Source organism: Nematolebias whitei, chromosome 7, assembly GCF_014905685.2.
Source record: "Nematolebias whitei isolate Nwh7 chromosome 7, NemWhi1, whole genome shotgun sequence".
Classification (NCBI taxonomy): Eukaryota; Metazoa; Chordata; class Actinopteri; order Cyprinodontiformes; family Rivulidae; genus Nematolebias; species Nematolebias whitei.
Window position 1 is genome coordinate 9,152,470 of NC_056504.1, and position 70,496 is coordinate 9,222,965.

General features: G+C 40.2%; 2 protein-coding genes across 2 annotated transcripts; one reads left to right on the forward strand and one right to left on the reverse strand.

Annotated features, from left to right (window-relative positions):
- The first annotated feature begins 27,386 nt into the window (after positions 1-27,386).
- Positions 27,387-48,705, forward strand: LOC119412244 (histone deacetylase 7). The gene is made up of 24 exons (XM_037679228.1): positions 27,387-27,518; positions 28,726-28,813; positions 29,156-29,270; positions 29,516-29,595; positions 30,185-30,298; positions 30,476-30,568; positions 30,754-30,854; positions 31,254-31,407; positions 32,716-32,957; positions 33,175-33,420; positions 33,893-34,085; positions 34,198-34,331; positions 34,410-34,512; positions 34,609-34,649; positions 35,492-35,599; positions 35,810-35,865; positions 36,985-37,072; positions 37,632-37,751; positions 40,015-40,112; positions 43,407-43,525; positions 45,470-45,603; positions 45,676-45,760; positions 46,898-47,045; positions 48,109-48,705. Exons 1-24 carry the CDS (start codon positions 27,387-27,389, stop codon positions 48,149-48,151), a joined length of 2,835 nt encoding a protein of 944 aa, XP_037535156.1. The 3' UTR covers positions 48,152-48,705.
- Positions 48,706-51,039: 2,334 nt separating this feature from the next.
- LOC119412245 (twist-related protein 2) lies at positions 51,040-55,312 on the reverse strand. Its single transcript, XM_037679229.1, has 2 exons — positions 54,162-55,312; positions 51,040-51,118 (listed from the first exon to the last, which is right to left on the reverse strand). The coding sequence occupies exon 1, from the start codon at positions 55,103-55,105 to the stop codon at positions 54,548-54,550; it is 558 nt and encodes a 185-aa protein (XP_037535157.1). The 5' UTR covers positions 55,106-55,312; the 3' UTR covers positions 51,040-51,118; positions 54,162-54,547.
- Positions 55,313-70,496: the final 15,184 nt, after the last annotated feature.

Here is a 70,496-nt window from a genome sequence, read left to right on the forward strand (position 1 = left end):
AGTACTCCCACACACAAACACCCACACACACACACAACCCCAATAGTCGCACCTTCCTCTTTATGATGCACCAAATGTTCTCTATAGGTGAAAGATCTGGACTGCAGGCTGGCCATTTCAGTACCCAGATCCTTCTCCTACGTAGCCATGATGTTGTGATTGCTGCAGAATGTGGTCTGGCATTATCGTGTTGGAAAATGCAGGGTCTTCCCTGAAAGAGATGACGTCTAGATGGGAGCATATGTTGTTCTAGAACCTGAACATAGTTCTCTGCATTAATGGTGCCTTTCCAGACATGCAAGCTGCCCATGCCACAAGCGCTCATGCAACCCCATACCATCAGTGATGCAGGCTTCTGAACGGAGCGTTGATAACAACTTGGACTATCCTTGTCCTCTCTGGTCCGGATGACATGGCGTCCCAGTGTTCCATAAAGAACTTCAAATCGTGACTCATCTGAACACAGAACAGTCTTCCATTTTGCCACACTCCATTTTAAATGACCCCTGGCCCAGTGCAAACATCTGAGCTTGTGGAGCTTGCTTAGAAATGGCTTCCTCTTTGCACTGTAGAGTTTCAGCTGGCAACGGTGGATGGCACGGTAGAGTGTGTTCACTGACAATGCTTTCTGGAAGTATTCCTGAGCCCATTCTGTTATTTCCTTGACAGTGGCATTCCTGTTTGAGGTGCAGTGACGTTTAAGGGCCCGGAGATCATGAGCATCCAGTGGAGTTTTACGGCCTTGACCCTTACGCACAGCGATTGTTCCAGATTCTCTGAATCTTTTGATGATGTTATGCACGGTTGATGACGATAACTTAAAAGTCTTTGCTATTTTATGCTGGGTAACACCATTCTGGTATTGCTGCACTATCTTTCTGCGCAACAATGGTGGAATTGGTGATCCTCTTACCATCTTGGCTTCTGAGAGACACTGACACTCTGAGAAGCTCTTTTTATACCCAATCATGTTGTCTATTGACCTAATTAGTGTTAACTGGTCTTCCAGCTGTTCGTTATATGCTCAATTTCCTTTTTCCAGCCACTTATTGCTACTTGTCCCAACTTTTTGGGGATTTGTTGACACTGTGAAATTTTGAATCAACATATTTTTCCTTTAAAATGTTACATTTACTCAGATTAAACTTTTGATCTGTCATCTATGTTATATTACGAATAAAATATTGACATTTGCCATCTCCACATCATTGCATTCAGTTTTTATTCACAATTTGTTTAGTGTCCCAACTTTTTTGGAATCCGGTTTGTAAATGAGTTACCGAGGCTCATTGGGATTAACCTGTAAAGGTTGAATTAACGGATTCAAAAATTACAACTGTAAATCCAATAATAAAAAAGTAAAGAAAGAAGCGGGACGTTCTGTAACGTTCTGTGACGTTTGTTTTTCAAATATCATAAACTCGTTGTATTCACAGTGCTTAAACTAGAACATTTTAGCATTTTTGAAAAGCAAACTGTAATTTTTAATTTGATGGGAGCAACACATCTCAACAAAGGTGGGACAGGTTTAAAACTTTAAAACATCTTGTTTTCTTCTAACGGTCTGTAAAGACAGAGAAACTGAGGAGAAAAGAAACCATCCAGACGATCTGACTGAACTTTGTTGGATTTTTTTTACCTGGAGCATGAATTTTGATGTTGTGAACCACTTTGGTTATGGCTGCCTCAGAGGAGTTGACGGGGAGAGGGCGGGCCCCAGAAACCATCTTATCACCAGCAAACTGGTTGGTCCACTGTGCGGTTTTGCTGCTTGTGGGACTAAGTTTGTTGTGGCTCCGCGGACTGATGAAGTCCTTTGAATGAAAGACGAAACATCTCAACAAATAAAAGAAACCGTCCAGATGACCTGACTGAACTTTGATGGATTTTCATTTCACGACACACCAAATATTTTCAGCTGGTGGGAGAGACTGGACTGCCAGCAGGCCAGTTCAGCACCTGTTCTCTGTTCGTTTTTTAACATTGTCTTTCTGAAACAAGGCCTCCAATGAAAAAGACGATGTCTGGATGGAAGCATGTGTTGTTCAAAAACCTGTACAGACATTTCTGCGATGATGGTGCCTTTTCAGATGTGTAAGGTGTCCATGCCAGAGGCACTTATGCACCCAAATACCATCAGAGAGGCAGGTGTTTTAACTGTGTTCTCCTCTTTAGGACAGTCAAGTCGTTGCATATTGTGGTTTCCAAAAGGAATTAAAAAATTAGATTTTTTTCTGATCACAGAACAACAACAGACCATTTTAATTTGATCCAGAGGAGACTGCTGTGTTTCAGGAGGGTGTGAACATATTATTTATTTCTGCATGATGGAGCTTTAAGCACCATTTGTGTGTGATGCATTGAACAGTTTTTACAGACAGTGGTTTGTGTAAGTGTTCCTGAGTCCATACAGTAATGTCTATAACAGAATCAGACCTGTTTTTAATGCAGTGACCCCTGAGGGCCTGAAGATCATCGTTGACTTTCAGCCTTGTCCTTTGAGCTCAGAGATTTCTCCAGATTCTTAAAACCTTTTGAAGATATCATGAACTGTAGATGACAGTTTTCCACTGAAGAACATTATTCTGAAAGTGCCCTAGTATTTTTAGATGCAACTTTTTGCTGACCGGTGAACCTCTGCCCATCTTCTGATGAAGTCATCCTCTCTAAAATGCCTCTCTTTTTGTACCTTGTCCTCTCACTGACCTGTTGCCAATTAACCCAGTTCATTACAAAATGATCCTCCAGCTGTTTCTAGTTCAAACCACTTACTTTGCATCCTTTTAATGACCCTATCCCAACACCTTTGAGATGTGTTGCTCTCAAGCTCAATAAAAAAGTACTTTAAAAAAAAAACATCTGGCACATTTGCTAAGTTTTATTTTGAATAAAATTGGGTTTACAAGTTTTGCAAATCATTGCATTCTTTTCTTATTTACATTTTGCACAACATCCCAACTTTTTCATACTTAGAGTTGTACAATTTAACACAAAAATATTATATTTTCTGTGTATTTGCTTTATTTTTATGGCTACGATGTATAGAAGCCAACAAAGCTTTTTGTTGGGGTTTTTTTTTGGCTCGTTTTGATGTTTCACCTTTTATATGAATGAATGCAGTGCTCCTTAAAGAATCATGACAAATCTGACAAAACCACACGCCCTTACTCATATTTCTGCTCATATTTCCACGGAAACGTGCGACTGCCAAAGCAGCTGAACAAATGAATACACATCTCAATGTTTTAACGTCACCGTAAACTAGATTTAGGCTTCTCAATAAGATTAAAGTTTATTAGAAACAATATGTTAATTAGTAAATTGCTCATCTGATTTTATTTTAAATCACAAGTGCATAAAATTTCAGGTCTCTCTTGTAAATGAGTCCTCGAGGCTCAATGGGATTTACCTGTCTAAATAAAGGTTGAATGAAAAATAAAATAATGCAAGAGAAAGATAAAAATAGAATAAAGATATACAATAAAAAAAGCCCGTGACTGACGGTCTGCAAAATAAATATGTAAAACTGCAAAAAAAAAAGTATTTGCAATAGTTTTTATAGAGGACAATGATGTTTTTGCTCATATCTGGGTGCGTGTTGGTCTGTTTTATTGACAAAATATCTCATTAACCACTGAATAGATTGCAATAAAAATCTCATAATGTAATCATTTGATGCACATCTACAAATGGCTGTTAGTTGGAGGCAATTCCATTTACACAAACAGCTATAACTCAGCCGATTTTATAGATTTTGAGCTAAATTTCTGGTTTGGTAGTAAATGAGAGTTATCTCCCAACTGTGCAAAACGGTTTGATCAGACTGATAACTGTCATTTCTCATCGTAAGATGATATTTAAAACTCAGGCATGAGAGCGGCAGGCGATATGCATTCCTTAAATGATGATGATCACATGCAAAACACAGAAGCATTGAAACAAGTGTTTAGCACTTAATGAAGCGCTTCATGCTTGATGCAGCTTTGTGTACTTGGTTTATCCTGAAGCAACCCTTCCTTCTATTGTCTGTCAGACTCAAGTGACTGCACAATCTTGCTTTTTCTTCAACACAAACACACACTCAACCTCTGTCCCCTCCTCTCTCACCCTCCTCCCTCCATCGGAGCCTCCACTGCACAGCCAGAAAGTTTCATGAGAGGATGATAAGGCAGAGCAACTGTCTTCTCTGGAGGGGAAGAAGGCAAATTAGAGAGCTGCTATTAAATGTCAGAGAGAGAGAGAAAGCATGAGAGTTGAGCTCACATGAGAGAAAGTGCAACACACAGAAGAGTCGGCGAGAGCTTGCAGAGTCAGGCAGTGTGTGTGTGAGTCTTTGTCAGGACACAGTCGGACTGCAGCACCACTCCCCTGTCAGCAGAGCGATCCTCTCTCAGTGTTCGACCCGCTGCTGCTCACTGGACCTCTCCCTCAAGCCCTGCACAAAAATCTGGTAAGATCTGCATCTATCTCTTTCCATTGAAGCAATCAGCGGCTGTGTAAAATAAGACTTTTAGTGATTGTTTTCATTTTGTCAAAACAGAAAGCATGTTGATGTGTCATTTATGAAAAAGAGGATCCGAGTCTCTCAGAGGACTTTGCAGATGTGAATGCATGTAAAGATTCCTGAGGCTGCTGGTTCACCTTCCTCCTCCGTTGGGTTTATTCTGTTCAGAAACGCTTTGGATTATTCTGTATTCGGATTAATGCGCATGCTGTACAAATCACAACAAAACGGTGGGAACAAAAAAAGATTGTGGTGCGGTATATACACTAATATTTTTTTATTTTCTGTTTTCATTACTTTCATTGTGTAAGCTTCATTTCTGAGGATGATTAATGTGAATGGGGGAAGCAAGGAGACCCACCCGTCTTGGAGAGCAAGTCTGTCCATGAAAAGAGATTCAGGAAAGAGGAGACAAACATTTCTCCTCCTGTATATAACATGAGATGAAGGGCTGCCCTCTGAACTGAACTTTATAAACATTAGTTTAAGGCCTAACCTTCCTTCAAGGAATCTCCTGCTGTCTTTCATGCCAGAGTTTCAGACTATCATATCATGCCGAGACGTGACAAAATTGGAGATTTTTGTCCAAATAACTTCATGCATATTCTCATGCAATGTTGGAATGTGTTATGAATGACTCCACAACAAAGCTTGGTTCAAGGTTCAAGGTTCTTTACTGGCATTCGCGTCACATGTGGTACATGAGGTGGAACGAAATTGTGTACTCAAGGTCCCAGTTACACCCAACAATAGCAAACATATAAAGTATAAAAAAGAAACAGTATATAAAGATCTAAAATATACGCTAAACAATAATAATATAAAATAATACGGTATATTAAACAGCCGCCCGAACATGAGTCTGTAGTGAGTAGATAGCTATGAATGAATACAGCAACATGAGATCAGCAGCAGTATGAGATCAGCAGCAGCACAGATAAGTCACATATCACCAATTAAAGTGGCATCACAGTGATTTTTCTATTTTTGGCTTACCAGCAGTGAAATTGACTGAGTAATAAGCAATTTTGTGTTATTTAAGGTCAGTTGGCTGTGGCAGCCATCTTGAATTAGACTGACTTCAAAAGTTAATCAGCTGTAGATGTACATCTTATTATTACATTCTGACAGTTTCAATAAAATCTGTCCAGTTGTTCAGGGGATGTTTTTGCAACACACACACAGCTGGTGAGCGATAGTGAAGCACGGACACGTCAAGTCTTCTTACTGCAGATGTTTCGCTCACAGATGCAGCTTGTTAATAAAAAACTGAACTCATTTTGTGCATTACTTCGTGACTGTCACAGGCTCACGCTGGCTTTATTAGAAAGAAGGTAAACATTAGAGTCATAGTCAGCTTCCCTCCTCTTTCTTCTTCTTGTCCTCTACAGAAACTGTTTAAGTGGAAGTGCTCGCCTCAGCACGTTCTCTCGCACTAAACACCAAACTTTTGCTCTATTTTTATTCTCCCTCGCTGCTCCAGTTTTTGTCAACTTCGGTTGGGTTGTAAATCAGACTGTGTTGGGTCTAAAATTAATGGGCATTAATGACATTTAATGTCTAGTTTGTGTTTTAGAGCTTGAAAAAAAGCCTTTTATAGTAGCAGCGCGTCTGAATTGGTTGGATGAGCCAACGCTTTCAGAAACTTTTATAAAATAAAGATAAAGTAATGAAATTATCGGATGATCGCAGCTCTTTTAAGACCAACTCGAGCGTCTTACTGAGGAGAAAGAAGGCAGAAGCAGCAAAACTGTGGAAATATTGTGATAACCTTGAGGGTTTTCTGTTTCTGTCATTGATATAAATCATCAGACTTGAGGTTTGTTTGATTTGTGAGGCTCCAGGGGCAGCGGGTCGAGAGGCCGCAGTGATTTAAAAGTGGCCCTAGGGGACAAAAAAAAAAAAAACTCCCCATCTCAGTCTTTAACCACAAGTCTGTGTGGGCACGTCTACGCAGATAAAAGGCCTGCACGTTTGATTTCAAACTAAAACCCTTTTTCTCAAATAAACTGCTTTAACTCTAAAAATGTAATTGTTTCTGGAAGCCTGTCAGAAATGGGTTTCTGAAGTTTTATTTATTCATGCATTATAAATCCACTGCAACTTTATTGCCCACCACAGACAGATGTTTGGTGCGGTGGTAGCTGAGACTGATCCCCAACACATATTCTGAGAACACATAGATTTGGCAAGGTTTTTATTTTAAATGTCTCCGTTCATTACTTTTAACACAATCGTGTCTGCAAAAATTCTCATTCACCGCTGGACAGATATTAATGAAAATCCTCAAATGTATGTTTACCTTTAACTTTTAACGTCAGCCTAATTTAGTTGGGCCTTCACAGACAACTGCTTTCAAAAAACACAAAAAACAGCATTAACAATTGAAGCTTGTTTGCCTGTTAGCAAAATTAACCTCTCAGAACGTAACCATTGGCTGTGCATCTACAACTGATTAGTTTTTGGTGTCAGCCCCATCCAAGATGGCCGCCACAGCTACAGTTCTGAGCATGAAATTGCACTAAACACTAATAACAAGTTTTGACCATAACGGCTACAGCTTTATTATTTCTCACCATAAAAGGATCTTAGTGTAAAACTCAGGCATGAGGGCATTCCTTCAAGGAATGCTGGGTGTTGAATTATGTTTTAGTTTTGTTTTTCTTACTCAAATTAATTATTAGATTTGCGCTGGCTCTTACCTTTTTCCCCTTGTTAAAGTGGAGTAACTTGTCTCTGCAGCAGAGCAGGATCACCTGTCATTAAGTCTGCAATCATCTGAAAAAGACACCTAATGACAGGCGAGGGTGCAAGCGAAGCAAGAAGGAAGTCTTCAAGGAAAGGATGTTGGGTGAAACACTGACTAGCCTCTAATAAGCTTAGTTCCATGTTTAACCTTGAATTAGGATTATATTTGTGTTTAATCAAGAGTAAATATATGAATTTGATTTGACAAGTAGTCTGTTTTTGCTGACACGTTAAATTACAGCTGACTGTCACTGTCATGAAGCAGTTTAAGACTGAATGCCTTTGTTCGTAGGGAAACATGATAAATTTGAAGGATGTATCTCACTAGTATTACAGGAAGTAACACAGCCGGCAGCATGAACATATCTGCTATTTTCCCAACTACATTTGGCAAATGGACATTGAGACTGAGCTCTAATTTTACAGCTCCAGTGAGCTCTACACCCACACAGGTGCTGTGTTTTACACGTCCGACACAATAAACGCCACGACTTAAAACCATCCTTGGCGTTTGCACATCGCTCCGAATTCAGTGTTTTGTACTTTTCTTCCCCACACGTGCTTTTACTGGAGTGTGAAGGCGTCGTAAAGCAACACTTTCCAACATCGCAGTCGGTTTCCAGAGAAACGAGGCGAGCGCCGTCGTCCCCCTCTGTGGTTACACCCTGCTTTGCTGTTGGGAGCAGAGAGGCCGCTGCGCGAGGCCCCCCAGCACCTTTTCTGTTCAAAGCTACCATGCAGCTGCTACCTTGAGCTTGTTGGGGTAGGTTTTCTACCCTATGGCTCTGAAAACCACAGTTCTACACATAAAATGAAGCATTTTATTTCTTGTGTTTACTAAGAAGATTCATAGCTGTTAAAGTTTTGTGATTTTGGGTCATTTCTAGCATTTTAGCTTCTAGATTCTCTTGCTTGGGCTGATGTTGCTGCAGAGCCAAAAAATTAAAAAAGTGCAATGAGCTGATGGTTTCATTTGCTTCGTACTAGTATTATAATACAGGGCGTTTATTATTTTACATTCATCTGCAGTACATTTGTCAAAAGTTTCATTTTGTTCTTGGTCCAGCCTAAAAAAATAAATAAATAAAGCAACTTTAAACTGCCAACAGAAATGTTGACATACTCTTGTCAGTCTAATGTCAGGGTAACAAATTCAAAATTAAATCAGAGCTTCTTCCACCACATAAAGTAAAAGTTTCTTTATCAACCTGTCCTTTTGTGTTTTAGGGTTTTAGAGGCAAACATTAACAATTAAATGTCTACTATAATGCATAATACCCACCACCTTTCATTTTATTTTAAGATCATTTTATTTTGAAAAATGTCCATTACACCTGTTTTGATCAGGACCTGAAAATAAGTTGATGTACGATCGTATCTGGAGTGATCTTCTAGCGCTCAGAGATTGCGTTGGGGATGACTCTCAGCTACTGGTGTGACGCATTTTAGCTCAGTATTTATAAAACTGACTGAGTTATAGTTGTTATGACTGTCTGTTGGCTTTGGATGCCATCTTTAACCTGGTTGACTCCAAATGTTAACCAGTTGTAGACAAATCCATTGGTTCATGAGATATTTTGCTAACATGAGAAACAATCACACACACACACTCACGGGCAGTTACACTACTACCCACTTTTCACGAGGACTGACAATAGCTGTTAGGGTTATGAATACTGTTTTCCCCAAAAAAATAAAAATGAGAACTTTCATTCTCCAAAAGTCCACATCAAGTCTGACTTCCTAGATGGGATGTTGAACAATATTTTAAATAATATTATTTAAATTCATATTTCTTAGGTCTCTTTTACTGTTATTGTCAGTAATAGTTCAGTTTAATCAGGTGGATCTTAGTTTGATTGTTCGTTTTACTCCTGTTCTGCATGTTGGTGTAATGTTTGTCCTTGTTTTGATCCTTCTGGTCTTGTTTACTTCTTGTTTTATTTGTTAATTTTATCCCCACGCTCCGTACACCTGTGACCTGACCGTTGTAAAAAGATCTCCACTCACCTGTGCTTCATTTGTCTGCAGTTTCCACAGAACATGTTCTGCCTGCTTTCTTTTGCTTACTGCCAAATCACTTAGTGTTTCTTTTCTGGGCCTTCTTGTTCTTTTTGTAGCTTCAGATCACAGTCTGTTCCACTTTGTATTCAATGACTCCATGTTTCAACAGCCTAGTTTGGCATGCTGTCAAATCAGTCAATTTGCTGCCTCGTTGTCTTTATTTGCCGTTTGCCTCCACCATGTGTGGCAACGTCATGATTTGATGCAATATTCTACTGGGAAAATATGCATCACAGTGTTCAATGATCATTGATGATCGCCATCGTTCTGAACTTTTTTAAGGCCAGTCCCCACCAGGATCCAACAGCCCAAAAGACGAGGCCTTTAGCTAATGGATCTGTAGGAGAAAACATAATTTACAGGGACCCCGCACAATAACCTGCAGAGGTTCTGCTGCTGAAGTCCCCGATTAGACATTTCTGGACACCCCCTGATGTTCCTCATCCATCCCGATTGCTAAAATGTGATTCTGATGACAACAGGGGGACCAGTATCAGGCTAGTGATCGTAATATTGTGGCTATTGCGTGTTTATCCTTTCAACCTCAGAACAATTTTATTTTTTGTATGAAATCCCAGAAAGTGTCTCATGTCCACTTCATTGCTTTACAAGAATAACAGTTTATCGCTTCTAAATCCACATTTTTCCTCTTCCATTTGTTTACGTACAAATTTAAGCTGAAAGTAAAATAAGTCCTAAAAAACAGTGGCACAAAAAGCACAGTCAACATCGTCAGCAACATCAAAAACGAGAAAGGAAAACCTAGAACAGTAAATCTGCAGTTTTGAGTTGTTGTTAGCATCTAACATTTCTGTGTGCAGTGAGAAGTTACTGGACAGTAACAAAAGCAGATTCTTGTTTTTAAACCATCGGCTTCTACCCATTGCCAGGAAATCTGCGCGACTGATAAGTCCACATGTTCCACAGCAATGTGTGGTGTCATTTCTCACACTGACCCCTCCAAACTCCGAGCACACCGTCCACCTCCAACACTCAGTAACAGGGAGGGGGGTTACACGTGCACCTCATACTCCCACCAAATGTAAACCCAACTGCTGCTGCTTCACCTCTTTGTGTCGTTTCCATGAATACCTTTTCTTGCCACTATTCACTTTCTTCGTCATACTATCTTTTTCTCTTTTTTTTCTGGCGATCTGCCTTGCAACTGCTGCTCCCTCCATCTATTGCCTGACTGCATTCTTCTCATTCCTACTGACTTCCTGCAACTGGAAAAGCAGCGAGACCCACCGGCCACAAACCCTCCACCTTGGAGACCTACCCACATACGCAGGGATGATGTTCGTCTTCGCTGCTGAAGCTTTTTGTTTTTCTAATCCTGGTGGAGATTCAACAACAAACCAAGCTGTTATGAGTGTCTGATGACATCTAGTTTGTACTTCCATTGAATTTCAAGATGTTTTTACTGAAGTGTCTAATCTAGGATAGGGGTAAAATAAAAACAAGAAGATCTCTGCCGACATCTGATAATGAAGGATTGACAAAAACAAACACCCAAAAGAAATACTCTGATTTGGACATAATTAGGTCCTCTTACAGACCAGTGATGGTTTCTAAATGATTCATACAGCTGGAACCTCTGGAATGGACACCAGAGGGCACAAGGGATTGCAACACGTCAAACTGTGGTGTTATCAGGCAGTTGCTTGCTCATCCAAGCATCAGTTAAAGCCATAAGTGAAGGTTAACTGACACAGGGGATGTCATGTTAATAAATTATACAGCATTATCAGAACGTGACATGGTTTAGTTGGGGAAGCATTGTAGGTTAGCATGAGGTGGTCGTATCGTCCTGCTGGTCAGTGCGTGGGACGTATAGATGTCACGCTGGACCCATGTTGGAACTAATGAGTACATGAGGGCACTCACACCCAATGAGAAAGTTTTGGCCACCAAAGACAAGCCACACCAAGTGAGATGTTCATATTGGATTCTTGACAGAGTCCCATGTCTCCCACACTGTCTCGATGAATGGTATCAGTGGAACTATGGGTCTAGTGTCCCGTGTGAGCCGGCTGTGTTTGGAGTGGTGCTGTTCCCAGAATGGACTGAAGTCAAGTCACATCATGTCACATTCAGGATTGAATCTCAGCTCTTCATTACCCCAGATGACCATCGTGTGCACAAATGGCAGCGATGGGGATGCACCGCGTTGACTGAATTCCCTCTCGTGACCAGTGAGTCCCCCAGTCTGTCCTGAACAGGTCTAGGGTCAGCTCAGACATTAACTCCAACCCGGTACTGATCTGTTGGCTCTAAAGGGCCAGTTACAACCGCTGTGGATGAACTTGCTGCAGAAGAGGATACAACAATCAAAGACCTTATCTGACACTGGATCAGCAGTTCAGCCATACTGATAATTATTGTCTAATCAAGTACCAATCATCTAATATAGTACTGTCATCTTTCAACACCTGCAAGTTTGTTTCATTTCTACTGCTTCACCTGGATGGTAATATTTTTTTTTTGTTAGTGAATGTGTTGGTGCCCAAATTCACGAGTCCTCCAAATAGATTTCACCATGACAAACAGAATTTAGTTGCAAACGTTACACAGAGGAAAATCTAATTTTGACATGATCCATGTGAATATTAGCATGTTGAAAATGGCTCGTGAAGTTAAAATAAGTAAATAAATCAAATTTCCAGATGTACAGTATATAGTTTACAATAAACATGTCAAATAGGCTAATTTCAGGGAAATGCACTGTAATTTCAGAGGCAATCGTTTCCAGGCACTCTCTCTACATCTGCTAATGGGAGAAGCGCCGTCTCAAGAATGTGCTGTTCGAGATGGAATGTTATAAAATTCAATTTGCTCAAACGTATCTCAAATGATTCAGGCCGCAGTCAGCCCTGTGACTGTGCAATCGACTGCCAAGAGTGCAGGGGAAAGATACTCTGTTGTTGATGGCAGTTTTTCTTAGAATATAAAAAAAGAACGAAATCAGCCCACAATTTTCCCCTTAGGTAAACAATTTATCTTAACAGCAAGACGCCTGCTGACTCCCTCAGAGAGAGCCAGAACCAGTCACATGAAGAAAAATAATTAAATAGAAGCAAAAAGGTCCACTTAACTAGTTTCATTGGCGTAATTCAGCAAAACGGTCTTCTCTTTCTGAATCCAAAAATACAGATTTCATTTGGCACAGTTTAGCTTTAGCCACAAGCAGGAGGAAGACTGTGAGACCTATTGAATTTTCAATTTGGAGGAGGACATGTGAGAATGGAAAACTGTGTGTTAATAGTTTCTTGGATGTGTGTGTGCGCCTGAATTTAATGGGCATGTGATCTGCAACAGAACTTTTTTGTCCACTGGGTTCACATGATGGTCAGATCTCAAATAAATAACAAATTGAAGACTCAATATGTGAAGAACTGAGAAACAGCTGGAATCACGAGTATAAAAGTTGTTTGTACACAGACAGCTCAACAGAGGATCTGATGTGATAATAACTGGAGTTTGGGAATTATTTACAATTTAAAGCCTTCCTTCTGGCCTAACATAATTTCTCACAGGCGTCTGTGGTTTCCCAAATTTTCTTCAAGGACATATTTGCATTTTTGAACAGTAAGTTTCTATCTTCTCATCACTTCCATTAAAAATAGCAGAGCTCATCAAACCCATCAAACTCACAGACGACGCACTGCCTAAAGATAAAATTAGCTTTGAATCAAATCTGTAAACTCTTTTTTTTACATTTGCTCATAATTAATTACAATAAATAATTTATTTTCTTAAATTGTTCATCCTGCAGCAAATCAATTACACTCTTATTATAAATAAAATACACGATGGCAGATACATTTAGCAGTGTCGTACATGTGTGAGCTCATATTTACAGGTTTAACAATCACAGAAAATAAGATTATTTGTGATCATAAACTCACATTTCTGATCATTCATTTCTAAAAATGCACAAAATAAATAAAAACAGTTTATTACTTATTTATATCATGCAAAAGTTTTGACTCATTCTTCATTTTATATGTTGTTTCCTAGGAGCCAGACTTTCTTGTAATCTTTTACAGTCGTGATCTTCAAGCTTTCTAAAAGGTTTTTAAAAACTTGTTTTTGGACTTTGACTGCTTTTTCACTCTTTTTCAGTCCAGCAGACGTTGGAGGTTTCATTTTTTTAAGTTACTTAAGAATCATTCAAACAAAAAAAATTCTTAAACTCAAGGTAAGAACCAGAATTTAACAAACCAACTTTACATTTGATTTCCAGACACTTTATTAACAGCAGTGTCCACATTTCATGTGGGTTCACATTTCTTTAGTTGAATTTATTTTAAAAATATCAAAAGATAAAGAGCTATTAGCTGAAAACATGCAGTGGATCGGCTGAAGGGACCGGCTCCTGACAGATTTTTGAAGGATTTATTTCTTCTCCTTTCAGATGAGGTTCATAAAAACAAATATTTTAGGACTGACCATCTTTATTTTATCTTCCACTTGTCCACTTTCCCAATTTTTTAAGGGCAATCTAGACAACATGTAAGACTGGACAGAAAAAACAGCCAAAGTCCAGATAGAAAACTTTAAAAGACCTTCAAAAAAACTTTTGCTCAGCTTTTTTAAAAGCTTGGTCTGAAACTTTTGCACAGTACTGGATGTGATTTCATCCACCAGATATGGCATCAATCAAACGTGCAGGTTTTGTTTTGCGTTGCCATGGCGCCATTTCCTCAGCAAACCCAACGTTTGCTTGTCAGTAATGAGCGGAGTGTAAGGTAAGCGCACGCTGAGAGTTTATTTTAGGATTTGGTTGGTTGACTTCAGTCAATGCTCCGAGGGCTATTCCTGTCTTGATCTGTGGCGTTTCGTAAGTGACTCAGAGCTTATCTCTCACAGAACCTGTTTCTTAGCATTTTTTTTTTTGACAAAGTGTAACCGAGTCTGTGCATTTATTTTTGTTTTCCAGGCTATTTTTGTTTGATGACACTGGCAACGAGCAATTTCCATTCATCCCGTTTTGTCATAATAAGAAATAATGTTATGAATATTAAAATAACTGATTTATTTATCTGCATCGATGTCAGGTTCTTGGTGTTGATGATGTAGCTAACTTGGACACTTGCAGAAATTTAGACTATTTTAGAGCTTGTAGGGCTCTGAAAGAGTAATGACCACGTTTACTGCAAATAAACTGAACTTTGGATTAAATACGACACATATTAATATGTTTAGAGCTGAACCCAGGTCAGATTTCTTATTTATTTCTTATTTATTTTCGGTTAAATGAAGAGCATTATCTTGTTAGAGTGTAGTAAAATCCACTCGCTCAGTTAGCTTCTGGCTCATCTTGTCAACTGAGACGAGTTAAGTCCCATACATTTAAAAATCCAAAAGACTGAGAACAATGACAATTTGTTTTGAACAAAAACTTTTTGTATCTGCAATAGAATATTTTTTACAGTGCGGCACAGTCACAAAAATAATCGTCATGTTGGTCCCAAGTTGATTTGTTCTCTACATCACCATTTGTTTTTCTATATTAAAGCCTCTTAAGCAGCAAGCCCTCCTCCATGGTACTGTTTAAAAGAAACTTAAATAAAGAAACTTCTTTATTCCTCCTAAATTCCTAATTGATTTCATAGAATTTTGTCACATGTTCCAACTTTTCCCAACAGGTCTATTAAAGTATTAAATCTTTCTAATTCAAATTATGCTATTTTTAAAATAAGAGTTAAGAGATTTTATATGTTTTGTTTTGCTTTTAAAGAATATAAAACTTCATAGCACAACCAATATTACATTAAATCCATAGAACTTGCAGGATGAACTATGTATGAGGTATTAGAGCACTTATACCAAAAGCAGATCATTTTACACTAACTCATTTGACTAATTTTAATCTTATATGGTAGAGGTATGTCTTTTTCTCTGCTAGTTTATACGGTTTGTGTACTGTTATTACCTGATAAAAGGTACTGGCACGTTTTTTTAAAAATGACAGACTGTTAAAGTTTATTTATTTGAAAAAAATGTGCATGATGGTTGTTTTGCACATGTTAAAAGTCTACTTCTGAGATTCCAACAGGAGGTTGGCTTGAAACACAGCAGTGAAGGCCCTATGGGACAGATCTGGTTGGCAAGATGTAGACTGAGGAAGTCCTCTGGATGGGGGACGAAACTTTTCTCATTCGAAACTGGTCCAGATGACACGATTTAATCTCGTTTGTTTGTTTGTTTATTTGTTTTTCATTTTCAACTAGGGACTGATGGGCTTTATTGGATACAGTTTTATGAACACTAAACACACGCTTGTTATGTGGCAGGTCATTGTAGCATATAATTTTAGAAGTTTACAAGTTCATTCTTTAGGTCTTGATCAAAACTTGCGGATATGTTAAATAGAATTGTTACAAGGAGGGAATTTCATTTTAGATATCTACAGAATAGTAGTTATTGTTATAAAACTTGATCCAATTAAAATCTCATTTTTTGCAGGATTTTGTTACTAAATTTTCACTAATCCCCTTACATTTTATTCAGTTTTATTTTACTAGTCATAAAATGCATACTAATGGCATTTAAACTATTGCTAGACTTGTTAAAAAAATCACATTTTAGAAATAAATTGTTCATACTTTCACGACATCTTAGTACATTTTCAATTCAAAATATACATGAACATATAGACATTTATATAAATATATTTATATATATATATATATATAAATATATATATAAATATATATATATAATTTATATATATATATATACTTTTTTACCCACTGTGTTTTTCACTGTTATAGGACCTGTGGTTCTGTCAAGTCCCTGTAAATGCAGATAACGCACACCCAAGCTTCCATTGACACACTTTCCTTTTAGCTCAAAATAATCTCCTCAAAACTGAAAATAAAGGATGTTTTTAACATGATTTATCTGCAACATGAAACCACACTTTTCTGCTGCACGTTATTAAATAATTTTTAGGATTCGACCTACATTGTTGCACAGTAGCTGTTTGTTTGAGGCTTACTTTTCAGCTTGTTTCTTTCTGCCTCTCTTAAGTTTGTTGTCAGGGAGTGACAAACACTGGTGTGGTTACTATAGTGACCATGATGAAACACTGACAGCAGCTTTAACGTTTCTTGGCTGAGTGGTTAGAGCAGTCGTCCTTCAATAGGAGAGGTGGGGGTTCGATTCCACCAGCGGCCACATGTTGAAGTGTCCTTGGGCAAGACACTGACTTCATCATTGCCTCCGATGTGTGTCCCATCGGTGTATGAATGTGATCTAAAGCACTGATTAGTTCATTAAAAATGTTGTTTTACGATGAATTAAAGTAAAAGTGCTCACCGCAAGTTATGACATCAAACACAAACATTATTAATTTGAGCTGTAGAGTTTGACACCTAAATGAAATGAAGCACGACTGACCTATGACAGGCCTAGTCTGTTTAGGGAAACAAATATGGCCTATCGGTTAAGAGCAGAGTCTTAAAAAAAAGACACTTTGGTGCAAATATGAGAGCAACTCTGCTTCTAAACATAAAAAACCCCCGAAAAACAGCTGACCAAAATAAATATCAGGGATTAATCAGGGCGGTGGAGCTCCATAACGACAGTACTCTGCAATCAGACATTTTGCAAAACTTCTTCTATACCTGTAAATTTATTTTCAAACTTATAGGTTTTTATCTGCAGACTTTACCCAATAAATATAAGCATAACTCATTACCAATACATCGCCCATTATCATCATTATCCATAAATAATGGAAAAAAAGTACGGGTTTTGTTTATTGTTTGTTGGACTTGTGAGACATTGCACTGAGCTGAGTTGTACATGTTATATGACCAACGGACTTGCCATACAGCGTCCTCACCTGGCAGAGCTCAACGGCAGATGGAGCCCTCACACCAGCAGCGTTCACGGATGAAAGTGAGACTTCCAACTGGGTTTATTAGCAGTTTCACGGCCGTCAGACAGACTCAGTCGGTGAAGAGGAGGCAGAGAGCAGCTCCCTGGGTCGCGGTGGACGCTCATGGTTTTCTGTTTCACGAGTTTATTGCTGGAAGTCGTCGGGGTGCTGCGGTTAGCTAACAGCGGCGCGTGCCGACCGTTGGAGCGGCGCTTTGGGGCGCGACCCGCCTTCACAACGACCCGGTTATTAAAGAGAGGGGGTCAATAAGTGACACGGAGGATGGGAAGGAGAGACTACAGGACATTTCCAGCCGCCTCATCTTCAGCTGTCTGGTTTGCTCCAGCTTCCAGCCCCGTTGAAGTCGCGTGAACGCGTCGCTGGTTTGAGCTCACCTGCACGTGAAGGTAGGACGAAGTTTACACGCTCCGACACAACAACACAACTTTTCTGCCAAAACGTCTTCATGTTCTAAGGACTGCATTATCCTCCACAGTAAATCATAAATACAAGCAGTGTTTTCACCCACCCTTGGGAAAACAGTTCTGTTTATGTGGCTTCAGATTATTTGCAGCAGGTGCAGATGAATTGTTCAAACATAACTCAAGGCATGACCCACTTTGATCTACGCCGCACCCTACTTTGCAACTAAAGTAATTACTCTGACCTGCCAGAGATCATGGCTAATTATTGATGGCAATAAACTGCTCTATTGAGCAATTATGTTGAAGGAAGTGATTTTAGATCCATGTCTGTTGACTTGTTAAAGGATAAATGGTTTTTGATGGGATGGGTGGGATGCTTTGTGTGCCATTTACCTGTTTGAACTCACTAAGGTGCATTATAATTCCCTCATGTATCCAGGCTGGAAGCTCATGTCTTTACTCCTGCAGAGGTTTAGTATTAGTTTTACGAGAATGATGTCAAGACCACCTGCACATCTCTGCTCCTTCCTGTTGCCTCCTTTATGTCCCATTGTTGTTTTCATGTATTCTAGTGTCAACAAAGGTGTGTGACAGGAGTCTGTTCTTCTTGTCAGTGGTGCAAAGACAATTTGCAGCCAGCAAACATCCCAAGTTGCGTTTGTTTCTCTACCAGACACACCTCGACCTAACTAGTTGGAAGAAATGTGTGCTATTTTTATCATTCTTGCCATGAGGGTTGTTAGTTGTCAGACTGACACGTAAGGTTGGGTTTCAGTTTTAGTTTCTAACCATAGAGACTAAGTCTTTAGTGATGCGATTCAAAGGGATTATTTCTTTTAACTAATTTTCTTGATGTTTTGAAACAAGTGGCGTGACATTCCACTCTTTGTGCATTTATGTTTTTCAGTGTGTTTATAGTTTCCTAAAAACCACGTTCTTTTTTTTAAATCACAAACTAAGTTCAGACTGACATCCTGTAGGACTAAAAGATTTTTAAAAAATTCAGATGCAACTAAAATCAAATGAAACCAAACTTTTCACACTGTTTTATGTTTTTTTTTTTTTTTTTATTTAGTAGTAAATTAGGTATCACAAGAATTCTGGTGAGTCTTTGCTGTCGTGAATCATGTACTATCTCGGAAAATGTAAGCAATAGTTTGAGACAACAATCAGTCCTAGTTTATAGATCTACCAAATGTTGCTGCCAAAACGGTTCTGCACAGACGTATCTGGGGGTTTCCTTAACTGCCCAGTCCTGGGACACAAAATAAGGAACCTTTGGGTCTCGTGGGTTGGGTATGTGTGTGTGTTTCTGTGTGCAAAAATACTCAGGTATTCACAAGTGTCATGGTAATGTCTATGAATGCCAGGATGCAGATGTTTCCAGCAGTGCATTGTGTTTTCTTAACTGCAGTGTTTCTAATGTTACCTGTGAGTGGTCATATTATTATGGCTTATCAATGCATTTTAGACTTATTGAATTTAATTGAATTGAATTGAACGCATGTCCTGATGCATGCTCAATAATCCAGGTAGAAAAGTCTAACAATGTTGAGTCAGGTCCTCTGGATGGATTTTTCTTTGTTGAAACGTTTCATCTTTTATCCAAATGACTTCTTCAGTCGGCGCTGTTGCATGGTCTCATACTGAAGTAGTGTTTTGGATAAAGGATGAAACGTTTCAACAAAGAAGAAGTCATCCAAAGGAGCTGACTTAACTTTGTTTGATATTTTAGCCTTAGTTTAAGACAATAAAATTCTCAGCCTGTGAATAGATCATGGGCTATCTGTTACTGATATGTCACTTTTATCAGTATTAGTGGTTTAACTGTAGTCTGTTAAATGTTGTAGGATAATTAGATTTTTTTGTTTAATCATAGATAGTATATTTTATACGAAGTGAATGAGACAAAAACATTTTAGCAGTTTCACATTTTAGGTATATAGTTATGCTGCACAGTTGTGTGAAGTACCATCCACTGTTCCCCAGGACAGATAACCTTTAAAAGTCACCAGTGTTTTCCCCGTATGAGCCACAGCCACGCACTGACAATAGGAATAGTGTTCTGGACCAGCCAGAAGCTAAGATCACATTTCCTGTTCCTGATTTAAGATCATCTCAGCTGACTGCTGATAAAGTCTGGACCTCAGAAACACAGCGGCAGGACAATCACTTTGCAGTTTATTGGCCGATTGAGCTTTTCTGTGTTTGTATGAGAAAGAGCGAGACAGAGGGGGGGGGTGGGGCAAAAAGCAGAGAGTTACTGGGAAAATCAACAAACAGCAACTTTATCAAAACCAGCAGTAAAATCTGGACAGCGCCACAAGACGGTAACCTTATTCCTACTGACTTCAGGGTGAATTTGAAACAAAGAAACCCTTCTGCATGTACACAGTCTTCTTACCTCGTGTGCAATAACAGACTGAATGCTGCCAACACATGGCTGACCTATTGTAGGAAGTCCACATGAGAACCTGTTTCCTCAGTCAAATCATCTCTGTGGCAGGTGGGTTTTAAAAGTAAAAAATAAATACATGTGGCAATAGTTTGGTTTGAAGGCACTCCTTTAGATAACATCTCAGTGCAGAGAAGGATATTTATGATTAGAGATGAGGTGCACAGCCCACTGACCTTAACTGCTCCATGCACAGTCAGTCATTATTTCATTTAAAGTATGCAAATGAAGTCAACCAGTGTCTCTCCTCACGTCGAGTCCTGGCCCCAGACTTCATTTGCATAAATGAGGGCACCATTACTCTGATGCTGTTTGTAAGAGAGAATATAAAAGTTGACTCTGTCACAGGTTTAGATGCACTTTAATGTGGAACATGCATTTCTTACAGAAAAAGATGAACGTCTTGTTTTTGTGGGTTGAACTGGGTTACTATTTTTAAAATGAAGAACAATGCTAAATATGGCCTGTTGTCATAAGATTGGCATGAGTCCGAAACTTCATCTTGCATGAGGAAATGTGGACAAAATGTGTGAAACTGCTAAAAAAAAAAACACTGACACCCAACTGTTTTATGCTCTAGCAGATAATTATTACCCATAATGCAGAGTGGGAATAAAGATATTTTAGTTCTACACATCCACTGCCTTCATCTGTATATTTGACTAAAGCTTCGTTTATGCTTCTTTGTTAACTCCAACACAGAACCGATTTCTCAACTTTCACAATCATAATTATTCTGTGCTCTTATTTAACTGGTTTGTCTTAAAGGAGTGGCTTGGCACCTTCATTTTATTTGGATTAGGAGTTGGGTAATTATGTGACAGACAGAACGTGAGTTTATCAAACTAAATATGTGAGAGTTGACAACTGTGCGTGCACAGCAGGAAAGTCTTCAAGTCCAAATATTGTCAGCTGGGACACAGACTACTTTGGTCCTCTGAAACATACTTAGTCTCAGTGCAGAGATCTAAACTCCAAAATGTAAGTAAATAAAAATAAAAGGTTTACTGCTGATATTTAGGTCATGGGTTTAGTCATTTTGTCGTGCCTCACATAGTTGTGGCTTATCAAGAATACTTTTATCAGCTAGCTAAGCTTGATAACTTCATTATAAGCATGTCCCGATCCAGTCCCTGTAGTTTTAGGCCAGCCCTGCTGTAATATAGCTTCCAAAAAAACTGTGGCAGGACATTTTTGAAATGTCATTTTTGTAGACATATTTTAAAGTAGTGAGAAAGCATTCATTGTGAAGCGTTTGTGTGAAGACTGTATCTGTAGAGATTGTTTTTACCTGGTACAGAAAACTGTCAAAAGACTCAGGTTTGGAGTTCAAGTTCAAGTTTATTGTAATTTGCATTACATGGTTTATGTGAAATTATTATGTGCACAGGGTCCCGGTTACACCCAACAATAGAAAAAATGTAAAGTTTTAGTTAAGCTAATATAAAATGGGCTCAAAAATGTGATTTTTGTTGTTATTATTTAAAATAACTCAAACGTTATTTGTGCTTAAAGCAAATATTATGTTTTGTTGTTTTTTTTTTCAAACCAGGCAGTATTTTTCCTACAATTATAATCTAACCTCACACAGAACCCCTTTTTTGTTTAATAAAACCACTTAAAACAAGAGCATTAAAAAAATAAAACGACAACAACAATATGTTGTGAGAACATTGCCTGTAAATGTGTGCAGTTATACTTATTGCAGTCAGTTATACTCAGATATCTCTGTAGGTTCATCTCCCTTTACTGCAATAAGACCAAAAACTTATTGTTCAAGCTCAAAGTTTTTAATGGAACAAACATTTTGCACCTAAGATTAAACATATTAGTTAAAGAATGTTGTTAATTATTAAGTTATTCCCTGTTCCCATTCAACTGAAGCAGTAATGACAGCTACTTAATGCAGAACATAGAAGCGTTTGTCGATTAGTATCAGTGTTATTACATTATAAAGACAACACCACCCTCTCATAAAAACAAATGGTGTGTTGCTATTAATATGTTGAGGAAGAGAAATCCACAAAGTGGCTGTTCTCAAACAAGTGTGCTCTCTCGTGATCACACTCGATAACACACAAGCGGTTATGGACAGGTGACACTAAAAATACACTGATCCGCTTATGCTTACTGAAACTTGCACAAGAGAGCCACAGTGCTTCTTCAGAAGAAACAAATGGGGACTAATAATACACTTGCCCCAACACACGCCAGCAGCACTGATGCTCTAACGCACGCTGTGCATGCACCATCAACTGTCACACAAACATATCTGACTTATGCAAACACAAAGACCTGCTGTGTACTCTCAGAAGAAACAAATGCAAGCTATTAATATCTTGGGGTGCATAGGATGGACACACACAGTCACACAGAGAAGGATGAACACTTTAGGAGATTGATACTCCAGCTGCTCAGAAGCAGAGGGACAGAATGTGCCCAGCAGCTGTGGATTCCTATAAACGTACAGAAAAGCGGAAATAACAGAGGAAAAAGTGGCGGAGAATGGCATATTAGCGGCTGTGTTATTGTCTGCACAAGCAGGTCTAATGGTAAATGTTTTTTTGATTGATAGGTTAATGCAACATTTTATTGTGCACAAGCCAGCCTCCAACAAATATTTCATAGTAACCTGAGGCATTGGAGTTCGCTGCAGCCCAAACAACTTACTGCAAATTTAAAGTTCTTTCTGGATATACATGATGTGAGTATCTGTGAATAGTTCGAGTTGCAGTGAAGCCAATCAACCAAAATAGCAGCTTCTGCTCACCTAAATGAACCAAGAGGATGTTATGGTGCAGACTAACTTTAGAAACAGGAAGTCACTGTTTCTCTGTGTGTCTGTGCATTGCACGCCATTAAAGTCTGTGCATGTGTTTTTGTTGCATTTGTGTCAGTGTTGCAGTTTGTTGCTTTAATGGGCCCACAGAAAGAGGATGATGGTGTGAAACAAAAATGTTATTACAAAAACCAGAAGTTTGCCTCCTTCTATTTTTAGGCCCACAACGCTCAAGAGACCCAGAGAAGCGAGCACGTAGATCTTATCAGCTTGTACTTCTTCTTTTAAAAATGTACCAGATTTGGTTTTCTCCAATTACCTTATTTGTGTATTATTAGAGTTTAGTTAACAAACAGTGTGCGGGGGAAAACGTGGCTAAAACAATTCTATTTGCAGTGAAACAAAATGTGTCTTTAACATCTGTATTCTCTTCAAGAACACTTGTAATTTGATAGGAAGTAATTATGAGCTGCTGAGCTCCCTCAGGGTGAACATAGAAAAAGTTTAGTTGGCTCTTTGAATCTGTAATCCAGTGACCGAGCTGGTTTTCTATCAAGTCATACGTAATGAGTCACACTGAAACTCTGCCTTAAAATAGAACCTTTGGTGTTTGTTTGGGAAGATTGTTCAGTTTGATGTCCATGGGAAAGTTAGGGCCTTGAACTTTGTTTAGACGTTGTTCATTTTTTATTTGTATTGTGAGATTTTATCTTGCACTTGTTGGTGCATCAACAAACTCTCCAGTGAAGGTGGTTTTCCGGAGTGATATGTCTCATCTAATGCAGTGATTGCCACAGTAATTCTGTTTTCATTGCAGTGCTGCCCAGAGATTACAGCCAAAAATGTTGGTTTCAAATCTTAATCTTTTCCCCGAGTTGAAAAAAATATTACTTTTTCAGTTTTACTTTGAAAAATTGCAAAAAAGTTGTAAATTAAGCAACTTTTGTCCTGTTCTGTCTTCACAAGAAAGTTTCTGAATGGTTGACAAATCATTTTACCCAATGTTTTGTTTTCTATTTTTACATTACACAATTTGCACAACTTCTGAAAACAGGATCGATAATCTGATTGGAAGAGTATTTATATTAACATTGTTTAAAGTAAACCCACGTCTGAAATTGAGTAGATGAAATTGGCTCTTACTGGCTAAAAATGTACCACAGGTGTCTCTTTTCTGACTTCCTGATTATTTCCGTACTCTTGGGGTAGAAGGCTAGTTTGCTGAGTGTGTGTGTGTGTGTGTGTGTGTGTGTGTGCGCGTGTGTGTGTGCGCGTGCGTGCGTGTAAAAGTGGTTTAGATTATTGTATCTGAGCCCCCAATACCACTGTCTCACTCTTCTTGATTGTCTGGTTTCTTTTAAAACCACTCCATCATTCTTCTGGTAATTCATTCTGCGTTATAGTTGGGGTCTTCCTGTTGCACCTTGTGATTTTTTTTTTCATCACTGAATAAAAAAGTAAATTTGATGCTCAAGTAAACAAACCACATCAACTAAAAAATATGAATTATACTGCACAGTCTCCTGGGCATGACCTAGCTGAGAGTGGAGCAGGTCAAGTTATTTCTGTCTGAGAGGGTTGTCTCCTCCATGACTAAGGCAAGGTCATTTTCTAGTGATGCAGAAGAATCCTGCACTGTGCAAACTCGCAAAAGAGTTTTAGATTCCCATGTGCTTTCTATCTTTTTTATAACAAAATGTGTGAGAAATCAAAGGAAAAGTAAACATGAAATCCCAGCATCAACCCTGTAAACAAATAATGTACTATTTATACCTTTTATAATGGACGACAGAATTAAAGCCATTAATGAAAATATAAACTGTTCTATTCTTACCATTTCCCCACCCATGTTTTTTTTTTTTTTTTTTTAGTTCTCATGTAATCAAGTAAAAAAAAGTTTGTGGAAGTGTGTTTTATTTCACAGAAATTCTGTCAATTTACATTGCATTCACATTTTTGTTTCTCTTGCTGAATCTGTCTTCCTGTTAAGAATCAGGGTCCAACCACTTCACCTTGTCCTTCATTTTGATGGCCAGAAAGTAGAACTAAACATTGGGGCTGCTGATTTTTAAAGTGCAAAATATGTTTAATGCAAAAAAATGTAATCAGATTTCTGCATTTTGAATATTTTAATGTACTTTAATAATGTAGTCTGCCTATTGTGTTTGTTAAATGGATAATTTCTCAAACAAGTGAACAGATGGAAGGTGTTGAGTTCATAAAGACTTTGTTGTCACCACTGTGTTATTACTGTGCTACAGAACAATCCCCAGCAGTTTATGTAATTCATGGGGCTTTGCCTCAAACAAAAGGTTTAACTGCAGGAATTATATGAGTAATGCTACCATTTTGGGTCACAGTCATTCAAACAATAGTTTCAGTGAATTTCCACACCCTCACCTTCTTTTTGCTGTCACTCAACCCCAGAGGGAACAAGGTGTCTTCTTCCATATCCTTATGTGTGTCCTTCGCTTTAATATCAACACCGAAACATTCCTCTATGTTTCTTGGTTTCAGGTGTCTGTTGCACTGTCACATGGAAATAGTTTTCTGTTGTTTGTGAGTTATTGTTTTCAAAAATCTGAATTTTTGTAGATCATACGTGAGGCTAAAACTGTGCCGGGCGCGAGTGAAACGAGAGGCTTGTATTTCAAAGCCTGGGTTAATTTTTTTGTCCTCCTTTGCATCTATAAAAAGGCATTTGTATTTTTGTTAGAACACCAAAGTAGAGGTTTCCGTTTGTCCAAGACAACTTATTTTCATATCAGACAACCAGATTTCACATTGAGGTTTTCTAGTTGATAACCAAGTGGAATATACATGGATTAAAGTTCTCCATCACCACAATGGATTTCCATCATCAGTAATTTAAATCAAATTCAATTCAGTTTATTTATAAAGCGCCAAGTCTCAGGGCACTGTACAAAAACATTCGCATACATTATGAAAGCCACTTAGTAAAAGTTATCTATCTAAAGTAAACAGCAGATTTCATTGAATCTTCACTCCGTCATATTCTCTCATCCTGCGCAAGCACAAAGGTGTGTGTGTGTGTGTGTGTGTTGTTGCTGTCTTTTTAAAACATCCAGTCTAATATCTAATACAAGATACAGGGATTAAACTTTCAACAAATAAAGAGAACCAGAGCCACAGTTTGGCCCAATCAGAGCAGGGCGGGTCATGCTCTCTGATGCTCGATGAGTCCAGAGCAGAGACACACTGCAGATGAGAGCACCAATCAGTTTTTTCTGTATTATTTCTAAGGAGGGCACCCCACTACACTAACCGAAGGTGATGTCATGTAATTATTAAACGGCTACGTATTAAACATATGCACTGGCACATGATCAATTCACTGCAGCCGGGGAAGATACAAACTGATACAGAAGATTCTGAAGATTTTTATTTTTTTGCTCTAATCCCTGCCTTAAATATGCTGAAAGTGCCTCTCTTGCAGTCTGATGAGGAAGAGGATGAGGAGGAAAATGAGGAAGTTCCACTCGAGCAGCTCCTGAAAGAGTCTGCCACTTTGGAGCTTGGACATTCCAAGCAGTCCACAAGATGGCTGACTGAGAACATTTGTATATAGTGCAATATACTTAAAAAATTGAAAATTTCCAAAGATTTTTTTGCCTTCTTCATTTTAATGGTTGTTGACAACCAAAACCTTTGGCCGTCAACCAAATTTTGACAAGGTTGTCGCTAGAAAATTTTCCTTATGTCTATCCATGCAAAGCGTAGTTTTGTTGTCTTGCAACCAAATTTTGGTTTCTGTTTTGTTTGTTTTAAGCAAAAGAAGTTTTAAAAAGAGTGTTGACGCATTGATGAACTTGACCAAAATGCCTAAACCCTGATGTTTATATATAACTTCTCAATTAACTCAACATCCATAAAATACCCTGTTTGCTTTCTTGATGCTATTTTCGATAAACCTGTTTTTTTTTTTCTTTTTGTCACTTGAGTCCGTCCATCCATCCATCCATTATCTTTTACCCGCTTATTCCATTTTTGGGTCACGGGGGTCGCTGGTGCCCATGTCCAGCAATCACTGTGCGAGGGGCGGGGTACACCCTGGACGGGTCGCAAGGCCCCTGGACCGGGGTTTGAACCAAGGACCTGCTCGCTGAGAGGCAGCAGCTCTACCAGTTGCGCCACCGTGCTGCCCTGTCACTTGAGTCAAGAAGGCTTAAATGTTAGAAAAATGCCAGCCAAGAATACAGCATATAAGCAGACATCCAGCATGAAGTATATCTGAGTCTGCTCATGGTCTGATGTTTTAAGTCATCTTTCTTTCTGATAACTATTCTCTCAGGAGAGTTTCAGTTCTGAGCTAAGAATTAGGCGTTGCACAATTGTTCTTATTGAACAGTAATAATAGAACCAACAGACAAAACAGACAAGAAAGGCATATGTGTGGCTGGAAACCCCCCAAATTTATTTTCTGTGTTCTTCTGTTTCTTCCTGTAGTGGATGTGGTCATCAGCAGTCAGAGTTTATTACTGACACGTTGGAGCGAGCCCATGGACCTAAGTGTGACACACAGGTTGATACACCGAGGCCCAGATTCAGCCATGTTGGCCCCCCAGCCTTCATTTTTCCTGGGACACCTCACCACTGAACAGTTCTCTCAATTTTCCCAGCAGCATTTGCAGGTGAGGCCAAATGTACACATCAGTATTACAGTGGAAAATTAAAATGATGCAGCAACTCTGACTGTACAGTGAGGCATTAGATGAATAGACTGAATGAGTTTGAGGCTAAGTACTGGAAAAATAACATTACACTGTCAGGCTGTGGTTTAATAGCTCAAATATTAAAAGGAAAACTTAAAATAAATTAACAGCCTAGCATTCCTTGACGGAATGCAGACTGAGCACCTTCATGGACGAAGATCATCTTGGATCAGCTCAGAGCATGTGATGGAAGAATTTTAGCCACTGCCACACCAACTTTAGCCTAACATCTGTAAAACTGACTGAATTATAGCCATTTTGTGTTTTATAAGGTGAGATGGCTGTGGTGGCCATCTTGAATTAAGTTGGCTTCAAAAGTTGCAAAGTCGTAGAGGTGCATCTAATTATTATTTTCTGCATGTTTTATAAAAATCCATCTATAAAATTTCAGTCCACAATTCACAAAACAGTCATTTGTTAACAGCTAGACAGAGTTGAATCTAAATAGTTTTAGTTAAATTTGAAACAAGATCTTGTGTAATCCATTAGAGCATAGGATATGTTTTGGGGATCAGTCTCACTTAATACCACACCAAATTTTAGGTGAATATCTGTAAAACTGACAGCTTTATAGCCATTTTTGTGTTTTTTAGGGTCAGTTGGCTGTGGCAGCCATTCTGATTTGTGGTAATTAGTTGTAGATGTACATCAAATGATTACTTACTGCAAAATTTAATGAAATTTGTCCGGTGGTTCATAAAACAATTTGGTATCAGGCAGACACACAAACATGTAGACAAAACAAAAACAAATCAAAAACTTATTTTTCCCCTTTCCCTTTTGGTGGTGTGGGATAATACAATGTTGATGTTCAGGCATCGCTACATCATTTTATTTGTACCAGAAACACTAAGTATAGCCCAGAAAGGTGTTCCGTTTCAAACGCATGAAGAAGCCAGCTGCTTGCACCACAAGCTGTACCCAGGTATATATAAAAAGCAGGTCCAGTTGCTGGTACCAGTCCAGTTTCTTGGCATTTCTGATTTGCGTGCTATACAGCATTAGTTGGCATACAAACATATTCTTGTCAAACACTGACAATAGAGAGTTTGTCTCTTTTTGTGTGTTTAAGCCACACTAAGTAAATAAGTCAGCACTGCTGTTTCTTCATTTTGTTCTATTTCAGTATAACACTGAACAAAGGCAAAGAGAAATGGAGGAGGAGAAGAGAGAAGAGCTGCAGCAGCTGATACAAAAGAGTAAAAATGAACAGAGTGAGTCTCATCTTTTGCATTTCTTCATACCGTCATGTGTTTTCATAAGTTCTGTGAGGCTCCAGACAGATTCCTTATCTGAATCATCACACACTGTAGTGTGTGTTTCAATAAAAATGAAGGGGATTTCCATCAGTACTGCTAAGAAATTTACAATCAAATCGCTCAAAGCATACAAGGGAAGACACCGACTTCCCAGTTCCCACCTTTGCAAATTCTCTAGTACTTTGTGATCTAAAGTGACATTTACTTGAAAAAAAGTTTTAAAAAAAACAACTGAATTCACTATTTAAACATTTTATTATCAAGCACGTGACATGGACATCTTTAACTCCCCGGCAGGTGCTGTTGCCAGTCCACTTGTAAGGCAGAAACTTCGAGAACATATCATAATGAAGAACCAGCCCCCCCATGACAGGATTACCCCAAACCACTGTAGTACTCCTCCAGGATACAGGTGAGAGGGACATCTTTGGTTTTTCACAACAGAAAATTGACTGTGGGAGCTACAAATTTGACACATCCTCTGCAAAATTGTGCGTGTGTGTTCCAAGCAAATTGGAATGATGGATCGTGTGATGCCCCTCTGCCTTGACTACATTGAGAAAAACCTAATTCAAATTTTTACAAAGTGAAAGGGCCGCTACCTTTATACGAAGTCATGACTGAAGCAGTGTGTCTATGATTGTTTTGGTTACCAAGGCTACCAGATCCTGACATTTCCCCAAAGCCTCAACCTACACCCTGTGACCAACGCAAAGACCTCGCCCTGCGAAGAACAGGTGAGACTCCTGTTTGTCCGTACGATCGAGGGTAATGTTCTTAGGTCTGAACTGTCCAAGGCACTGGTGATTTTCCATCTGATGCATTATACATAAGTTAGACTTGTTGAATAGCAGGCCTGCAGGGCCAGAGAGTCCTGAATGGTCATAAAAAACATAGGGAAGAGAAAGACACAAAGACCAAGGCAGTTATGTAACTTTAACTAAGGTATGTGTAAAATGAACTGTGTGAGAGACCAAAGCACTTCTTCCTTACTCTATGAAATAAAGTGGGAGTGGTTCTTCTTCTCTACGTTTCTGCAAGTACACCTACCAATTATTTATTTGCGTTGCCCTAAAACTGTTTTTAACATGCACACACAGACACCCTGAGGTGCTTGAGTTGGCATGGCGACAACACAAATACAGCTTTTATCTGCTCAGAGCCTGCCACTGATTGATTACGTTGTTTGGATTCTTTGGAAACTGACCAATGTAAACGGAGGATTGTAAGCACGCACCACGATGAAAGTATTTTCATGGTTCACTTTAACTTGCTTTTGTTATGGAAACTGCATTCACGCACTCTTCATTTCTTGTATTTGTGCAGTCTCCGAGCCCACACTGAAGTTGAAGTTGAGGAAAATTATCACCATGAGGCCTAACCCACTGCAACGAAAGATCAGTGCCCCTCCTGATGTCAAGCACCGAACAGAAACTCTGGGTATGAATACCTAGATTACCGGTTGTGGTTAGTTTATTACAGCACTTTTATGTTACTTTAAACCAAAGGCTTATGTGCGTTTTCTAGAGAATTTTAATCAACATATTTCCATTTTTGTTAACGTAAATGTTTCATTGTGAATGATAGTGAATGGTATTTCTCCATTTCTTCATTCAGACTCTTCTCCATGCAGCAGCGCCTCAGCATCAGGGTGTAGTTCACCAAATGACAGCCTCATTTCAGATAACGGCTCCCTTTCTCTCACTGCTGAGGTGAACCTCGTTATTATGTCTCAGTTGTAGCAGCTCAGTGTCCATGTAACAGTAGCACAAATTAGGGTTTACATTCTTTACAACTGAATACTTGACAGAGAGTTGTTACACCCTCCCAGCAGTTTTTACTGTAAGTTTGAATATGTCCCAAGTAGTTTTATTAATTATGACTTCTGCTTATTCAATCTAAGAGGTTGCTGTTGAAGAATGGTAGTTTAACACACTTTGCCTGGACCAACAACCCCACTGCAGTGCACAACATCACGGCTGGACTTCCTGCACAGGTGAGCAACAATACAGTTGTTTCAGAATTACTTTGAAAGCTTTTCAAATATCACAGGAAAGCAACAAATTGATTTCTAAATCCGTTATTGTACATCAATTTTTAAAGATCTAGCTCACATAATTAAATGCCTATTTTACGAGGTTATATTTATTTAAAACTAGTGTTTTAAATATTTTCTGCACGCTTGAACATATATAGAGGCACGGGGTGTTTACAGGCTTTCACTTCCCTCTTGATCTTTTTAGTCACAGTGTACTTCTGTCGAGTAGTCTGCCAGAACATTAAATTCTTAACCTGCACTTTAACTATTCCGTGATGATGAGAACGTCCCAGTGCTCCTCATCTCCGGCATTTCTTTTCATATCTTCTCACTTGTTGTTCACGTCTCTCAAACCAGGCTGACCTGCGCATGGCAAAGCCTGCGACCGTATCCGCTCTGCAGTCTGTCTACCTGCCTGTGGAGGGAAGCGGTTTATCTTTACCTCAGCGCCTGCATCCACTGCTCCTAATGGAACCGTCCACAGGACTGCTGCCCTCCAAGTTTGTTCCTTGTGAGTTGCCTTGTTAGTGAAACCTCAGTATACACATAAAAAGAACAAAGCAAGCACAAGCAAGTGAAAGTATGATGACATTTGAGTCATCTTATTCTATCAGTCCTCACTTCAGCTGCTATGAGTTGTTCCCATACTTTCAGTATTCACAAGTGATAATTAGGTAATGTTTTTTTTTTTAATTCATTGGAAGTTTGCCAATAATTTGAGGTACCTTTATGATTATGAATATTTTGGACCCCATTCAAGTTTAGTTTTTTTTTTTGCCTCAGCTAATAAATCTTTGACTGGCTTTGACTAGTTTTGTTTATTTCATCTGAATTTGCAGGTAAGTTTTAGCAAGAGACAGAAAATTACCACACAAAACATATAAATGGAATTGATAATTAAATAATAGGCATAAAAAATAAGACATAATTAGCAATATTTGAACAATTTTACTGTATAGTCCAAGACTTTGACTACTTAGGATGTTATTTTTAAATATATCAGTTAAATACAAACACGGCAAATTGTATTTTGCACAAAGGGACAATTGTCAAGGGGTTCTGTCATCACTGAGAATTGTTATTGATTCTCATTAGCTGTAATCAGTTAGCATTTTGTTTGGTGGTTACTGTTGCTAAAAGGTGTTGAATAGTAGACATATTTATGAAATACAGAGTTTTAAATATTGCTTTGAAGAAGTATACTGATTGTGTGTATCAGTTTTGGTTAAATGAGTTAGATATTGGCTATTCTAGGTGTTGTGGTACCAAAAATTATAGTTGTGGGTCAATTTTGTCTTTTATACTGCTGTACCTTTTACACACAAGACAGTGTTTTTCATAGTTAATATACATGTTTGTGTGAGGCATTAACAAATGGTTGTATGTTTTTGCTATGGGTTTGCCTCAAAATATTTACATTTCACAGCTGTTACCAGATGTGATAAATGATCAGGCTTTCTGAGATATTCAGTAACTCATGTGCATGTGTAAAATAAAAGATTTTCTGCTTTTTTAAGACAACTCAAAATGCATGCAAGGAAAAGTGTCATTTTAAATCAAAGGATTCAGTAAAGCTGACCATCCTGGCTTGTGTTTTTTGTATCATAAATAGCACAAGAGCGCTCTCTACTGAGCAGGGAGCAATAATGCAGTCTTAAAAAAGACATTTTCTGCCAAAGTTCATACTCTTTTACATATTTTATTCCCTTTTCTGTTTCTCTAGAAGCTACCATTATTTTGTTATTTTTCTCGCTTTTTTATTTGTTTAATAATTCAATTTTTAACCTTTTTCTGAACCACCTCTTCTCTCTGTCTGCAGTTCAGGGTTTGAGTTCCATTCCTCAGCAGCATCCTCGCCTGTCCTCCCCCTCCAGGAGAGAATGTTTAGTGGCCTTACCCTCTCACCCACCTGTTGAGCGAACACACTCAGAGCCATTACCGTACAACCATTCGGTCCTGCGTCTGCATACAAGCCACCATCTAAACTCCCCGTACCATCTTCCCTCACAATTCCCCAGGAGCGGACTAGAAAGATCCAAGCTGAATTCACACCTGAGCAAGGTAAGATGTGGTGGGTGGGAACACAAGAATGTTTAATTAAGCAGTTATTTAATTGACGTGAGTTGATGGGATTTCCTTTCTAAAAATTATTTACTTTAACATAAAAAATAAGAATTTTTGATCAGTGTGATATTTATCTGTTTGCCCAAAAATTCAAAGAGTGTTTTTTTATTTAACTTAAAAAATTGAACAGTGTAAAACTTCTACTTTAAAATAGCTGAATATCAAAACCATTGAGAAGCCGCGTCTGACACAGATCCCATCAGAGGACATGGACCTGGAGGAGACTGGATCAGTATCAGGATCGGGAACAGGGTCTCTGTGCGGCTCAGAACTTGGCTCACTGTGTGAGGACAACCATAGCAGGAGACAAAGCAACGCCAGCACAGACTCATTTTATGGCACAGAGTCAAACGCCTCCTCCCGGGACAGCTTAATCGAGACTTCACTTCCTCTTAATCAGGTACTAATATCAAGTCATGGTCAACAGCAAACAAGAGTAACAAAAAGCTTGACTGGATTAAAAAACATAATTGTTTATCATTGCAGCACGCTGACAAATAAATTAACAACTCATCTGGTTTATGTCATTTATCCCTTGAAGTCATGTTCGTTAAAACAAAATACAATTTGCATTCTTTTGGAGATTGACTTGATTGAAGTACGCCCGAGTGCCATCAGGAGGCACTGATGCTTCATTTATACCAGACCATGACCACGTTAGAGTAATGCTTTTTGCAGCACACTTGGCAATGTCAACTGTTCTTATTGGTTGCTTGTTTGAGATGAGGAAAATGAAATGGTCATATAACAAGTTGGACAACCACATTTAGTGTTTGAAAGTTTAGGTCAAGTGCTCTCTCTCATGTGCAGCTGATGTTAAATACTTCCATCATTTATTCACTGTCTGTTCTCTTCACACTGTAAAAACACAGAGGCAGGTGATCCTTAGATCAGGTCTCCAGACAGATGCACTGGGTGTCCCTATTTTACACTGGTCCCACCAGTCTCACCAGCGTGTGATTCGGACCCGGTCATTACCATCCTCCACCTCCCTGCCTCCTGCAAGCATACCTTCTCTGTCACTGTCCAGCCCTGCTTCAGACGCCAAACTACGTTTCACAACAGGTGAACCAAATGCTTTTGATTAGAAACGACAAATAAACCAGTTTCTTGCAGGACTATTGTGGCATGCAACATCTGGTCAGTTCTACATGTATGTATGTTTGTGTGTGTGCAGGTTTAGTTTATGACGCTCAGATGCTGAAGCACCAGTGTAGCTGTGGAGAAAACAGCCGCCACCCTGAACATGCAGGAAGGATACAAAGCATCTGGTCCAGACTGCAAGAGAGAGGGCTGAGGAGCCACTGTGAGGTATGATGCACCCACCACGATAGATTGCAAAAGGAAGAGCCACCAAACATATTAAATTAATACAATTGTGTGTTGCAGTGGATCCGCAGCAGAAAGGCCACCCGTGAAGAGTTGCAGTCAGTCCATTCAGAAAACCATGTGCTAATGTTTGGCAACAAGCTGGACAACCGCAGGCTTGCCGGTGAGATCAGTGGCAGTTCTCTTATGAAACATTTAAAATAGCAGTTGATCTTGTATATTATTACGCTTATTGAATTCAATGAACTTCTCCATGCAGGACATCGCATTTTTGTAGAGTTACCATGTGGAGGTGTTGGGGTAAGTGCTGCACATGTGTATATACACACACGCACGCACATTACAGAGCCATTTTAAAAACTCAAGTCATGTGGGAATTTTTCCACTTATCTAATTGCATTACTGAACAGCAAACATTACATGGCTGATTATGCCTCATTACACAATTTAGGTAATGATGCTACAAATTACTGATCCTATTGTTTTTGGCTAAGATATCTTTGAAAACTCAAAATTCAAAGTCTGTGCAAAGGTAAGATTTGGAACAAAAAATGGGAAAAAATGTTCCAGCTTTGATGGCCATTGCATCAGAATGAGGATGTGTAAGAAGAGAAATGATAATAAATGCAGAGGAGAGGTGGAAAATCTGAAGGGGGCTGGGTGGCAGTTGATAAGAGGACTGATGTGCCTGGATTTCCGGCCTTTGGCTATTCTAGTGAAGAGGGATGATTGGAACAAGATGGCAAAGTTTGTGGAAAAAAAGAAGAAAAAATCTTCTTTTTCATTGTTCTCCAGCAGTACAGCAACATGCCAACAAGTTTTAAAATGTGGAGCAACATTAAAACACAAGCTGGGTGTGACAGAAAAAAATATGCACGTAAGTAAAGTCAGTGAGCAAGAAAAAATATCCATATAAGCTCTACATATGTTATGGGTTTAGGGTTATTAATTAACTCTGTTTTGTACAAGCATGTTCAGGTGAATTAAGGCAGAACTGCATATGAAAGTTAATTTATTGACCAGCAGTTTAATTTAAAGTTTTGGGTTGTTTTTAAGTCCAACATCATCTCCGTAATTGAAATAAAATTATGTTTTACCTGCTTGTTTGTTTAAATTCTGATGAGTTATTGTTTTGCTGACAGGTAGACGTTGATACAGTTTGGAATGATCAACACACAGCCGTCGCATCCCAGATTGCTGCAGGTTGTGTCACTGACCTGGCACTGAAGGTGGCACAGAGAGAGCTGAAGGTGAGTCTTTGTTGAGTCGAGTTTTAAAGCTGTAGTGCTACTAGATGAGGAGTAAACATTGTAAGATCAGCTATACTGTTACAGCTCCCCAGTTGTGTACAAGGTTTAGTATAATCGGAAACGGCATGATGAAAAATGTTTTTAAGTTTAGGGGTGTGGTATTACACATACAGAAAGTATTAAAGCTTCTATTTTTCTGTCCTCTCACAGAATGGCTTTGCAGTGGTGAGGCCCCCTGGACACCATGCAACCCGTTCATCCCCCCTGTAAGTACAGAAGCCTACACACACATGTATACACATGAACGATACCAAAAGCCAAGGGGGGCATCATAAGTGCTTTAAAGGGTTTATTACAAATCAGCTTTACATTGGGGGAAAGAGTAAAGGAGTCTCTCCATGTTAACGCCTTTGTGTGTCCGACTACCTGCCCGATGCTCGAGGCAGTCTACCTCCTTTGCTGTTTCTTTTAAGTTTTAAAAACACGGAGCAAAGCACCTCTAAAGCGCTGTGCATGTGTGCATACACTCCACTCATGCACAGTGTGTGGATGTGCAAATTTGTGTGCATTGATTCGTGTGAGTCTTTGATAGCAGGCATTAGCCAAGTAACCACATTCAGCTGGGACTCGTGTGTGTGTGTGTGTGTGTGTGTGTGTGTGTGTGTGCGTGCGCGCGTGTGTGTGTGTGCACGCGTGCTCAGCAGTGCCTGTCACTGGTTATTTATAAGATGATAATGACTTTTATTGATGAGCAAAGTTTGGACAGCGTATAATGTGCATTGTTTGCTTGCACACACACACACACACACACACACACACACACACAGGCACTCACACTTTACAGCCCATGCTGACACTGCCTTTTCCAGCATTCCTTCATTGTTTTTTATGCATCAACACTTTTTCTGCATACCTTTTGTTGTAGACAGAGAGTGTGAAAGGAACTCTCGCGCCAAGTTCAGAGTTCATTTCTTGAAAACCATCCCTCACGTTGTGCCAGCTTTCTGACTGGTATCATTTGGAATTTGGATTGAACTTCATGACAAGATTTGTCTTTCATTTGTTGCAAGATTTGTGGATTCTGCTTTTCTCTACAGTGCAAGGTTTTAAAATTAATCGTTGTTTTTGTTGTAGCGTCAGAAACAAATTGTGTTTATCGGCAACAACTTAAAACATGCCTGTTTCTGAAATATTTGCTGTACAGTAACTGTTAATGTGGCAAGTCTGAGTTTGATGGCTGTCACAACCTGACGAGCCACCACACAAAGCCAAAAAACTGTCTGAGTGGCTCCTAAGCTCCATATGGTGATGCTGTGATATTAATTTGCTGAAGATGTTCAGATAAACACATGTGGCCACCACTCTTCCTGTCTGTTTGTCCACAGGGGCTTCTGTTACTTCAACTCTGTGGCCATCGCAGCCAAGCAGCTCCAACATAAGCTCAACGTCAGCAAGATCCTGATTGTAGACTGGGTAAGGAGCCACAGCATGGCCACTATCATGGACAAACGTACAGGCATACAGATGTGTAGGTGGTACAAACAAGGACCCAGACGTACAGTAGCACTCTGAAATATTTTGATTATTTAGACAGCTATTTCTGTTATACACGTGTGAGCTGAAGTGTCACATTTGCTTAGAGTAGACTCTAAATCACATAGTCACATGAAAGCTCACCAACATGTGCACATATTGATCCACAGCCAGTTGGTTTTCTCTGCTCAACATGTGTGTTTATGACTCCTCACTGTGTTTTTACTCAAAGTATACTCTGGTATATTTCTGTATCAAATGCTTTTTATTATAAAGAATATTAAGAAAACAAAGGTAAAATAAATGCATTTGTCACTAACAGCAAAAAGTTGTGAACGTCTGTTTACTGCATTTCAGGTTGTAAAGTAGTTATCTTTTTGCCAACTTCATTGGTTTTAACAAACGTTTGAATAATAATTATTTTTATCAATAATGCATTAATTGATAAATACCTGCAGCCATTCTTAATGTCTTAACTTGTCACCAACCTGCTGTCCAGGATGTGCACCATGGTAATGGCACCCAGGAGGCGTTTTACGACGACCCAAACGTGCTGTACATCTCCCTGCATCGCTTTGACGACGGGAACTTTTTTCCTGGTAGTGGACATCCCAATGAGGTTTGTCAGCAGTACACCAGTCAGTTTTGTTTCATAATTTTCAATGGAGAATGATTGATGTAGCTGTTAACTCTCAAAACCTGCCAAAAATATTTATATCATAGCATGTAACTTGATTGTATTTGGTAATTGTTTGATGCCAGTTGGGACCTGTATTTACCATAAGCTTGTCATAACTAAAATAATAGTTGAAATCTATCAATGATAAATCTAACTGATATAAATCTGCAGTTCTGATCCAAGCATGGTCCTGATAATTAATTAAAATGTTTGCAGTTTGTACTTCACCATAAAGAATACAGCAGGTTTGTGCAGATGAGATTTATAGCAGTATGTCTTGTCACTTGTTGGAGCTGTTGCTATTAGGTGTACCATTTTAGTTTTTGCAGTTAAAATCTGATTCTCCTGTGAATAAATCCGAATATAAAGTGTCTGAAATATTTTATTTGAGTTGTTTCTGTTGTAGCTGTGGTGTATTCCAGTTCAGCATGAATAGTTTAAAGTATTGTCTTGGTAACTTACACAGTGCAGCTCTTGCTTTATCTCAAGTTGCACGATAACGTATTCAAGGCAAAAAATTCAAATGCTTCAAACATGTTTATCTGGTGAACTTACCATGAGGACATTTCATTATTTCTTTTTGTTGGAGGGATACAACACGTTTGCTTTTTCTTATTTATCTGCGACCCTTTGGGTCTTCGGATGTCAGTTCTTTGCAACAGGATGTGTACAGTTGTATTGGATTCCTGTTTGAATACAAAAAATTAAATTGCTTGTGCATTCTTCCTGTGGGTTTACCAGAAACTAAGTGTGATCATTATCCCTAGTCAGATGAACTGACCCCATCTCACACTAGCATTCACCACCCATTTAATCCCCCACATTCCCTCCTCCCCGACAATAATAGTCAGTGTTTTCCCATAAAAGCCCCTGATGAGGAACGGTTCTTAAAATGCTCTGCTGACTTGGATGTGGCTTTGCCTGAAGTGGACTCTCAGCCTTTGTCGAGTAGTGTGGTGAACCTCTGGAGTCTTGCTGTCCCTCATGTAGGTATATATCTCACCAGGGGGTAGGGGTGTACGTCATATCACAGAGAGTGCAGAGTACTTCACAGAACGCAGCGAAGGCCTAATCCAGGCCAGTAACTCTTGAAACATGAAAGAAAGGACAAAGGACTGAGAATTTCAGAGCTATAGCAGAAATATGTTTGTGTGTGCACGCCTCTGGGTGTTTTTGTGTGTTTCTGTGTGTGTCCATGTGCACGTGCGCATGCGTGTGGGTACATTACCAGTTGGCAGAGAACAGGGGGCCTCATGTGTTTTTCATTTGCCCTGTGAACATCCCGTCCGCTGAGAGAAGAATGGAGACAGACGCTGTACGGTGCTCATCAGCATTCTTTCTCTTTTAAGCATCCTCTCACACCCATACACACGCACACGCACACAAAGGAAATTACCACACATTGTTGCCAAGAGGGTGTCAATCAACCTCCTCGATCTCCCTTCAAACTGACATATTGACTGATGGTGAAGGGTTTGGGGAGCAGTTAAATGGCTGCTCGCAGGACTACAAAGAGAGACAAGAATCCTTAACTTCTTTCCAGGACCCAGGCCTCAGTTCACTCTCTGCCCTGAATATGTGAGGTCAACCTGAGAGGAGCTTCATCCACGCCACATTGGCGTTTTAATATCTCATTTTAAACTTGTACGATGAGTTCTGTGCAACAGATATCATGTTTTGGTCAATATTTTAAATACACCAGATATAATATGTTGAACATTTATTTGAAATGTGAAAATTTTAAACATATCTGTATATATTTTGGGTATAAAAATTAACTTCAAAAGTTTACTGTCATTCTTCTATTATATATTTAGACTCTTTTCTTTATAAATTGTAGCCTAAAGCTTGGGAACTATAAACGGTTGCAACTCTTTTGTGGCTCAATGATTTATAAGGCCATTTGAAAAATTGTATAGAAAACAAAATGTATAAACAGGGGTGTTGAATTAACAGCCATTTGTATTCAGTTTAGAAATCATAATCACTCCCTGGTGTTGCCTTAAAGAGATGCAGCCACTATCTTGTGTTGCTGCAACGCAACATTTTGCAACAGCGGTGCTGGTTTTGTGAACGTTTGACACAAATTTTTCATCGGCATGCTGTTTCTCAACTCACTTGGGATTCATTAACTATGTTGACTTTTACAAAGACTTTCTCTCTTGCAAGACTCACTCTGTCTCCCTGGTCTTTCTTCATCTAGGTGGGCACAGGTGCAGGCAAGGGCTTCAATGTGAATGTTGCGTGGACTGGAGGGTTGAATCCTCCAATGGGCGATGCAGAATACTTGGCTGCATTCAGGTAAACAATTCAGCCTTACTCTACTAGCAATACAATATTTCTGTCAGCACAGGGACACTAGCATGATGCTGAAGTTATTTTGGAAACGCTTTCCTCCTCGTGGCACAGACTCTTAAGTAGTAACAACTAGTGAAATGAATTCATGGCTCTACTTTCATTATAAATCGCTCTTTATTTAAAATTTCCCCACCTTGACTTGCTTTTAGATACACACAAATTACAAAATCTTTTGAAAAAAGAAGCTGATCCAAAAATTATTTTATTTTTAGATATTGTCAACATACTCAAACATCACTAAATGAAATAATAAATCACCTTTTTATTCTCTGTCTTATTCTTATAAACAAATTATTTAATATCAGTCTGAAATTATGAATAAAGCTTAGAGGTTTGGCTGAAAGAGAAATCACAGTGATTAAAAAGAACTGTTTATTGATAACACTTCAACATCTTGATCAGGTAATGCTGAAATTTAAAGATCCCAGCATCTTTTGAAAATCCATTCAGATCAATCTAATTTCTACTTTTATTTCACAGAAGCACCCGGGTTATGTTTTAGTATCTGTTTGGATAGTTTACTATAGTTTACTTTGTTTTTCATTATTAGTTTCCTTTGAAGTATAAAAGAAATGGTCTGTCCAAGTGTTTCAACAGTTTTCAAGCTGCAAATGTGATCTACTTACAACCTATGGTTTAATATAATGTCGTAGATAAAGCAAATACTGTATATAGTTACTCTGTTTTACTACTGTGGTGTAAAGCAAATTACCAAGGAGAGGCTTAATGCTTAAGAAAAACCTATTTTACAAAAAAATTAAATTAATGTGTCCGTTTCTGGTTCGTGATTTCTAGTGTGAAGAACAGAGGAGATATATCTGCATATGTTTTAAATACATATGCAATACATTGCATATGTATTTAAAACATGAATACCTCCTCCTCCTATATGTTGGTGGTTTTCCAAACTATTATGAAACACCGTCTCTGTACAAGCACCTCAGGAGTGTGCATTAATACTTTTGCCATCCAGTACCCCCTGTGGTCAAAGCGAAATCAGTTTAAATCCCATTATCACTCTTGCATGTGTTGGACTGCAGCCAGGGTGTTAGTGATTTGAAAGAGCAGCAACATTAATGTGGCTTTTGAAATTATATCAGTAATTACACATTCACAATACCTCATTGTTGAGTTAAATACAGAGCCACACAGCTGCGTGATACCAAAGCACACCTTTGCTCTCTGCCCACTTTTCATTTCGTTCAATCCTGAATGGATGCGGTTTGGTTCTGCGCTGCACCGTAACAAACACAGAATGTGTCTGTCAGCAGCACAGGCTCGCCACCAGATGAATAAAACGCTATGTGAGCTCTTCACGGTGCTTACAGCAGACACGGTGGGTGGCCCCCTCATCAGAGGAAAGATGCTAATGAGCTAACCCATTCTGGTAAAATCCATTGACCCAGTAGGCAGACTCAGAAACACTAAATCCAATGTTTACTGCAGCTCTGGATGATAATTAAGAAACAACTGGTCTTTTCCTGAGCAGGCGTCTGGTTTTAGTATTTTTCATTTAGTTTAGGAAATTGCAAGTGTTTTCATGTGTAAAACTTCCTCCGTGTGCAGTACTGTATCATATTGTGTGCTGCGTGTGAAACTTGCATCATACGAGGAAGAACATCCTGGTGGCCCAGTGGTTTGTGGCACACTGTGCAGCTGTGATGTCCTGGATGGCAGGCAAAAATCTATGTCACGTGTGATCATAAGAGAAGCAGTATACCTCATTTAAGCTTAGAAGAACACATTAATATTAAATATATATGTATACTGTATTATTATTACTAAGAATGCATTATGTTTGAATGATGTCCCAGTCAGATCTGCCACTATTTTCTGTTTTATTGGTGTCACAAAGTTAACAGCAGACTGTAAGTAGAAAAGAAGGCATCATAACTTCATGTTTGTGCAGTTAAACCTGTCGGACCGAGTGCCAACGCTCTAATTCAATTTCAAGTTATAATTGGAATAGCTGCATGTATGTGTCTCCGGCTGGAACACAACGTGGCTGTTGATGGTGAGCGTCTGTTTTTGGGTGTGTTTTAGTGACAGGAGAAAGATTGTGGTTGATAGTGTTGCGGGGACTCCATTACATTCAAAAAACGGAGCACGGCTGTGCTGAGATTCAGTGTCATGACGCCGTCTGTACACGTGGAGGATCTCAGGTGCGTCACAGGTAGCGCAGTACACGCGCAGGTATGTGAGCGCTCATGCCTTCTTGTGCTACTACTGACAAACAATGAGCTATGGAGGAAAGAGAACAGAGCAGAAAAGAGGAGAAGAAGTAGGGGGTGCATTGTTAGGGAATCCAAAGGCGGCGTAATTAGGCCCAATGGATCCCAGATGGCTGGCTGTCAGTGACGTGAGAAGAGGGACGAGCTCCTAATAGGAACCAGACGCACACAAATGCCTTTGAACTGCCGCTGAGAGAGAAAAAGAGTGAGAGAGAACCAAATGCAGCATGGACTGTGCTCTCTTGCTAAATAACTGGCAGCAGGAGACGAGAGGAAGTAAGATGTAAAGAAGCAGGAAAAGTGGTCACCGCTGACCAGAGTACACGACATGAGGACATCTCACTCAAAACATTTGTTTACGTCACTCCCAAAAATGTTATGTAGTGGAAGCACCTGCTTTAAGTTTACTCTCTTTTTTTTTTTTTTCCAATCATACTGGAAACGCATAAAAATTATTCTTAAAAAGTTTTCAAAAGGATTTATTTCTTTTATCAGTGGAGTTCTGCTTCACATTTAAACAGTTGCACACATTCACACCTGGGAGGTGCTCCACCTCCTGGTGTTGGCTGCCTACCAAGAGTGGATCAAGAACTGAGATCAAGCACTTGGAGCGTAGCCTTTGATAATTTCTCTTTTCATCATTTTAAAAAAAGGAACGCACCATCCAGTAAACGTTAGCAGTTAACAATCCAGAAAAGTCCTACCATGGATGAATGTTTCTGCTGAAAATCAATCACTGGTTCTGTTTTTATAGTTGGCAGCTAAATTCTGATTGTTACAGTAAATCTGCTTTTTCATTCTCTGTCACATTGTGACTTCCTTTTTCACATTCAATTTTATTCACGCTTGAGATTTCTCATTTTCTTACAGCTCATGATCACCTGCTGAAAACAGAACTCCTCATTTGGGTTTTCAAGTTTCCGTCAGATGTCAGGGATGAATCAGTAGCGCCCATCTTCCAGTAGTTTGGGGTTTACAGCTCTGGTTTTCCTCTTTTTGTCCTCAGAGCCGTGGTGATGCCCATCGCCCATGAGTTTTCCCCCGACGTGGTGCTGGTGTCGGCTGGTTTTGACGCTGTTGAAGGACATCCATCTACATTGGGAGGATACAAGGTCACAGCCAAGTGTAAGACTCAGCTGCGTTCTCACTAACAAGCACCTACTACCAAAAGTAACGAGCTATGTTTACATGGACATAGTCAGTGGTTAATTTGAGCCGGATCCTGCCGGAACAAGATCCAGGAACTCCCTCATTTTCACCGTGTTTGTTCCGGCAACTGTTCGCTCGGATCCAGCAGCTCATCTCTCCGCCCATAAAGTCCAAAGTCATCGCACATTTTTATTTTGATTATTTATTAAAAATATGAGAGAAGACGCTGTCCATGTTCTGTGGTGTAGATGTTACTGCTTCAGCAGGTGCACCAGCTCGTGCACACGCTCCTGCCCAGCAGAGACGCTGACCGCATGTCCCACAGAGATGAGGTGTCTTCATTCACCTTCAGCTGTGTCTCAGAAACCAAAGCAGCACAAATGAACATTTTAACAGCACAAACCAGCACAAACCACTCATTGTATTTACTGGAATTTTTGACGTGAGTGGGGTGTCAGCTTCACCTGCTCAGCTGTGCGCCCTGCAGACAGTGCACGTTTTATACACAGGAGCGTCTCCAGACAGCTCTGCAGAGCGCGCACAACTTGCCAATGTGTCAGAACTCCTGCGTACATTTCAAAGATAATAAATAAAAAAGCTTATAGAAAAAAATGAGTGAAATGTTTGATGTGTATTATTCATATTATCACGTTTCAAACTTAGTCAAAATAACAGGATCAAAATGTTGAAAAGCCAGTCCAACTTATTATCTAAAATAAATGGATGGATGATCGTCCTTAGCTAGACAACAGAGAACTGAAGCACCTGAAGGAAGTGGTGATAGAGACTGAATTAGAACAACACGCAGGACTGAATTCAGCTGAGAAGAGTTCAGGTCGGACATTGAAGTTTGTGTGTGTGTTGGGGGGGGGGGGGTAGGACGCTTGACAGAATCGGAGCTGCTCTATTCACTGCTCTCTAAAATAGTAATTTCAATCCAACCTTTATTTATACAGGTTGTTCGTCTCATTGAGCCTCGTCGTTTACAAGAGAGACCTGTTTTTAATCATTTAAATTAAATGTTTACAGATGTTTTAACAACCTGTTAAAATACACCAAAATGCAGGAAATGGCATCTCTTTTTATTACAAATTTTCCGGGGGAGGAACCATGGAACCCCCACCCACCGGACCGCCTGCTATTTGTGTTCCTGCATCAGTTGGTTTACAAATTAAGCCCTGGACATGAGTAATCAGATTAAACGGCCATTCAAAATAAAAATGTGTCATGTAAACGCCCCATTTGGATTATTCTTTGTTCATTCAGCTCAATCCGAATGAATTTGTATTTGAAACTGACCTGGCTGCGCATGTGCAACCTCTCAACCTCACGTATTTCCGCCTGGCTAATGCTAATATGTCGGGGAAGTAAAACTAGTCAGTGAGCGACACATTTCTACCAGAAACTTTGAAAGAGCTCAAAATGATCTGTATCACCTGTAGCTCTGTCAGGGAGTGCAGTAACGTCTCCACCGTCATTAAAACCTGGCGCGGGTCCATTTTGGGCGCTCAGGTTTGTTTACGTTCATCCCGGAATTAGAACTTCTTCTTCTGTGTTTTTTTAAGGAGAGTTTACCGCTCTGTGCATGTCAGTACTTCTGTTCAGAATAAAAGCCCGCTGCATGTAAATGCTCGCCATGATCAGATTGTGTCCATGTAAACGATACATTAGGATTATTTAATCTGAATAATTCAATCCAATCAAAGAATTTTACATATGCAAACATAGCTATTTAGAGTTACTAATAATTGCTTACTTAATTTATTTGTTCATGGTTGTTTACTTATAGAAGTGTTGATTTCTAATTGATGACATGATGTCTCTTTATCACAGACAGGAGGACAATAACTGGTCATCTTGTGTCTGAGGCTGCTGCTTTTAGCTCTGTTTGTATTTACGTGTTTGTTTGTTTTTGACCAGGTTTTGGCTTCTTGACTCGTCAGTTGATGTCACTCGCCGGGGGCCGGGTAGTCCTCGCTCTGGAGGGGGGGCATGACCTCAAAGCCATCTGCGATGCCTCTGAAGCTTGTGTCAGCGCCTTGCTGGGCATGGAGGTGAGGTGTTGTCTGTTTTCAGGCAGTGTCCATGTCTCTGTCCCCTGCTCTAATCTCTGTGATGTGTCTCAGGTGGAGCCTCTGTCCCAGTCCGTGTTGGACCAGAAGCCTTGTGAAAACGCAGCCCGCTCCCTGCAGAGAGTCGTCCAGATTCAGGGTGAGGAAACGACGCAACACAAAATACAAATGGCATGAAACAAAAAGACTCAACAATGACCTATACACAATACCCTGAGAACATTTCTCAACATATTTTGCAGCTTGGTTAAAGTAAGTTCTGCTGTAACGAGTCCTGGACATGAGCAAAGAAACTCCAAATCATTTTAATAAATCTGTGACAATAAATATGAGCTGAAAATGGGTTTCACTCTACTGGTTTATGTGGAACAAACAAGATTCCATCAACCAGTGCTTTCAGGAGATGATTTATATCAAACGTGTTGATAATCCACCGTGGTTATAACTGAAGCTCTCCCAATATTAACCAACTAAAAAAAGATATGCTATATTGTTTTGTCAATAAAACTACCAATTTATTTCACAAAAAAAGGTTTTGATTCATAAGTGTTCACGTTTGAACTTTTTTTTTCCCCTAAACGGTGTGTCTGTGTTTTCTTATTCCATTTAACACTTGTGTCCCTGGCCACCTCTCCTCCTTTACATCCCTGTCTCCCATCACTCCAGCCGTCCCACACACAGACACATGCACACACTCGCACATAGCCGCCCTGGCTCCAATTATCTTCAAACATTTCGCTGGCACACGACCTTCACAACATCCCCTCCTGATTGCACACAAATGTTATCCCAACCAAATTAGATTAATTAAAAATATTTGAGTAGCCGCAGGAATGTTAAGCCCATAATTCAGGCCCAGGGTGAAGTATATGTAAGTTGCATGCTCAGCCAGAACACACACTCACTTATAGATGAACACAGTTGCAGTCACTGATTTTTTTTTTTTTTTTTTTTTCCCCTCATTGTGTGACACAAAACTTCAGGCCCTGAGAGAATGGACCGGATCCGAGTTTACATTTCTGAAAGTATCAACACGGATATTTAGACCTCAGGCTGTTTATGTCACAGTCGCTGCTTATATTCAGATCAAACATCTACAGCCAGTGGATCAAACACTAAGTAGCGTTTAGTTTTTTCTTTTTAATATAATTTAGGCACTTCCCCTCTAGGAACAGTTCAGGATGAAAACACAGAAACAAACAACTGAGACCATTAATCTGTCTCCCTCCTGTTTCCTTCCTGGTCTCCCTGTTTTCCATTCCTCTGCCCACCACAGGTGAGTACTGGCAGAGTGTGAGGGATTCAGCCGCCACGGTGGAGCTGTCCTACCTGCAGGCGCAGAGACACCGACTCAGACGAGATTCAGACAGCGAGGCGATCAGCGCCATCGCCTCTTTGTCGATGGGATCCCTCGCATCAGAAAGGTAAGGATCACCTAGAGAAGAATAGTTCAGGTGTTTGAAGGGGAGTGCAGTGGAAATGTTTTGATTTACATTCAGTGTTTGAACAGCCTCACTTTGGAGAAAGAGTTTAATCGATGAGCTAATGGCTAGTCACAGCGGGGCCAAGATCAGAGTGGATTGTTGCCGTCTGAAAACATCTTCAAGCTTAAAAATGACAGCACAGTCAGCTTCACATTACGTGGTTATTTAAATAGGATTATGTGCGTATTTGTAAGAATTAGAAGCAGCAGCTAGCTGTAGCGCTTCCCATGCTGAAACGCATCCTGCTGGAATATTTGTAGACTATGAAATAATCATAATTTGAAGTATTATAATCAAGTAATATTTTATTAGTGTTCTCTCAGTGAGGACTGAACTAGGCAAAAGGGCCTTCTCCTACTCCGCTCCTGTTTCCTGGAATATCTTACAAAAAGATTTGAAGCTCTCGACCTTGACCTCTCTAAGTGTCTTTAAGAATCTGTTGGACTCCTGGCAGGGACCAATGCAGACATGTTCCTGTTTTTAGTTTTCTACATTTGTCTTGGAATCTAGCTGTTTTTTGTTTTGTTACCTTTTTCCTTTTAGCCATCCTATTTGTTTAAAAAAAAAAACAAAAAAAACTGTAGTATGAGTTTTTATAACTGCTTATTGTTGTTGCTGTTGTCCATTGTTGTCATCTTTCTTTGTTGAAATCAGGTCTCTCTTGTAAATGAGTCCTCGAGGCTCAATGGGATTTACCTGTATAAATAAAGGTTGATTGATATTATAATCAAGTGTTTGCGTAAACTGCTTCCGAGTTCTGATGTTGGAATTGTTTTAAGACCACAGCGGTCTTCTTTGTTCCTGGCCACACTTGGACTAGCCATTAGCTCCTCAGTCTTGTCAGAGTTACACTCAACAAGTAAGATACTGATCGTTTATAACCTTTCCACAGAATCCTGCTTCAAAAAAATCTGAACTCTCTTCTTAATAGCTAACATTTAATCGTCATACTAACGTTAAGCTTTGAGTGTAATAAACGTTTTGTCTTGTTTTGTTTTTGTAGGAAGCAGCCTGAAATCACATCAGAGAAAAAAGATTTGATGTGAGGAAAACATCTGATCCATTGAGCCTTAACTCGGTGCCAGCACACACACAGACACGTACAAAAACTATGCATTTGGATCGTCACTGGGAGCAGGACCTCCTGCATTACTACTGCCTGCAGTCTGACCACTGAGGACCAGATGGACCACATTCATATTCTCAGGAGGTCTCTTCCTGAAGGAGCTTTCACTCACTGATCTGAGATTTTTGTTTAAAACCCAAAAGCAGAAAAACCTTCACTTCCTCGTAGCACCGGGTGCAACACGATGTAGCATGAGTGACCACTCAGACGACAGGTGTGAGAGAGCAGACAGGTTCTCCACACGTTCTAAACGACTTCCTGTCATTTTTCTGCATGTGACAAAGAACCAATGAAGGAAAAAAGACTTTATTCATCTTCTGCACTGTATTGCTCTCCAACTGGACAAGAATGAGGAGAAGCGAGTCGACGATCAAACATTTTGTTTGATCTTTCTTTGAATATTTGTTCTTTTGACTTAAGGCACTCATTTTTTTGTGAATGTCCATAAGAAAACCTTTTTTTAAAGACTCCAGTAACCCAGAGTGAAGCTACAATGAAGTCTGAGATACATATGTTTTGTATTGTTTTTATGTCCACGTATTTTCTTAAAACTCTTTTATTTTTTTCTTTCTTTCTTGGCCTGTCAGACGAGCACATGCAGCGAGCGTTTAGATAGCTGCAGTAATTGGTTTCACTCTCTGACAGATGAAAGAAGACACGTCCGTCTTTCACAAAGTGCATCTTAAATATGTCTGTATACTGTATTTGTACTGGGGGCTTTAGTCACCATGAACAGCTAGACCTCTTCTCACTGGGGCATCAATATGACGAGACAAGAATCTGAAAGGTTTCCGCACGTCGTAAAGGACCGAGATCTCCCATGATGCCTCAGTGCAACTTACCACTCAGTAAAGATTGTATCATGTGACGATGCAGACCACATTTTTATATTTTGGGTTCAAAACCTTATGACGATCACACAAAGTGCACTTACACTGCCCTCAGACATGGGGTCAGACAATGAGGTGTTTCTTCCTGTGGATGAGCATTCCTGCTGTGTTTAAACAATGTTTTTATTATTTTAACTCTTAAAAAGGATGTCTGATTTGTCTTATTCTTCATTTACAAAGCGCTGCTTTGTTTATCGACATCTTCAGGGAAGCGCTTTGTGCCCGGGACCGAGCCGTGGCGTTTAGCAGCTACGATGGGTAGCTGAACATAAAGTGGGTGATATCCACATAGAACTGAACACAGGTTAAACCCAACCAAAGTTTATGAGAACAATGTGCTGTCCGGGGACTGGAATGGCCTCAAAGACTTTGTGAATGTTTCTTTTCTTTTTCCAAACAGTCAGGAAGCATCAAAAGCACGGATCCATAAACAGAATCATTTGACGTTACACGTATTTATATTTTCATGTTCTTGACGTGTCTTTGATGTGTTCAGTGCGTGTCTAACACAGTTAAGATGGTGCTAATACGGCGTGTTTGCTTTCCTTCCTGTTCTGTCTGTGCGTTGCGTTAAAGATGCACCTCAGAACTCGTTTAATTCTTTTTAAAATCATAAAAATGTGAAATCGGACACGGCGGCAGAGCAGCTGATGCTCTTGCAGTTTCAGCTGCTCGGCCCGACAGCGCAGTGTAGCTTTAAATCATTTTGAATGACAAAAACAAACTTTCTGTTTCATCCTTTTGTCTTAACTAATACAGTTTGTTATAAATATATATATATGATCTAAAATAAAGCCTAGAGACCAAATTCTCAGTTTAATGATCATCCTGACCAACCTGTGTGAAGGTAAACAATTTAAACTTCAGGCCAAGTCTGTTTTTATCAGAATTGACTGATTTTGTTCCTGTACAGTGTACATAATTACTTTTTTGTCTTTTTTCTACCTTTTTACTATTCTGTTATGTTTTTAAAACAATCTTTAATAAATTATATACATTTGCTCTATTTCTAATAGTATGTTTTATCTTTTTATAGTCCTCTGTATCCAAAAATAGACGGATTTTCAAAATAAACGAATGCATAAATGATTTGATTATAAAAGTACTTCGCTTGTTTACAACATTGGGTAAAACTTTATTGTTCACAAAAGACAAAATGATTAAAGCAAATGGGGGGAGATGCTGAAGAAGAAACATAATCAAAACTCAATTGCTCACACAGTTAAAAAATAATCTGCTCCGCTCTGAAAGGATTCACCTCATCAACACTTTGGCACATTTTCTAAGAAAACTTCTGCTGTTTTTTTATTTTATTTTTTACTATTACAAAGACATTTTAAAGTCGCATTTTAGAGTACGACTTTCTGCAGCTACTTGCCAACATACAGGCTGATATGAAAATAAACAGCTGTGATCAGTGTTTTTTATTTAATTTTAATTAAAACAGTAAAGCATAAGCCGTGTGCATGCACCAGATTTACACAAATGCTTTTTTTTTTTTTTTTTTAACACAGGAAGCTGTTGGGAATACTGCAGCACAGAGAAGAAGATTCTTTCAGCTCTTCTTCTCTTTTAAAGAGCCGGAGCGATTAGCTTATTAGTATTTTTGCTGTAAACATAAATTAGCTGTGACCGCCCTCTAACCATCACTGTGCCATCATCATTAGTCATCCTAATGTCTGTCAGGCTGGGAGCCATCCGACAGAGGAGTCGGGGGGGAGCTCATCACGGTCTCATCGAAGGCACTCGCACCAGCAGCCATTTGTAGTTTCATTGTCACCGCAGGCCAGCTGTTTGTTCAGTTTTTGCATTTGTCTCAGTATTTTCAGCAGAGTCTGAGTCTCAGAAACACCCGGTGGGGGACGCATCAGGAGTCAAGCACATGTCCAACGATTAAAGAATAAACATTTTAAAAGGGGGGGTGCGTGAGGGTGGGGAAAATGTAGAAAATCTGAAGAAGCAGGAGCAAATTGAAGAATTCCTCGTTAATGGTTTATCTGCGAAGAAAAGACACAAAGATGAGTCGATGTTACTCGTAAACGCACGTCGGAGTGAATTTTCACAGTTTTGAGGTTATAAAATGTGTACAAGCAAACAAATGTGGAAAAATTCCTTCAGCTCTCTTGTTTTTTTTGTTGTTTTTTTAACAAGCAGACATTTAATCTGCAGCTCTGTCATTACAGAGTGGCTCCAGAACGCACACATCAGAGAGACTTCCTATTCTTCTTAAAATGACTGAAATGTTTTTATCATTCCGTCTGTGACGGTGACTTGTACAGGTTTCTTTGACGGTTTACATTTCAGGCTGAAGTCATGTGGCTTTTCGTCGCCTACGTGTCAAACCCTTGGCCCTGAGGCCGTCTGGACACGACACAAGAGGACACGCAACAACAAATACACCAACTCGCACACCGTCCTCCCACCTGTGTTCAGCTCAGCTTCCATGTCTAAAAATGAAAACGACCATCAGAAACCACAGCTCCTGCCACAGTGCTGATGAGCCACAGAGGCCTTTACATCTGGCCCCAGATCAGCCAGGAGTGAGTGCCAGAGATTTAATGTGTTCAGAAGTGTGTCCAACAGCTGGTCAACTCAAAACACAACACACACACACAAGATGGCTGCAGCAGAGCCAGGAGATTCTGCAGAGGAAGGAGCCACTGGGAGATTTGTGATTATAGAGTAAACAACAGAAAGAGGATTGTTTTCTCCAACCGTCCTCTCAATCTGGACGTCTCACGCAGAGCCAGACGTCCACATGCACCTTAGGAACTGCACAACTTTACGGAGATGCGCTCGTGCTTGTGTGTGCATGCTTCTGGAAGGGGCTGTTGCAGATTTTAAGATTATTACATACAGATGAAATGACAGCAAATAGTGAAAGTTGATTCATTTTGATTTTATTTGCTGCAGCTGAGTATATGATTTACTATAACCCAGAATTATCACTGAATTATTTTTATGAATCAACCAAAAACATTTCATGTTAAATGTTTTAGTGGTGTTGTGTGACATCTGTCTACAGAGGTGCACATTAAAACTGTAAAAAATAAAAAAAAGTCTAAATGTTTTATCTTTATGTTCTCACTGATCTGCACCGTGTCCTCGGTCACCGTCTTTGAAGCCTCTTGACTCGTTCTAACCTCGTGTCTTTTTTTTTCTGGGTCTGGTCAGGTTTCCTGCACAGTCAGAGTTGATGATCACAGGCAGAGCAAGCAAGCTCGTGAGGCGTTCAAGGACACGCGTTCGCACATGCAGGAGCCTCTGCTCTCCATCCGCACCAAAACTGAAACGTGCTGTGATGTCGAGGCCGATGGAGGTTTTATTGTTAGTTCATGGTGGGACACCTGCAGGGTGCACATGGACCACAGCTGTGTGTGTGTGTGTGTGTGTGTTTCTCTGATTCGTCTGCTGGAACATGTGCCGGGGTTTGAAAGGTGTTTACCTTGAACTGTCACCCAGCAGAACAGCAACAGATTCATCTGCTCCTCGTCACTTCTCTAACCAAAAATGTTTTTTTTTTTTTTTTTAATTGCTTTAAACTTTTTAATATTTTGTCACATTTTGACATGTCAGCCAGGAAGTCCTGCTGCTCTTGTGACTGATTTTCAAAAGCCTGCAGGAGACGAGCGAGATCAAATCTGTGAGTTTATTCCTGTTTATCCGTTGGATCACATGGCCTCGCTCACTGCTGCACAGCTAATTAAAGCTCCAAACACACAGCGTGCACATGCACTGACGTACACGGGGCCTGCACGGCTGACCCCAACCCCAGAGCACACACCTTCCTAATACACCACAACTGTTTCCAATCTAAAGGTTCCTGCTTGTCTGGGCCCCGGCGAGGCCTGATTGCACGATACAGGATCCTCAAGAAAAGAGGGCAAGGCTGCGGGGGGAGAGGGAGCGATGTGCCTCCACTTCTTTTTCTTTTTTCCCTCCTCACTCTCCCTTTCTCCTTTCATGCTCTACCTGTACGGTAATCTGGTATCTGTTAAAGTGGCTGAAAAAGAAAAACAGACCCCGGAGACTGCGGGGGAAAACATTTGTCTTAAATTCATCAGAGTTCTGTCAAACACTGCAGCTCCGAGGGTTAGATTACCTCGCAGATAATCGCTGGTTTCAGTTCAGACACACAACCAGGACTCTGCATTAATTACCTTCACGTTATTTGTTGTAATGATGGTTTTAGTCTCATCCGTCTGAGAGGACACACTTTTATAAAATGAGATGTTCTTGTGGGAACACGCAGTGGTTTATTGTCTATAATATGGTTTTGTTTAGGTGCACGTGTGAACGGAACAGATTTTTAGAAGGAAAAATAAAATCTTGTTCATTTTTGCTATTTTTAAAAGAACTCAAATTAATTTTGTCTCACAAATAACTTTATTACATCATGACCTTATGACATTGTTTCCTACATTTTATAGTTTTACACACACGCTGCCCGGCTTTAAAACAAGCTGAATGCTAATGCTAACTTCTATTTTTTATTTATTTTTTTTACTTGCCTGCTTTTAAAAAAAGAAATTGCAGTTTTAAGAGCAATTACCAACAAAAGACGCGCACGTATTCATCACTACCGTACTTGAAAAACATGTTTACAACACATTCTGTTAAGTTTTGCAGCTACAAAATACTCTGGTTTGTAGGATTACATAAATAGTTGAAGTTAAAAATTAAATGTTCTGACGTTTGATTAGTAAACGCTTTCGATTTTACTTAAAATAAAATTTAACTTTTATTAAATCAGCGTAATCACTTTTGGACTAAATTTGTTAAATAAAATTGCGTTAAAATTAAAAGTTCCCACGTGTGAGGATAAAAAGTGTGAACACATTTTATTTTTTTGTGCCACAAAATCAACATTTTAAGCATATTTTTGAATTTTCTTCTCTAAACACAATATTTTGTCACCAGACTTGTGTTTCTTTGTCTTTTTCCTTTTATGAATGTGTGTGTGTGTTGTTTAAATATTTGTTGTGCTGATAATTACGGATAATGAACTGAAACGTGTGTGTTTGTGTGTTTTGACCTTACCTGACGAGCTGCAGGGAAGTGATGCTGCTCTGGACAAAACTGTGGGACGGACAAGGACGAAAACTGGAAACAGTGTGTTTGTGTGTGTGTGTGTGTGTGTGTGTGTGTGTTGGGGGTGTGTGTTGGGGGTGGTGGACAGGTGTGGAAGTTTGCTAAAACTTAAGCTCAGCTGTAAAAATATAAAAAGAAGGCAGTGAACCATCATGCAGCACAGAGGTTCTGCAGGATCAGAGATGTAAGCAAAGGTTTTAGATGGAGGTTGTGATCAGACCATAAGGAAGTCATTCAGGGGGTCAAAGGTCAGGAAGTGGGTGCAAACACAGACAGAGGTTGAGAGGGTGGAGGTGAGGACACAGGAGGGTGTGTGACAGAGGTTTGTTGGGGTCCTAGTGGCTGGTGGACATGGCCCAGGCCCCCTCCATCCTCCAGACCGAAAAGGCATAGCTGAGTCTCTCGTGGGCCAGGTAGTTGCAGCTGGCCAGCTTGGCATCCATCTCGTCGCTCTGCAGCACCTGGTACAGGAAGTCGATGTAGCGCGAGGCCAGCTTCAGGATCTGGATCTTGCTCAGCTTGTCGGAGGGCAGCGTGGGGATGATTTTGCGTAGGGAGGCAAAGGCGTCATTCAGAGACTGAGTGCGCTGACGCTCCCGGACGTTGGCGATGACGCGCTGAGAGTGGAGCTCCTCGAAGGGAGCCTCAGGCCTGGGCCCCAGGGAGGAGGGGGCCAACGTCACGATGGTCGAGGGGCTCTTCTTGATTTTCTTAGGCCCGGTGGGCAGCAGGCTGCCGGTGCTGCTCTCCTCCGTCTGACTGAGGCTGTCCTTCTTTGGATAAGGCGATCGTTTTCGATTTTGGAGGGTCTTTTTGGACGCCCTCTCCAGCTCCTCCTCGCTGGCCCCCAGCCCTCCTTCAGGGGAGTTGGTGCAGGACACCTCTTCTCTCATGGCGGTGTCCAGGGGTGACCTCCGCTGCTCTGAGAAGATTTGGTACGGCTCTGTTCTCACCTCAGTCTGGCAAAAACCGTCTCCCGTCAGACAAAGTTACGGCTGCAGCTCCATCAGGTTCAGCCTCGGACTTTCCCGTTTCCTGGTTTTTAAATGTCACAACTGCCACATTCCCTTTCTCTGTCCACCAGACAGAACAACAACAAACCATCTGACAAGCAGGTCTACCTCCACCTCTTTTATAAGCCAAACGCCAACTCAAGGCCTGCGAGTTTTTCTCATTGGCTCGGCGGCCTCTCAGAGGGCGGGGTTCAGCCTGGAAAAAGCAGGAAGTGTACGTTAACTGGGCGGGTGATGGAGGAAGGGGGTAAGCGGCCCAAACAGCCAGTAAGAAGCGCTGCATCTAATGTTGCAGAGAAGTCTGAGGTTTATGGGTTCCAGATTTGGGCTGGACCCTCGGTCCGCCTGCATCCTTGTGTGCACACAAACCTCACATGTTTGACCGTCACCACATGTATGCTTCAGTCCTTAATACTTATTACATCTAGTTTTATGGCGATAATTATAGAGACGACATCCTTCTCCGCTTTCTAACAACGTATCTAATTTGACTCGTCTCAAAAAGCAGAGAAAGAAAATCCCCATTAGGATGAAAAATTTATATTAATTACAGATGTAAAATTAGCAACTGGATTTCTTCAAATAAACCTATCTCAGCCTAAATTATCTTTGTTAGACTAGCTCTTTATGCTCAAACATCTCCATAATCACTCCTGATGTTTGCTGTCTCAACGCTGGGACGGTAGGAGAGCCCAGGCAGGACCCTGAACGACCCCTGACCTCAGCGACCCAAACACCCCAGCCTGCAAAGGCGAGAGCGAGTGCGCCTAATTGTACCGTCCTGGCCTGAAGGCAACATCTGCATCTGCAGCCCCTTACAGACGTTTTCCTCACAGCTGAAGGTGTGTCCACCGCACAGAAGGTAGGCCCTGCTGAGAAACATGACATCAGGTTTTTGTTTGTGCAACCAACAATTTCAACCAATTACTAAATTTTGCGTCAATCCACAATTGCGCCACGCCTTTTTTTTTTTTTTCAGTTTCCCATCAGTAACCATTTATACCTACACGCGTCACGACCGGCTGACTCATGTGCAGATAACTGGAGGACATGTTGCGGGAAGTTTTCCGCTGCTCTCTTCTGTAGAAATGTTGGACTTTTTGATGACAGCGCATGAGAGGTTGTTGAGGTGCAAAAATCTGACCCAGAATGAAGCTGGTTTAAAACCAGTCTGGGTTGAGACAAAATTAATTAAGAATGGCTTTTTTTTTGTTAATGAATTGATTCGTGTGATTAAGCTTCATGCCATTAAATGCTGCCTGACAGCTTCTAACCGAGACTTCTGGCGAGCTTTCAGCAGCGGAGAGTGGGTCAGAAGATTTTGTTGATGAACCTTGTGATTTCACTGGTTCACATTTCATTCATGTACTCGAAGCAACTAAAATCCCTGTTGGGATCAATCAACTGTAACAAGAAAAAAAGTGGCCACCATCAGTGGAAAGAGGTTTAATTTACTTAAAGTCAGCTCCGTCCTGACGGAGACAGAGGGAGGACAGGACCGTCATCGCTGCTGATGGTAAACTCAGGAGCGAAGACGTGGCCCCGTGCCACCATGATGGAAAAAATGAGCTAATAAGAAGGCCAACAGGAGGAGAAGAATAGGAAAGGAGAGGAATAAGAACGAGAGAACGGAAAAGAAGAAGAAAGGAGAACAGGCGGGGGGAGAGAAAAAAAAGTGAGGCTGTCCAAACAGAACCAGATGCAGGAGTGTGGAGGCTCGTTTGATCTTGATCCTCATAGGCTGATTGATGTTACACATTTCATTTCCTTGTCAGAGTCCTGACATAATGTTTCACTAAACGCTCGGGCCCTGCTCTCATCTTGGTTCTGTTTGCACAGGGATCATAATTAACCCTTTGTGGAGCAAAGGGAGATCGTGCATATTTCTACGTACGCTTACAAACAGGAAAACTTGGATCTTAAAAAAAATGAGAAAAAAGCAGACGATTGTCTCTTTCTGTCTCTGAACCAGATGGTTTTGAACCCAAGGGTAGACATGCTGATGCTGTGGAGCCCATGATAGGAGGGAGGTGGGGTTCCTAAAAATTTGTAACGCGTTCAAGTCAAATCTTCGTCACGCAACAAAAGGTTTGGATGACGCGCTCCGTGAGCAGGAGCTCAGCGGTGTGACCGATCACAAGTGATGTGTTTGGAAATCCACACTGCGCCCAACAGAAGGAGCCGGTCTTTACGCTCCTCCTCACCTTCACCCTCAGAGTTTCGTCACCCTCCCGGGCTGTTCTTATTGATGCTTCAGCACAGCACACTGTATGCCCCCGTCTGCCCCTCCATACCCATTCTTCAAGCGGCCCGTCCCAGGAGGCGCTGCTGGTGACAAGGAAGACATCAGGGGCCCATTTCCTCGCATGGAAAACCCTTCCTGTGGGGCATCCACTTAGGAGGGGTTTGGGTGGAGGGGGGTGAAGGTGCACGGTGAGTGGGGGGAGGGAGGCTTTGATAGGAGGTGAAGATAATAACAGAGTTAGGAAGAGTGCCTGCGTTTTCAGGAAAAAATGGAAAAGAACGGGGACTTCAAGGAGTGAACAGGAGAAGTGAGTGCATGAAACGTTACAAAGCTCTGTGTGTGTGTGTGTGTGTGTGTGGGGGGGGGTCAGAGGTCACTATGTGCTCAAGGTCCAGACTTTTTGTAATCAGACAGTGCGGGGGCCAGTCTTTGATTAGCCGTCTTTCTGGTAATCATGACTTATTTATTTAGATTCCTGCTGCCGTAGTTTGACAGTACTGAACATGTTGTTTCCTCCAAAGATGTTGGACAGTGTTCCTCTTCTTTTGTTCTTCATGGAGAAGTTTTGCTTGTGACTTTATCTGTGAATCACTCAGACGCTACGTTAGATGAAAACAACAACGTGGGAGTTTTAAGGAAACAATATTAATTCCTGAAGGTAAAAAACAAACCCAACAAAGTTCAGTCAGGTCCTCTGGACGGTTTCTTTATTTGTTTGTTGTTGAAATGTTTCGTTCTTCGTCCAAAGGACTTCATCAGTCCAAGGAGCCACAACCAACTCAATCCCATAAGTGGTTTTCTCACATAGTGGGCAACCAGTTTTATGGTGATAAAATGGTTTCTGGAGTCCGCCCTCTCCCCCCGTCGACTCCTCTGAGGCAGCCATGGACAAAACATCAAAGTTCATGCTCAATAATCCAGGTTTTAAAAAAAATCCTCAAACTGATGAAGTCCTTTGGATAAAAGACGAAACGTTTCAACAACAAAAAAGAAACTGTCCAGAGGACCTGACTGAACTTTGTTGGATTTTTTTACTGGATTATTGAGCATGAACTTTGATGTATAAAACAAAAAACCCAAAAGCAGCGTGTTGCTCAAAGGCCGCGGGGTTTAGGCTGTTTACATGTGAACGATCGTTCTTGCAACCTTACAGATTTTTCCAATGTTGATTGTAAAAACGTTACATGTTCACATGGTACAATAGGATAACAATCGCTGTTTAGACAAGACCGCAAAAGACGAACCCGCTTTAGTTTCCATTTCAGGTGGCGCTGTGGAAAAAATGATATGTCTCTGAACCTGGACTCCAACCTGAGTGACACGTTTCAGCCATAGACTGTGCACTGATAAATGTCTGGGTGTCGAGTAAACGTCACACTGCCCACTGATAGATGACACACTCAGCTTCAGCACCATCGGCATATAATGATTTATGGTGAGCGCACACAGATTTATAGTAACGCGGACATAGTGCAGTTGAGAAAACAGTGACAAACTAAACCTGTCATGCAAAACGTAGTTTTTTGATTAGCTAACGATGCGTTCTTTTGTTGTTTTGTGAGCGGAGTAGCCCAGCCTGGTCTAAAACGTTCACCCTTTTCTCCACACTCCATGCTCATTGGCTGATAATAACTAACTAATGATAACCAGTACATTTGATCAAACATCCCATCAAAAGTTACCAAATCATCTGTTAAAAACACAGGTCATGTAACACCATGACTGCATGCATGGAGCAGGCAGGATCTAAAACCACACATTCCTAGTGCGCAGGCTCTTATTGTAAAAAAATAAAACATGGTGGTTTCTTTAAACTGGTTCCAGTTTCCAACAATGGAAGCAGAGATACTTGGTATACGAATAGTCATTATGATGTAAGTGTTTCTCACACCCTAAAGAGCCCGAGCACCCTGATGATCATCAGCATGTTGTCTTAGTGTGTATTTCTGTCAGCCAGTTCAGATCAATCTGATAAAAACCCTTTTGGGCCGAATGTGTAGAACTCACAGGCCAGATCTGACCCACAGACCACCAGTTGATGATTACAGAGGCCGTACGTGTTGAGTGTGAGTTGCACTGGTGTGACTTTCTACATTACTCAGGCCTTTTCTTCTAAATGACCCATAAATTAATTTACTTCTTCTGTCAGATGTACTCAACAAATAACCCTTCTGTGGAAGTTGTCATGGAAAATAAGATCCAAGGGCGTGTTTTTTTTACCACATTTACAGCTGAGGTCATTCTGGCACTTCACTGATACCACTGAGTTTCTGGCCTAAACCTCCAACCATAGTTAGCACCTTTGTTATTTTAGTTTCACTGATAATCACCATGACCATTCCCTCAGAGTCTCATTCTCTTTTGAACCTGCTTGTTGTTAAATTATTTCATTACGCATGAGAAATAAATGCAAAAAAAACATGTAGTTATAGATTTTCTTGCCAGAAACGTGTCCTAATTCATGTTAAGCTACATTAATTAACTTAACACAGGCAACAAATATTTACTGGTAACTCATATAATACTGCAATCATTATAATATAAATAATTTATAAATGCAGTTGCTACTTATTCTACAAATATAAGAATCATGGCTCCTCATCCCCACCTTTTAACTGAACTCCTATATCGGTCAAGATCATGTTATAATCACTTCTTGGAAATAATCTAAAGCAAAAAAATCTTACAGGGCTTAAACTGAAAACTGCTGGATTACATCTCAAAAAGGGATCTGAGATTTTACTAAACCAGATGTGTGTCTTTTCTGATACCGAGCAGACACAAAAAGTGACTTCTGTTGAATATTTTGCTACTTTTAATTGAACAAGTAAATTTATTCACAATAGAAAGGCTCACAATTGTCAGCCCATAAATATTGTTTCCGTGGTGTTTGTTACAAGTTGCCCACAGAACAGACCCTCCTCATACAAAGCGGATGTTTTGGGTCAGAACATTCTGCTCAGAGAGGATGTAACTTGAACAAGTTGCACGCCACCACTAAATGCTGTGGTATGAAAGAGTTGCTGATTGTTTTCTGTTTCTGTGAGATGCACTTTGTCTTTGGTGGATGATATTTTGATTAAAGGCATCGGTTAACGTCCTGAGATGGTGCTTTGTTGCAAACTTTAACATGCGGTGATTTTGATGTCTTTAAGTTTGAGCACTGAGATCCAGTGACCCTCCTCCAGTAACTGGAGCCTGGAAGAAACAGCCAACACTCAAACCCATGATACAACCCAGTGGTCAGACCGAATCATTTTCAGGACAGAAACAAACACCCATTTGTCTTGTTTCTGTTCCATTTATGTACAAATGAAATACGAAAACCAAACGGCTTCGTAGCTCATGTGAAGTGCTCCAGAACATCACCTGCAGAACGCCTGAGGCGACTATTCTTCAAAAAGGAGCCTTGCCGTTAAACTTCCTACCTCTTCTGCTGCGTGCAAGCCTTTATTTTTCTTTTTCAGCTGTTACGTATCTTCTCATATACGACCACAATTTATCATAATATTTAGCGTTCAAGCTTCCTTTAAATCTCCCTGCTTTCATGTGTAATTTAGCCAATATCCTGCTCTGGCGCTGATTACAGCGTTCATGAGCCGGGGTCGGTCTGAGGCACATTACAAATGGTCCCAGTGGAGCTCACAGTGGAGCTGGGGATGTGGAGCACAGCAGGTCCGGCTTTGGGACATCAGAGACGCACAAAAGTTACAAGATGGGCTGGAAAGTGTCGCGAGATACGGAGCGTGGCCGTGAACTTTTCAGGCAAATAAAAGGGACTCGACAAAAACATGCCATTTTTTTATTTTTGTCTTTTACAGAAATAAATTACTCAAATAGGTTTTATGTCAAATGTTTGCTATAACCTGTGTGTGTGTGTGTGTGTGTGTGTGTGTGTGAAGTGTTACATCACATCATGCCCATGTGTTCAAACAGCAGGTCTCCTGACCTCCCTCTGCATGTGATAATGCGACACCAGAGCAACACATATCAAATGCACCTGAATCAGCACTTCACAGGAAACATACACACAACGGATGGTTACATTTATTTTAAAGAATGCCACTGTAATTGTTTGGGGGGGGGGGGGGGGGTAAGAAAACTGTGCTGCTAATTCAGCTATGATCTACTACTCTGACTCTGAACAGCGAGGCAGGTGATCACTGGTAACGCTTCATAACAAAGTTTTTACTCCTGAGTCCAGTACTCAAACACACGTTTAATTAACTTTCTATGCAAATATTAATGAATGTCTCAGAGTCAGCAGATCAAATGAAGGTTGTTGGGGTTTTTTTTTAACTTATTTGTTATGGTTTCAGAGCTGAGGGTGTAAAAAAAGAGAAAGATCAGTTTTTACTTCTTGATGCTGAGAAGACGAGACACGTTGGTCTTGTAACGTTTATGAAACGCAGATTAAAGGATTCAAACACTTATTTTTGATATTTAGTTCAAATCCCAGTCGGGGGGCCTTTCTTGGTGGAGTTTGCATGTTCTCTCCGTGCATGCGTGGGTTTTTTCCAGGTACTCCAGTTTCCTCCCACAGACCAAAAACATGCATGTTAGGCTGATTGGTAACTCTAAATTGTCCCTAGGTGTGAGTGAGAGAGTGAATGAAAGTTTGAATGAGAGTTTGTCTCATGTGGCCCTATGACGGACTGGAAACCTGTCCAGGGTGTCCCCCGCCTCTCGCACAGTGATGGTTGAACACGGGCACCCCTGCAACCCGAAAAAGGAAGAAGCAGATAAAGAAAATGGATGGATGGATGGAGGGATCAATATCTGTTTCTTTTAAAGCAGTAAGTCTTCTGAAGTGGAATTAAGTGCAAAGGTTATGAACAATTAATATCTTACCTGTTGTGGATAGTTCTTTAAACAACCTCAGTTTGGTCCTGCCTGCGCTGAGTGCGCTCAGACAGTTAGCTTATCATTTCAGTCAACATTAATCTCTGTCCTTCCAAACCGTGGTTCTTCAAAAAGTTATCCACAGCGAGCACGATTTTTTAAATACTCTAAGGTTCAAGTTTCTTTATTGTCATTCGCATCACATGTGGTACATGAGGTGGAGCAAAATTATGTACCTGTACATCCAACAATAGCAAAAAATATGAAGTGTAAAAAGAAACGGTATATAAGGATCTAAGATATAAACTAAGAATACGCTAAACACTAATAGTGCAAAACAACACGCTGAACAACAGCAGCACAAACATGAGTCTGTGTGAGCAAACGAGTATGAATGAAGCAACATGAAATAAATCAGCAGCATGCGATCAGCAGCATGGATAGTCAGCAGCACATATCAACAATCAAAGTGGCATTACTGTGATTTTATTTTTGTTTTCACAGTGATTATTCTGGTTAGAGGTTCATGAGTCTAACAGCTTCAGGGTAGAAGCTGTTCCTCAGTCTTGTGGTTCTACACTTAATGCTCCTCAACCTTAGAAGTCTCTAAGTACAGAATGATGAGTGTCTTATAATACAACGTGGTTGCCAGATACTTCGTAAGTATCAATAATGTACTAGTTGAATACCAGACAATTACAACTCCATTTAAATAAATAAATAAATAAATACATTTGGGAAGTTCTGTAAAATGTAAATAAAACAAAAACCCATATTTTACTCACAGTGGAACATAGTAACCATAAGAACAACTAGAGGACCGTTTTGCAAGTAATTAGGGCAACGGGTCAGTAAGAGGACTGGATATAAAATGAATATTTTAGAGAAGCTGAAGCTCTCAGAAGTAAAAATGGGCAGAAGTTCACCAGTCTGTAAAAAAAAACCTGCCACTTGCAGTACTGGAACAATTTCAGAGTAATGTTCCTCAATGGAAATATGGAAGACTGTATATATTCCATCATCTACAGTTCATAAAATCATTAAAATATGTCAATAACTGGATAAATCTGAGCTTCAACGAGAAGACTGAAAGTAAATATCGGATGTTCTTGATCTTCAGGCTCTCAGGCGGCGCAGCATTAAAACAGCTCTGACTCTGTTCATCACTGCATCACCCAGGAGCACATCCACTGACCATTACCTGTAAACAATTCCACCATGCCATCAACAAGCACTGGTTAAAGCTCTATCATGCAAAAAAGAAGTCATATGTGAGCATCATCCAGAAACACAGCTGTCTACTCTGGACCCAAGCTCATTCAACATGGACTGAGACAAAGTGGACAACTGTTCTGTGATCAGACAAATTGAAAATTGTATTTTTGAGAACCATAAATGCCATGTCTTCCATGTTAGAGAGACAAGCCGTCTAATTTACTGTCAGCACTCAATTTAAAAATCTGCCTCTCTGATGGTATGGGGGTGCATCAGTGCTTATGACATGGGCAGCGTACACATCTGGAAATTCACCATCAATGCAGAAATATTTTTCAGGTCTTTGACAACATATATTCTCATCCAGACAACTTTTTTTTTTTTTCAGGGAAGGCTTTGCATGTTTCAGCAAGGCGATGCTAAACCACACACTGTTCCAACAGCAGGGCTTTAAAGTAGAAGAGTCTGGGTGCTGCCTGCAGTCCAGACCGCTCACCAACTGGACAACTGATGCATCATGAAATGAAAAATCCATCAAAGAAGACCCAAGACCGATGAACAGCTAGGATCCTACATCAGACCAAATGCTACAACATTCCTCCAAAACCTCCAGCAGCTGGTCGCCTCAGTTCCTGCACGTTTACACACGACTGGTACAAATGGGCGGGATGCTTCTCAACAAGAAACGTGGTCCTGCCCTAAACTTTTTCAAGTTATACTGTATTGCTGCCATCAAATTCTAAATTACCTTTTTTTCCTTTAAAAAACTATACAGTTTCTTGGTTTTAGCATGTTCCACTGTGAAAAACATATGAGTTTATGAGATTTGCAAATCACTGGATTCTGTTTTATTTACATTTTATTCAAGGATTCAAGGCTCATTACACCACAAGTGGTACATGAGGTGGAATGAAACTACGTACACAGTTACATCCAACAAAAATACAAACTGTAAAGAAAAACAGTAGTAAGATCTAAGATAGGAACTAAGAAATACACTAAACTAAGAATACACTAAGCACTAGTAGTACAAAACAATGTGTCAAACAACAGCAGCATGAACATGAGTCTGTGTGAGCAGATGAGGACGAATGAACACAGCAACATGAAATAGATCAGCAGCATGAGATCAGCATCATGGATAGTCAGCAGCACACATCAACAAATAAGTGGCATAACAGTGATTTTTCACAGTGATTATTCTGGTTAAATATCCATGAGTCTAACAGTTTCAGGGTAGAAGCTGTTCCTCAGCCTAGTGGTTCTACACTTAATGCTCCACAACCTTCTGGCTGAGGGGCAAAAAGTGTGTGCGCTGGGTGAGTGGGGTCCTTCACGATGCAGCATTTATACATCTTTATCAGAATTGGTATACATATCGCTTCCATTTCAACTTGTTTGAATCTATTTTTATGTAATCATTGTTTAAATTTTTTTCTTCATTTACCCTTTATTTATCCAGGGAGTCTCATTGAGCCATGAGAACTCATTTTCAAGCGAGACCTGTTTAAGGAGCAGATGGGGGTTAAGGGCCTTGCTCATGGGCCCAGGGTGGGCGAATGAGGGTGGGGGCAAGTGTGGGTGCTTCACCTACCCCACACACAATTTTTTTGATGTTGTCGGGGAGTGAACCGGCGATCTTGGGATCGCAGGCCCACCTCTCTAACCTCTGCGCCACCACTCCCCACCTATTTTAATTAATCGTTGTGTTTTGTTAGTAAATGGGCAGACAAAGATCAAAATTTTAAAAACCTCCCTGTCAAATAAGATGGAAGCAGTTTTTAGTTTTTATTAATTCTTGTTTCTCTTAGATGCTGACAAGACATCAAAACGACACCTTGTACCATTTAGGAAACGCAGAATAAAACCTTGAGGATCCTCGAACGTGGAATACAACAAAACACCTGTTTGCCCTGAATGAAAAACAAACACAAGTCAAGTTGATTCAATTTCTTTAAAAGAGAAAAACGAGTCTGTCCACAGTCAGCTGCTTCGATCTCTAATTGGTCCCTTCATGTTTCTGGAGGCCCCGTCTACCAGAGATCTCCCAGATTAGACTCTATCACGCACCCGTCCTGCTGAACATCTAGAACAAAAAGCGGCGCCTGAGAGGTAAGAGGAGCGCCGCTGCTCTCCAACAGAGCCGTCGCATGAGAACCACGAGCAGAGCCAGCTTCAAAGAGGCTCTGCCTTCACATTGAATCAGTATCTGGCTCCATTAGATTAGATGGCCCAAGCAAAGCTACATGGCGTTAACATTTCTGTATGGTTTCTCAAATCCGTCGTTCTGGTTCTGGTTCCCCCCGTGAAGCCACTTCAAACAGCCGCCGCCATGGCGTATCCTTTAGTGCTCTGAAACAGCAAATATGTGTCTCTCTCTCTGTAAAATGTTTCAGATGCGAGCGCGCAGAGGTCCCAGAGGGCCCGAAAGCATCGCACAAAGAAACACGAGAGAAAAGAGAAGGAGGGGGAGAAACTGAAAGCTGGACGGACATTAAAGCTCTGATATTCAGTGGGCTGTCAGCAGGCAGGTGGGGGGTGAAAGGGTTTGACTGACAGATGAGCGATGGATGAAGATGATGAAGACAGACAGATGAAAAACGGGAAGCCAGGGCAGAAATAAGGCCAATCCTGCTCCAGTGAGTAAACTGGGTGAATACGGATGCAGAGGGGGCTCTGAGCAGCTACAAACACATGTTTCTGTTTGTAAATAAAACTGTAAATCGCTACGAATATTGCTTGAAGATCTGCGGGCCGTGATCCACGCTTTGCGGAAGTTCCTCTGAAATCATTCAAGTGACCGCCTTCTTAAAATGCCAAAGCAACTTCTTAATGTCAGAGAGGCCATCTGGTTCTCGAACAATTCAAGATGTTTGCTTAGCATTTTGCTTTTTTCTCCTCCGTGTGCTTCTTTTTTTAGATCAAATGCTTTACTTTTGTGTCATCAATAACATTGTTAAAAATTTTGCAATGGAAAAGCCAGCAAGGGAATGAATCACTGTCCTATTTTTTTTCCCAGTCGTTCAAAGCAACAAAGTCCTTTTATTCGAGCACAGACATGGTTAGTTTGACGATTTTGTTGGGGGGGGGGGGGGGGTGACTTTTCTCTTTATACAGTTATTAGTTATTGGGGATATTTTTAAAACTGTCCAAACCGCTATGAAACAAGCTGTGAAAAACAAACTAAATGAGCATTTTATCATTACCATTAAATACAACATTATTGAAAATACATGTTGTGCAAATTATAACTCTGAACTGGTTCCTTGAAGGGGTCTTTCAACAGGGCTTCTGTGGCCAATTGTATAAAATATTAATCAAGAACATCTTACCTGTTTCTAACTCTTTGACCGACATCAGTATCTCTGCCGTGCTGCTGTTTAAAACTGAAGCCAACAATGTCCCGTTCACGGGAGCTGTTGTGTTATTAGAGAGTCAGTGCAGTCCTGCTTACATCAAATAACTAATTATAACTAAAACCATCAGAAAAATCAGTATTTGAACAGACAGCAGTGAGGAAAGGACTACGTGAACTATTAGAAGTCAAGTTCTGGAAAAATAATCTGAGAATTTTTGTTTTAATCAGGCAAATGTTTAATTTGTTTTAAGACTTATACCGGAGTCAGTCTGCAGGGAGAGCTTGTGCTGTTTAGGCTTCAGCTTCTGCATTACGCTCCAGTGTCTAGTAATTAATGAGGTGATGGTTGAGTTGTCTTTACAAGCTAACCGGATCAACACTAAAGTGATTGCTTTCATCCTAAAACAACCACAATTTTTTTTTTAAATCATGAGTTTATCTGAAAACTGTTCTATTTATATTTTTGTTGTCATCAGTACCGGTTATACGTTACATTGTTTTTACGTTGCATTGTTGCTAAGAGAACAGATAGAGGTGGCACTAACACAGATAGCTAAAATATGTGTCTACGTTTGTTTTCAGCTGCTCCCTTCTTCAGGGGTCGCCTCAGTGAACTAACTCACACAAACACTTGGCAGTTGTTTTTACGCCAGATGTTCTTCATGACGCATCCACACACCACCAAGCTACCACAGCCCTCGGTGTGGAGCAGAGAGCTGCCATCTAGGGTACCCGGGGGAACAGGTGGTGGGGCTTAAAGCCTTGCTCAATGGCTCAGAGTGGGGCAAATGAGGGTGGAGGCAGGTATGAGTGCTTCACCCTTCCCACCCACATTTTGATATTGTTGGTCCAGGGGGTCGAACCGGTGACCTTCCGATAACAGGATTACCTTTTCTAACCGCTGCGCCACCATGCCCCCCCCCCCCCCCCCCATGTGTCTACATGTGTACTTTTCAAATTTGTCATATACATAAATATATGATAAAATAAAAGCAGCGCCAGCCGGATCTCCTGATGCCCAGGTTGCAGGAGGACTGGTGATCCACAGCGTCTACTGTGGCTCACTGATCAACGCCCATCCTCTGGTTTGCATTCAATCTCCATGCTAGCATCTGCCACAGACATTGCTCCAGTTAAAGGCAGACGATGAAGTACCGATGACTTTTCAGCGTTGTTTCTCCACTTCCATCAGCATCTCGTGGACCACCTCAGAGCAGGCTCGCCCTCCGTCTGTATGGAAAGACATGGGTCGATACAACTGGATTACCCAGTCCAAGATGATGATATGGAGACAGACCCAAGTTTAAAAAGAAAGCACAAAAGTGTCTTACTTTAAATGTCTTGCTCTTCTAATGAATGGTCAGGTGAACCTAAAAGCAGTAACAGCTCAGTTGTCTGACTTTGTCTCCCAGCAGCCTGTTGGACCATCATGCTCTGATAAATACCATTATTCTGTTCATTTGGCAAGCTTATTAAAACTATGATTTTTTTTTTTTTTTTAAAGTTGCTTCCTAGCTGCAGTACTACCCTTCGGTCCTGGCCTTGATCTGACTAGCCATTAGCTCATCAGTTTGGTCAAAATTAAACCCATTTTCTCAAGACTTCAGTCATTAGAGCTATCTGCAGCAGGTAAGATATTGTCTGCAGAACTCCATTTTTTTTTTTTAAATTGAACTTTTCCTTTATTAAATGTTTTTCAGTTTCAGAGTGCATTTTCATTAAATCTGTCAAATATAAAAGATTCAACAAGACGAAAGCCCTACACTAAAAAAAATGGACTTGTGAAAGAAAAACATCAAGACATTTGAGGTAAAAAGCGATCGAGGCAAAAACAGAACACAAGTAATGCATAAACACTTTTTATAATTTAACCCATAATGTTACATCAAAGTGATCTCAACATTTTTCCTAAAAACGCATTGGACTGCAGATAATAAGTGCTCAATGCATTAACAGGTCTCGAGTAAATCTTTCTTTCCCCAACTGCACATTTTACTGTCAGCGCTGTTTTATTCATACTTATGAACATTTATTTGGATTTTATGAGCTGCTGTTAAACTTCATATCAACACACATAGTGCTCATACTTGTAAAAATTAAGCAACTGCAGTGAAATTTGTTGTAAAATCATAGATTTGTTGGGATGTACCCACCTTTTCAAGCAGACAAGTCTGCACTTGTAAAAAACATTAGATTTATGAAACTTTAAATCTTTCAGTAAAAACTTTCCCAGTCGCCCGTTTCTGTAGATTTTGATTCGTGTGTTGTTGCTCTGCAGCGTCAAGTTGTGCCGGATGTTTGGGATATTTTGCCCTTTTTTTAATGTGTAAACTATTGTTTCCAGTCTCACCACACTCAGCCAGACTGCCAGTCAGGACAACTTCCTTCCTTGATTTGGAGAAAAAGGGGTCCTATAATTAAATAAAGTTAAGACCCCTCCCCTCTCGTTTCATACAACACACACAAAGGCACACACACATTTTACAGGCTGGTGTATAAACTTAATTGGCTCCAAAGCCCCCATCTTGTTCAGTGGAAAGCGAGGCAGACTGTTTTTCAGGGTCTTAACGTTGACGTTTTATAACAGCCAGATTTTTAAGAAGTTGCCATGGCGATTTAACCACAACTTCCCAATTACCTGGGTGCAACCAGACTCTCGGGGCTCACAATGAACCAATAAAATACCACTAAGGTATAAAAACTACAAAAAAAGTACTGGTATGCATGAAAACAACAAAACGTGAAATAATATAGGAGCCTTTGACGTTTCAGCGACAGGTTTTAATACGTTGAATTTATTATGAGGCATTTTTATTGAATATTTTCCAATAAACAAATGAGGTTGATTACGCCAAACGCTGATGAAGATTTAATATTTCACATATTTTTTACATCAGCTTCAAAGTGTTTTGATCAGGCAGCTGCTTGAACAAAATCAGGCACCAAAGAAAAACAAAACACCCCCATCTTTCCTTTGAGGGACAGAATAAAAACGTGAATGGATGATATAATCGCTCCACTTCAAAGTGCAGAGTTGTGGCCTCCATTTACTGTGGCAGTTTTAATGCCGAGGGGTGTTTTGTTCTTCATATACGCGTTTCATTCCTCTCAGGATGCAAATCCACCTCTGAAGCCTCCTTAGCAGAGGTAACGATCTGCTTCCATGACAAGTTCTCAAAGGAGTTATTAATAAAAAAAAGCATCTATCTTGTTTTGCTGCTGCGAGTCATTTCCCTCCAAAAAACTGAAATGAAAATGTTCTAGAGGAACAGAAAATGCTATCAAACATTTCAAAAAGAGGAAGAGTTATTGCCCGCTCACATATTTTACTTCATTCCAGAGCACAACAAAGTCCAGCAGATGTCCAGTATTAACAATACTCTCAGTGACAAGCGTGCAAACATAAAGGGCTACGTTCAGTAAGTGATGCACGTGGGTACACAAAGCCAAAGTCCTTTATTTAGAACACAGACAAATGACAAAGACAGATAAGAAACAGTAACAAGACAATCTGAAACAGTCTGACACACTAAAACTAATCACATGGATTCTTTAGCTTTAGCATACAGTTATCCTCACACATAAATTAGAAGAGCGTCGTGTGAGGATAT

Bases quoted from the DNA above. Each gene is read 5' to 3' on its own strand.
- LOC119412245 (XM_037679229.1), bottom strand. From the start codon at position 55,105: ATGAGAGAAGAGGTGTCCTGCACCAACTCCCCTGAAGGAGGGCTGGGG.
- LOC119412244 (XM_037679228.1), top strand. From the start codon at position 27,387: ATGGACCTAAGTGTGACACACAGGTTGATACACCGAGGCCCAGATTCA. The intron at 28,814-29,155 runs GTGAGTCTCATC...ACTCCCCGGCAG, and splicing joins AAAGAGTAAAAATGAACAGA to GTGCTGTTGCCAGTCCACTT. The intron at 47,046-48,108 runs GTAAGGATCACC...TTGTTTTTGTAG, and splicing joins GGATCCCTCGCATCAGAAAG to GAAGCAGCCTGAAATCACAT.